Source organism: Grammomys surdaster, unplaced genomic scaffold, assembly GCF_004785775.1.
Source record: "Grammomys surdaster isolate TR1022 unplaced genomic scaffold, NIH_TR_1.0 751, whole genome shotgun sequence".
Lineage (NCBI taxonomy): Eukaryota > Metazoa > Chordata > Mammalia > Rodentia > Muridae > Grammomys > Grammomys surdaster.
The window spans coordinates 3,042,788-3,110,585 of record NW_021605170.1 but is presented as its reverse complement, the minus strand read 5'-3'; the positions used below and the strand labels follow the sequence as shown (position 1 = coordinate 3,110,585).

Genomic DNA, 67,798 nt, shown 5'->3' with positions numbered 1-67,798 from the left:
TGGGGTACACATCATCATCGTGCATGGACCCAGCTCACAGAGCCTGGTGGTATACATCATGATTCCAGCCCTTTGGAGGCAGACACAAAGTTCATTGCAAGTCCAAGGCAAGCCTGCTTTACATAGCAAGTTCTAGGTCAGCTAGGGCTGTACAGTGAAACCCTGTCTTCAAACAAACAAACAAACAAACAAGCAAACAAATCTTCCCATGTCTAATAGGAAAAGAAGACATTAAAGAAGCCTACCAATGAGAGACGATAAGAGAAGGTTACCTTCAGGACTGTTTGTGGGAGCTCTGAGCAAAGTGTCATATAGTATATCAAGTCAAAGCAGGGGTCTGGAGAAACCACCACGTATGCTAAACTGGACCCTGAAGAATCAGGTAGCAAGGAACCAGGCAGAGGTGTGGGAGGCCTTTTCCAGGCAGGAAGAGGATGTGAGGGCCCCTTTTTACTTGTCTTGGGGATAAGCCTAGAGTCCCCATCTTAGAGGGAGACTAGGCCATTTCTCAATCACTGTCTGTCAGTGGCACACGCTAGCTTTAGATTATCAAAACCCATTGTTCTTTGTTTCCTAATGTACTTTTATTTCTGTGTTTGCCTCAAGTTTTTATGTAAACATATCTTATATATCAAAGCCATTTGTTTTTACTTGTCTTCTGCCACAGAAGCCAGAATGTCAAAACATTTATTCTCATTCAAATGTTGGGAGAGGTTACTAAATCTCTCACTCTCAGGTATCCCAGGCCCTTGTTTATTTGTAGCAAGACACATTCCTCACTGATTCCTTCATGGCCTCACCTCCCTAGGGACAAACAGAAGCCAAAGCACTAAAATTCAGGGCTTGAGCCATCACACAGAGCATTGGAGGACTGTACCTGCTGTCAGTTGTGTGCCCTCTTCCCCTATCTGTTCCTTTAGTTTTGTCTCTGAGATGGGGTCATCTTGATCAGGTTAGCCTAGAACTCACTACATAGCCACGGTTGGACTACAACGTGTAATCTCATGCCTTTGTCTTCCTGGTGTTGGACTGACAGATGTACACTACCACACCACTCTCCCGTTCTGGTTCTTGCTAAGCTGTTTGGAAGCCTCCAGGCTGTACCGCAAGATCGGCTGAATCATATTTGTAGACTATATATTTGGGATCACAGAGCCAACAGCCTTTTGAAGAACCCTAATTTAAACTCCTGGGGCTGTCAATGGTTCTTGTTAAAACAGGTAGAAAGTATTCAAGATGGCTTTTCCCCAAAGTCTGAGCACAATAAAAATGACACAGATGAGCTAACACCCTATGGCTGAAGGGGAAATGGAAAAAGACAGAGAGGAGGAGGAGAGGGGAGCCTGTCTTTTTGTTAGGCCAAGCAGAGCGGAAGGTACAGCTTCCTGAAGAAAACCTTTCTGGGGAGAGAAAGTCTCTCCATCTGGCTTCCTCCTCCTGTAAACCTTTAGTCCCACAGAGGTGTTTCTGAAACAGATGTGCTCCCCGTGTAACGTCTGTGTTGTCTTACTGAGAAAGGCTGTTCTGTCATTTGCCCTTAGAGCACGCTCTGGGTCTTTGTAAACCAAAACTACACGTGTGCCGTATTATAGAACATGTTCTCTGAGTCAGACATTTTGATCCTCATAAAGCTGGGCCTTAAACAGTCAGAGAAGCAGTCCCCTAGGCTCGGTAGCCTGTCCTCGGTGTCACTTGCCTGACTAGTGGACCTGGAGAGATTTCAGGAAGCTACACTGGCTGGCTTGGCCAAAGTCTCTCTGCAACACTCACTCCAGGTGGAGCATGGTGAGCCTCTCTGGACTGGAGAATCAGAGACTGTCTGGGTGAGAAAGCTTCACTTAGCTGTACAGCTGCAGCTGGAAAATTCTTCAGGGACTGAGGGAGACAGCTGTAGGGAAGGCTTTGTCTCTTTCACGGTCACTATTAAGCCCTTTATGTCATCTCTCTGCCCTTTCTCTGTGATATGTCTGCTCATTCTCCTCTTTTTATTAGAAGACTAATATAATAATTCCTTGGCCTGAATCCAGGGAGAGCTAGTGCAAACGACTTTGCCCTTTGAGTAGATCCTTCTGTACAAAGAAAGCATCTTTATGAGCCATTAACAGGTCTGCCTCAGACCAGGTAGACACCTTTGACCCAGTCCCTAGTCATGTTGGTGACTTGTGCAGGTATGTGCCCACGTGACTCCTCTGAGCCTGGGGGCCATGGATTTGGCTCTTCCTATTAGAAGCAGCTGTGCAATAACATAGTCCCTGAGACTTCAGGCCACCGGGTGCCTAATTTGTCTGAGTAGTCAGCACTCGGACATCCTGATCCGTAATAAAGGACCACAGTACGGTATCTTTCACAGGGCCGCAATGAGGCTTAAGTGGAGTAAACGCACAGGCAAAGGTGCTTTGTAACCTGTTAAATATTATACTAATGATAACAGTATCAAAAGGGATAACCTCTGGAGTCATCTCTGTCTATTTGGTTTTATAAGAGGTTGCTTGGGCATCTAAGAGAGAACAATGACAGGTAACAATGGTGGGCACTTGGGAGGGGAGTCTCCTGTCTACTAAGGAAGGGCAGTCACATGACTGCCAGGAGCTCTGTCCTTGGGTTCTCACATGGTCCAAGTACTTGGGGTAGAGTGGGTGTCAAATCAGTGACCCAGAACTGAAGAACCTGTTCCCTGTTGTCTCTCTCTCTCTCCTTTTCATGCCTGCACTTTGCTAGTAACTCCTCTGCCCCCAAGAATGTTTATAAAGGCAGAGAGAAAAGGCACACAGGAAATACAATGAGGTCTGAGAAAGGAGCGGCCACAGTGAACCGGCTGAAGTAAGGAGATACTGGGCCGTGAATTCCAAGAAGGGCTGGGTCGTTCAGCCCACACAAATGAGCTGCTCCGGAATTTTGGCTTAAAGCTAAACATCCTGTAGCTGCCAGGAAATGTCAGGCCCTTTGAGTGAAAAGTGCCTCTGACCTTAGGCAAAGCTGCAATTGGACGCCCCTGGACCCCCTGACTCACTCCTTGAGGGTGCCACTGAGGTCAAAGCCTTGATAAGTACAGTGTCTTTGTTACTAACTTTACCAGGTCCCTCCACGCTGAGAAGGAAGGGTGACTACATAGATACTATTTTAATGGTACCTTACCCTAAACCCATACCGGAACCCGAACCCGAGCCCGAACCTGAACCCGAACCCACAAGGAAACTAGCCTCGCACGGGGGGGGGGGGGGGGGGGGGGCGGGGGGCGCCGGACGCATCCCCTTCCTCCCTTCTCTACCCGCCTCAATTGGCCTTCCTGCATCCCAGCATTTGGGAAGCAGAAACAAAGCAGGAAGATTAGGCATTCAAGGCTAGCCTCTGCTACATAGTTGAGTTTGAAGCCAGCCTGGGTTCCACCGAAGCTGGTCTTTAAAATCCTAAAGAAACAAACAACAGCAGACCCGAGTCCTGTCTGAATGGGCTCGAGTTGCTTACATTCAGGTTGGCCTGTGACCCATCCTAATTTATCCATAAAAACAAATGTTCGAAAGTACACCACAGGCTGGAATGTCTTGGTCCAGCACAGTCTCTATTAAATTCTGACGGTTAAAAATGGGCCTGTGTGGTGCCCTGTGGGACGGGAAGACTAAGTAAGGGGCAGGGCAAGAAACAAACTTTTGACATCTTCCTTCGTGAAGGATGCAGGAAGGCCAATCGAGGGGGGTAGAGAAGGGAGGAAGGGGATGCGTCTCCCTCCCTGTGCGAGGCTAGTTTCCTTGTGGGCTTTGGCAGATATTAGTACTGAGGGGTCCTGGCTTTCTTCTCCAAGGGTTTTTAGTTCTCTGCTAATTAGGGCATTGGAGAAATTGCCATGATAATTATAGTGTCTAGACTTGGGGAGCTCCAGAAGGCAGTTAGAGAATATTTAATTGCAGAGCTAAGAAGCATGAGAAGGTGACAGGATTTTGAGGCTTCCTTGAGAACAATGCTGTACTGAACCGTGCTTCTCAGAATGACCCCGACACTGTCTGTTACCTCAACGGGAGTCTGCGGTGTTTTGTCTGAGCATTCAGGACTGTCAGAGTTCTGATTCTGCTAGAATCTGACAGAATGACCGTGAAAGGCCCCCCCCCACCGCATCCTGTGGTTAGCACTACAAACAGGACACAGGCTGGAGTACAGCTAAGCTGCAGAGTCCTGGCATGCTGTGCAGAAGCTCTGGGCTGGATATCCAGCCCTGAGTAAAACAGAGATGCGTTCCTCTCATCCAAGTACTTGGGATGCAGAAGGATCAGAAATTCAAAATCATCTTCAGCTACATAGCAAATTCATACCTATGAATACATAATGTTTAAAAACCCAAAGCCTTTGCACGGAGTGGTGTTGCAAGCCCTTAGTCCCAGCACTTGGGAGGCAGAGGCAGGAGGACTTCTGTGAGTTTGAGGCCAGCTTGGTCTACAAAGCAAGTTCCAGAACAACCAGGAATGTTACACAGAGAAACCCTGTCAAACCAAAAAACCAAACCCCAAACAATAACATGAAACTAAAACCTAAACTAAAACCTTCATTTCTTCAATATTTCCAGGGGTCTGTGGAGAAAGCTCTTCTGTGCCACTGTGGTCTTGATTGTGTTACTTTTCTAGTGTGTCATCATAAAGGGTGTAGGGGCAGATGCTCTGGGACTTTTATTTTTAATTTGTTTGCTTTGGAGACAGGCTTTTAAGTAGGCTGGGCTGACATCAAACTCACTATGTAGCTGAGGATGAAACTGAGCTTCTGATCCTCCTGCCTCCCTGTCCCAAGTGCTGGGACTGCACGCCACCAACCTCAGTTCTATGTTTCTTGTATATTAAGCAGATACTCGACCAACTAAGCCACATACCAAGGTAACACGTTCTGTTTCTTGTCCAGATTTAAAAAGATGTTGACTGGGTCTTTGAGAGGTGAGACACGTGGACAGGCAAGGGGGTTTCCGTCTCACCAGACTTAGTCACCGTGTTCCCTCTATCTCAATTAAATCACATGATGTGCTTCTAAAGAGCTGGTTAGTGGGAGAGCTAAGCAGAAGGACTTCCTACTCAGTGTGTCCTTGGCTGTAGGCATCCCGTTGAGTAGAGCTCTCGCTCCACCAGCTCTTCCCTGCTTGGGGGGGGGACAAACTGACTGATGTTGACTGGTGTGTGTCAGGCCACACTCTTCCTATGCCTGTCCCCTTTTCCAAATGGAAGTATCACCGATGTTTCTGCTGACCTGGCATGCAGACCTCCTTGTGGCAAAGAGCAACACAGGAGAATGTGCAAGTGAGAAAATCCTTACCTTAGAGTTAACCTCCCAATTAAGCGTTCTACAGGTAAGTATAGATGATTCCTTGTAAAATTTCATCCATATATGCATATATATTACGTATTTATGTAAGGTGTAGTTATGAAAATAGATAATGTCATGCACACTGCTGAATGACTGTCTTGTTACTTAAAATGCTGTAAACATTCCTATCGAAAATACAGAGCGAGCCAGGCGGTGGTGGTGCACGCCTTTAATCCCTGCACTTGGGAGGCAGAGGCAGGTGGATTTCTGAGTTCGAGGCCAGCTTGGTCTACAGAGTGAGTTCCAGGACAGCCCAGGCTACACAGAGAAACCCTGTCTCTAAAAATCCAAACAAAAAACAAAAAAAAAAAAAATAAGAAAGAAAGAAAGAAAATACAGAGCGACCTCAACCTCTTTAAATACAGTGTTGGCTGGGGAAATGCATAATCATGGATTCTGCAAGCATCTGTTAGTACTGGCTCACGCATAATCATGGATTCTGCAAGCATCTGTTAGTACTGGCTCACGCCCTTCTCTTTGTAGTTATATTCACTTCTACAGTGACATCTTTTTTAAAAAATATATTTTTACTTTTTAATGTGCATTGGTGTTTCGCCAGCATGTGTGTCTGGGTGAGGGTGTCAGCTCTCCTGGAACTGGAGCTACAGTTGTGAGCTGCTGTCATGTGAGTGCTGAGACTTGAACTCAGATCCTCATGAAGAGTGGCCAGTGTCCTTCACTGCTGAGTCATCTCTCCAGCCCCTACAATGACATCTTAACCACGTCTATGATTTCACGTTTTAAAAGGTACATTAGTTTAAAAAAATCAGCTTTATTGAAAATATATCCTATGTGTGACAAAGAAAAACCAGTAAGTATGTGCAGCATGAGTTCTGACAAATGCACATAACCTTGACTTCAATCGGGCTGTAGAAAGCTTCTCCCACTTAACAAGTCTCTGAATTCTGGGGATGATGACACTGTAATCCTGGTGCTCAGCACTGAGGCAGGATTGAGAGTTTAGGTTAGCTTGATTTACTGAGTTTGAGCCCAGCTTCAGCTACACAGCTCCTCTTCTGGTCAGCCCCGGGAACTTACCTCATATCCCTTGCAGTTACATTCCAGTCCGACCTGGCCCCAGACAACTGGTGCTCTGCTTCTGTTTCTGTACGCAGTTGTACATTTTCTGGAATTTCACATATGAGGAATTATACAGTATATATTTTTCTGAGACTGGCATCTTTTATGTGTTTTAAAAATGCAGTTATGCAGATGCCTGTGGAAGTGGTTCATTCCTTTTTATTGCAGTTCATTGTATAGATGTCCCACAACATCTACTCATTTGATAAGCACATAGATCATTTCCAATTTGCTATTGTAAATATTATCACATTAATTGTTATATTAAATAAGATAACATAGGAAGGTGAGGGTTTGTTTCAGCTTACAGTTCTCAGATCACATTCATCACTGAGGGAAGTCAGGGCAGGAATTCAAGGCAGGAACAAAAGCAGAAGAAACAGGATCACCAATTGCTTGTGTTTCCTTTCTTGCTCAATTTGCTTTCTTCTATACCCTAGGACCAACTGCCCAGAGATGGCACCGCTCAGAGATAGCACTGCCCACAGTGAGCTGGGTCCTTCCACGTCAATCACTAATCAAGAAAAAGCTCACAGACTTCCCTATGGGCCAATCTAACGGAGGCATTTCCCAACTGAAGTTCCCTCTTACCAGATGACCTTGGTTTGTGTCAAGTTGACAAAAACAGCAAAACAAAAATCCCCCCAAACCTAAACAGCATGATGAGTAAATGCCAAATTGTTTTTCATAGTGGTGTATTCCCATCATCATCCTGAAAGTGCCACATTGTCTCTGTGTCTGATTTAATCATTACATCACAGTAACATGCTAGTATAGATCGAATTTTGTATCTCCAGGACTAAGGATTGTAAGCATCTTTCACAAGCTTTTTATTTTCCTTTCAGTTTTTTTGAAACAGGGTTCCTCTCTGTGTAGCCCTGGCTGTCCTAAAACTCACTCTGTAGACAGATCTGGCCTCCAGCTCAGAGCTCCGCCTGCCTCTGCTTCTCAGTGCTGGGATCAAAGGTGTGGCCACCACATCCGGCTGGATTATTTTTTTCTTAATGTGTAATCTACAGAAGTCAGTCTAAAATGCAAATACAGCTCTTTAAAAAAGAACATATTCATTCAGGTGTGTGCACATGCACACAGCCATGTGTGTAAGACCTTTCTAAATACTGATGTTCAGAAACCCAAGAAGGGAAAACAACAAGCTGTCAACAGTCAGAATTAAGATGACGAGAGTCCTACCCAGGTTTTACTGGCTCTGAGCAGAGTGCAGGGTGCTGAGTATGAAGTCTTTCCAGGATTCAACTCATTGCACACAGCATCCAGGGTTTCATGGGGCTCCGTAGCTGTGGTTCAAGTGGCCTCGGCTGTGAGTCAACCTTGAGGCATTGTCTGCATGTCAATAGTTTTGAAAACATATAAAATGGAAGAGTTATGGGGTCAGAGACATGTCTATCTAGATATCAAAGTGAATGCCAGGGAGGTCAGGCAATATGAAAACAGAATCCCCTCTGGGAGAACGAAGCAAAAGTTACAACAGAGACTCTGGAAAGGAACAGGTGTGAGAACGTGGGAAAGGAAACACGAGGATGAGGAAGGCCAGCCGAGTCGAGGCTCCAGGGGCGGGGCTGCCCAAACCCTTTGAAGCTTATGGTAGGCTTAGGGGAAGGGATCAGAGGTAGAGGGTTTAGTTAGAAACATGCTTTCCCTGTTGGGTAGTGGTCATGCTCTAACTCCATCCCAGATTTTATGCTTCTATTTCTCCCTTTGAGGAATGAAATTGCTTCTCTTGGGCCGTTGTATTTTGGAAGTACGTAATTTACTTTTTGGCTTTTACAGACACCAAGAGTTTGCCTTGAGTCTCAGACAAGGCTCTGGTCTTGGACTTGCACGCGCTGCGGGGGCTGTTAAGACGATGAGGGCTCGTGGAGGTGGACTAAACTGCTGGCCCTGGGAGGTCTGTGAGGCGTGGCACAGGCCTCTGGGAGCCAGGGCAGGAGGCCTTAGTGTGGATCCATGATGCTCCCTGGAGGTTTGTTCCCTAACTGTGGCCGTTCGGAGGTGCTGGAAATGTTAGGAGGAAGACCAAAGGAATGCCTTGGAAGAGGGCCTCTTGTCTCCTCTGCTTCCAGGAAGCCAGGAAGTAAGCAGTTGTGCTCTTGCCCATGCTTCCTGCTGTGATGTTCTGCTCACCACCCTTGATGACCCTGAAATCAGGAACCCAAGCCTGAAGAGCAAACACACCCAGTGCCTCAGGAAGAGGAGGATGAGGAGTACTGATGTTTCTTCTGCAAGCCCCCCGTGCCATGGCGAAGTCATTGAGGGTTATCCCATATGATATCCTTCCTGACTGGCTGAAAGACAATGACGACTTGCTACGTGGCCATAGACCACCTATGCCTTCCTTCTGGCCTGGCTTCAAAAGCGCCTTCTGCGTCCACATAGAAACTGAGGTCGCATATCAAACATCCTGCCTATCAGATATTTACATCATTATCCCTATAAGTAACAAAATTAGAGTCATGAAGTAGCAAAGAAATGACCTTCTGCCTGGGGTCACCACAACACGAGGAACTGTACTAAGAGGTCGCAGCACTGGGAAGTCTGAGAACCACTGGGCTAGGGCCATCTACTTGGTTTCATGCTATTTCTCTTTTTGGGACTCTTGACCATGCTCAGAGCAAATATGTACATCATGGCTCCCCTACAGGAGAAAGCGTATTGGGAGATGTTCTTTCTGGGTGCAGGGCTCTGCCTCAGCCTCTCCTGGGTCTTCCACAAAGTCTCTTCGACTTCTTCCAAATTAGACTATTCCCGGGATCGGTCTACTAGATATAAGAGTTTTGTCTCCTGGTTCTATTCTCCCTTCAGCTGCTCCCCACAGCTTCAGCTCCTCTGCTCCTCCATCATGTGTCCTGGGCATTTCTGCCTTCACTGTGGCAGTGTAGGTTGGTTTGCCCCTCCCAAGAATGTTCACACAAGGGCAGACATGCCCCTGGGACTCGGCTTGAGTGATTCGGTACCCACCGTGTACTTTACTACCGCCGAGGACTTTGTCAAGGCCACCACAGTGGGTCAGATGGGCTGGCGTCTCCTCATCTAGCTGTGGTACATACATGGAGCTGGCCATCATGCTGCTCAGATTCCTGAGCGCTTCTTTCCTGGAAACTTGGACATATGGTTCCAGTCTCATCAGATTTTCCATGTCTGGGTGGTGGCAGCAGCTTTTGCCCAGTTCCATGCAGTTTCCACCTGTCAGGAATCCCACTATGGCTTCGAAGGTGGTTCTACCGAACGCCCTTCTCATGGGAGGGGTGGGGAGGAATTTCCCAAGCACTTTTAAAACCAACTTCTTTGCTCAAGCAAAAGGAAGAGTCTGAGCTGTCTGTTCTAGAAGAACCCTCCTCTTAGAGAACTGAGTTCCTGTCAAGCGTCAGCACGTGGCTGCCCAGCAATAAACTTCCTGTTTCCATTCCCAGGCTGGGGCTGGGGGCGGGGAGGGTGTCCCTGCTGGATTTTAAGCTCATGTTGGGATTCTATTGTTTCTCCAGCCATTTTTTTTTTGGGGGGGGATTACAAACTGAGGTTTTTCAGAAATTATGGTTTGTTTTTTTCTTGAAATGTCTATCTCTTCTTGTAAGCTGGTAACAGGCATCCTCATTTTTATAGCACACTTCTCAAAACCAATGATAATCTGGTCTCATCTTTCTCTGGCCTAGATCTGCCTATAAGGCAGGACAAGCAAGGCCACTCCTTGACCTCCCCCATACTAATCATGGAAGTATGTCCCAGCTTCAAGTAACTTGAGTTTAACAACATTTTTGCCTTGACAAAGCTATGGAAAATCAAAATGGGGAAGGCATTTAATATTTAATACTAAGCTTTAAAAAGAAACCTGCTCCTGGCTTGGTGGCACACACCTTTGATCCTAGCACTCAGGAGGCTCAGGCAAGTGGATCTCTGAGTTTAAGGCCAGCCTGGTCTAAGAGTGAATTCCAGGACAGCCACGGCTATACAGAGAAACCCTGTCTCAGAAAAGAAAAAAGAAAGAAAGAAAAAGAAAACCTGCTACCATTGCTATGGGCCTTGATATGGAGACTATGATGATAAATATTTTAAAAGGTACAGATTAAAAAAAAATCTCAAAAACAAAAGCAAAACAACAAAAATAGTGTAGATTGGTATCCATTTTCTCTTGGGCCACCTCGTCTGCCCTTCATCTGGGCAATACCTGCTTCCAGGCAAGACAGAGGGCTGCCCGGACTTCATCCCCCCCAAAAAAAACAAAACAAAACAAAAAACCCCACCCACAGTAAAATCTGAGATTTCACTGAAGCAGGAACTCCACTTCTGAAGTCATGAAAGAGGTAATCTTCTTAGGTCTTTGATTTATAGGAAAACCATTAAAAACTCCTTCCCCCCCGCCCCCCAGAAGAAAGGTTGGAGAGATTTCAGTTGCAAAAGAGAAACTGGTTACAAGATACATCAAATTGTCTTTGGTTGAGAAATATGGGCAAGAAATGCAAATCCTTTGTGTGTTTCCTGGGCTTAGCATTTACACCACGTATTTCACGTTTAAAAGCCCTTTACTATCGTCACTAATTACCTCCCAAGGGCTTCAGGGCAGTTAGAAAAAAAATACTGGCACAGAGCCAGTACTCGGAGCTGCTGGAGGCACGAGTCTGTACCAGTCTTGATTCCTGGGCTTGCTGTAGTTTCCCAACACTAACCCACTGGGTCATGTGTGCTTAGTCAATCACTACAAAGTTTCCTTTTTCCAGACTTGACATTTTCTCAAGTACAAGCTACTGAAACACAAAATAACACTTCTTTCAACAGTTAAATACTGGTGACAGTTTTAGGTTTATCATCAAGCCAGGGTCCCTGGAGAGACAATGAATAATGACACTTCTAAAAACTCACTAAGAATTTCTAAGAATCCAGAGCAGCGCCGATGTAAACACCCAAGAGCCTCCTGCCATATTTCCAGAAACACAGAGAGTATTTGATTGAAGTAAGCTTTTTCTAAATATTGGTATAAGTAAACATTACGTCGCATGTCAAGTCATGTATATTCTGTCTTAGAGAGTGTACAGTAAGGGTGCAGTGTCTGCACGAGACTATGAAAAGCCAGCACAAAAGCGACTGTTAGTCATGCATTGGATCCTTCCCAGCTTAGTCTGTGTTTTGTTAACAAGTAATTATCAAATCCCATGTGCAGTTTCATATCCTGAACTTCAAATTTGTCACTTTAATATTTTGCATTTTTTTTTCTTAATAAGTTCTAAAAAAAATAGTATCTGATGAAATGATCATCAGGAACATTTATGTCTCTGACTATACTCAAAGAGAAAGGCTGGTATGGAAATACAGTCCCACTGAAGAGAAAGACTGCTGGTGAGAACACAGCCCTACTGGGCCATTCTCTACCTTGGTGGATGTTCTTTTAACTTTCCTCTGATTTGCAGGGACCTGCGCTCCAAAACACAGAGCCAATGTTTACTACATCTGGTGTGTGGTGCCCTCTGCTGGCCATTCTAGGGTAGTGCCTTTTCTGTCCCCTGTAGGAAAGTTCTTTATATTTAGATGTTATGTGTCTGTACTTATATTTCTTTTTTTAAGAATTATTTATTTTATTTATATGAGTATACCATGGCTGTCTTCAGACATACTAGAAGATGATATCAGAAAGATGACATAAGGTCCAACTACAGGTAGTTGTTAACCACATGTGGTTGCTGGGAATTGAACTCAGGACCTCTGGAAGAGCAGTCAGTGCTCTTAACTGCTGAGCCATCTCTCCAGCCACCCCACCCCACCCCACCCCACCCCCGTACTTATATTTCTAAGTGTGGCCTTAATGTATAATGAGGGCTGTATGGTTATAGAAACTGGTCCTGATTTCCTTTTCTATTCATTCAACAAACATGTTAAGCGATCTCTCAAGAACCCAAATATATCACTGTGGAGCTGGAGACAGCAGGAAGCAAGTTTTACTTGCAAGTTTCACTTCAAGGGTCTCAGTAACACAGTCACAGCAAGGGGTGTGTGTGTGACCTCCTCAACAAGACTTGAATATTACAGCAAATAAGTTGATTACTGGAGAACCTTGTCTATCCTTTAGTTTTTGAAGTGTATTTATTGGTGTGTGTTTGTGTGTATGTGAAGAGGCCAGAAGGGCACATTCACATTCCTCAGAGCTGGAGTTACTGATGCTTGTGATTTGCCCAGATTTTGACCTGGGTGCTGAGATCTGAACTCTGAGAGGTTAAGATTACTCAGCAGGTGCTCTCAACTGTAAAACCATACCTACCTCTGAGGCTTGTCTATTCTCACAGTCACCAGAGTTGACAGACGTCACAGCTAATTTCTTCCCAATTTACCTGGTAAAGGCTATGGTGGACCATCACATATTAGGAAGACAAAAATGAGGGCATTCCTTAAAAAGAGGGTATCTTGTGGCTGGAGAGATGGCTCAAGGGTTAAGAGGACTGACTGCTCTTCCCGAGGTCCTGAGTTCAATTCCCAGCAACCACATGGTGGCTCACAGCCATCTGTAATGGGATCTGATGTCGTCTTCTGGTGTGTCTGAAGACAGCGACAGTGTACTCATATATATAAAGTAAATAACTTTGAAGAAGAAGGAGGAGGAGGAGGAGGAAGAGGAGGAGGAAGAGGAGGAGGAGGAGGAGGAGGAGGAGGAGGAGGTACCTTGGAACCTCTCTCGCTCTCTGGGTTTCTGTTACTTAACTTTAATAAATCTATATTTGCTTTGATAAAAGAGACAAACATGATCAGATGACACAGTTTTAGCTGATTCCCTGGAGAAAAACAAACGTTATTTCCCAGAAAAGTACAACATATATAATCTGTACCCAAGGAAGGGATTCTAATTTGAGGCCATCTTTGCTATGCACATTTTCAAGAGAAGGAAGCCACTAATACTCCCACCTAGTTACAATGCCAATAGACTACAGCGATGGCCTGGCAACCTTGAGGCTGCCATAGTAACACTCATATCTCGGCAGTAACCACCACCAGTCTATTCGGACTCTAGTGTAATTAGTCACTCACTAGGGAAGTCATGGTTGGAGCGAGAGACCTCGCCAAACACTAGTGAGGTCATGAATCTTAGAGAACATTACCACCACCATTTCACTATTTTAAACCAGCATAATTTCTTTCTTTCTTTCTTTCTTTCTTTCTTTCTTTCTTTCTTTCTCTCTTTCTTTCTTTTTTATTTAAAGATTTATTTATTTTATATATGTGAGTAACATTGCCTCTTCAGAGACACCAGAAGAGGGCATCAGACCCAATTACAGACGGTTATGAGCCACCATGTGGTTGCTGGGAATTGAACTCAGGACTTCTGAAAGGGCTGTCAGTGCTCTTAAACGCTGAGCCATCTCTCCAACCCCTCGGCATAATTTTTTAACCGCATTCTACACATCTATTCTTATAACCACAGATAGGTGTTATTACCCTGAGAGGCCAAATCATTTTAAGTTCAGACTCCATTTTAGAGAACCTGACCTAAGTTTGAACTCAGGTAAACTAACAGGCTGGTACCTAGCATTAGTTTCCAAGTTGCCCACCCAACAAAATCCAAGCTTAGCTCCAGTCTCTAGGCTAATCCCCAACAAGACTAGCATCTCCAAATTAAACCCTCAATAAGACCAGTGTCTCCAGGTTACACCGACAACAAGACTAGGGTCTCCAGGTTACATCGACAACAAGACCAGGGTCTCCAGGTTACACCGACAACAAGACCAGGGTCTCCAGGTTACACCGACAACAAGACCAGGGTCTCCAGGTTACACCGACAACAAGACCAGGGTCTCCAGGTTATTCCCCCAACAAACCTGCACCCCCAGGTTACAAGGCCACCCCATGCCTAACGACCACCAGTGCAGAGAGAAGCAGAAATTAAGTTTATGATATGACTCCTGGAACCAGCCAATTATGTAAAAGGCTGCAGTAACTTTCCAATTAGATGCTTGCACACTTACCACCTCCCCCACCCCCCGCTTGCTGCTTACTAAAAAGTCTTGTCCCGATAGACATTTGCAGCATCCCCAACACCAAAACTGTCCTGCGTGATGGCGGTGTATTGGGGTGGGAGCCCAGCTAGCTCGAATAGAATAAAGACGCTACTATGAGTTGCATCAGATTAGCTCCTATCAGTTCTTTTGGAGGAGCAAACACTTCCTTGGCACTACACCCTGTGTCAAAGATGCTTACCTTTGCTGCCAGAGATCAGTTCAGAAACACACAGTGGGTCAAATGCAGAGGATACATGATTGTGGGTCTCCAGCTCCACTGACAAATCTCTAACGTAACCCTTGTACCTAAAGTTCAGGGAGCATTTTGGAAGGTGAGGGGATGGAAGGATGGTAAAAGCCAGAGTCATCACAGGAAAACCGCAGTGACATTGTCTCCTGGGGATGGCAGGGAAGATTCACCCATGCTGCCTTGACAAGATGGCTGCCCAAACGAGACCTGAAGAAGTAGAAGACCTACACACATGTCAAAGTGGGAGGAGGGTGTCACAGGCCCCATCCATCCACAGACAGGAGCTACCGGCAACTGAGGAACTGAGAGCCAGAGAAATCTGCTTCCCCAGGTCGTCCAGAGGTCATGAGTTCGAGGGGGAGCAAGGAGCATACACGGCGGGGAGGTGGGGGGAAGAAGGAGGTTGGAGAGAGGAAAAGGAATGAGGAAATGATGTCTTTTTTTTTTTTTTTCCCGAGACAGGGTTTCTCTGTGTAGCCCTGGCTGTCCTGGAACTCACTCTGTAGACCAGGCTGGCCTCGAACTCAGAAATCCGTCTGCCTCTACCTCCCAAGTGCTGGGATTAAAGGCGTGCGCCACCACCACCCAGCTGGTGTCATATTTTAATTGGAGAGATTTATTAAAAACTTCCTGGCATACGACAGCTGCTCAGTAAAGCACAGTAGGCACTTTACAGTGCTAGACACACAAGCTTGGGCTCTAGGGCGGGGCTGATTGAATCTGATTCTTCATGCTTTGTTAGTTGAGCATCCTGTGCAAGTAAGGCCACCTCATTCATGAGTCGGGGGTGATGGAAGTACACATATCACAAGTAGATGACACATGAAAAGAGCTTCGAATACTCATTGGTGTTTAGCTTATAACAAAAATTGTTATTTTATTATTATTCCTTTCAGCTTTTGGAGATGCCTTTGTTTCTTTTAAAGTCCTAAATTAAAATCAGGGAGAAAATTCAGGTAAGCTTTAGGTATAAAAGACATTCCAGTTTGGCTGGAGAGATGAATCAGCAGTTAAGAGTGCTTACTGCTCTTCCAAAGGACCCAGGTGTCACTCCCAATACAATACGAGGTGGCTCACAACCATCGGTAACACCAGTTTTGGGGATCCAATGTCCTCCAGTCTTTGTAGGCAGATACTGCTCTTGGTGAATGCTTCTTCCCTCTCAGCATTCACAGTGACAACTAGGCAATTGTCTTAGTTAGGGTTTTCCTACTGTGAACAGACACCATGACCAATGCAAGTCTTATAAAGGACATTTAACTGGGGCTGCCTTACAAGTTCGGAGGTTCAATTCATTATCATCAAAGTGAGAGCATGACAGCATCCAGCCAGGCATGATGCAGGAGGAGTTGAGAATTCTACATCTTCATCTGAAGGCTGCTAGCAGAATACTGACTTCCAGCTAGGATGAGGAAGACCCTCATCCTAGCCCACAGTGACACACCTATACCAATGAGGCCACATCCACTCCAACAGGGTCACACCTCCTAATAGTGCCACTCTCTGAGCCAAGTATATACAATCACAGCAATCTAAGAAAAAAAAAAGTACGAACAGAGTGTCAGGAAAAACTATAATAAACTCTCTATAGGGTTCAGATGAAGACCTTAGAGAGACATTTAGAAAGAGGCAATATTCATAGTCAACTTGAAGAACAGAGACAGAAGACAGGAAGCACAGAAAAGGTAATCAAAACTGTGGTCACATGAAAGTTTGTTTATGGGAATGGCAGACATCCCTTGCTGATGGTGTGGAGGGTTAGGGGGCCTTGGAACAAAGGACTCTGGGTCATTAGTGAGTTCAGACACCTAACTCTCCTTGGGTTCAAGGTCGTAGCTTCTCTGACATAACTCCCTTAAGAACAGGTCCTAGGTTTAACTTTTCTTCTTGTCCCTGTAACCTGTGCCTGACTTCAATTCCCACATCCTCTGACCTCCACACATAAAATGTCCAGCCCCCGTATCTCTTTAAACTTTTAATAGACTTGTTGGTCTGTGATTCAGTAATTTGCTGTCTGCTGTAAAATATACAGAAGACGAAATTACACATGGCTTTTTGTACAAAGGATTGGGCCCCTAGGGTATGAAGCTGAGCCTAACAAAGATGAGCCTAGCTGGGCTCTGGGAGGCAAGGGAACACGATGTAAGATGAGGATGCTTGGCACGTGCTTGGTACTTAGAGTTTGTTGAATAAACGAATGTGAGACAGGCTGACGACTTCTCATGCAGCACAGGACGCTGTGGCTCGAACGAGAACAGCCCCGTGGGCGTGCGTTTGCGTGTTTGGTTCCCAGCTGGGCTGTTTAGGACGGATTATGAGATGTGGGCTTGTTAGAGGAGGTGTGGGTCTGGGCTTTGAGGCTCCTCAAGCTCAGGACAGGTCAGTTTCTCTGCCTCCTGCTTACGGATTGGATGTAAGTCCCCAGCTTCCCCTCCAGTGACATTCCTCCCTGCCTGCTGGCAGGCTCCCACGGTGATGGCTGTGGACCCACCTTCTGAACCTGTAGTAAGCCCTCAATTAAATCATTTCAAAAATAAGTTGCCATGGTCATGGTGTTTCTTCACTGCAGTAAAAAAGTAACCGAGATACAGGGTGGCTCTGTATGCCGACTTCCTGAGTAAGGATGCTTCCTGTTTGGGAAAGAGGAAGGGAGGCGAAGATGTGTGTGTGTGTATGTGTGTGTGTGTGTGTGCGCGCGCGCGCATGAATACACACACTCACTGGCTCTCAGTACACCTTTGAGACTAGGTTTCTTTTGAGTTAGCAGAAACTTGACTGGCCATTTTTTCTTCCAGGGGATGGAAGGGAAAGTGAGGGAGGAGGATGTAGTCACACACACACACACACACACACAGAGAGAGAGAGAGAGAGAGAGAGAGAGAGAGAGAGAGAGAGAGAGAGAGAGAGAATATAGTGACACTATAGTTTATTCCTTTTCAGTCATGGTAGGTAAGGCTTAGGACCTTAGGTTACAAAATCATTCCTTTGCCAGAAGGTAAAACGGGAGAAAAAGGATAACAATCGTGGCATTACTAGGAATCACTAGGAAGAGTTTGACTTAGTAAACAAATGCTCTTGGCAGCAAGGGGACAAAGAAGGCCTTATTATGATGGTGAAGAGCTTTGCATGAAGAGGGCTCAAAGCCAAGGTTGTGGGGGACACAGCGCTCCAAGGCTTTGCTCCTTAGGGTGTGGCTTCCCAGCAGCAGCTGCTGCCCCTGGAGGTTTGTGGGAATGGACATTCTTGGGCTCCCACCAGTGTGACTGTCTGTGAACCTGTTTTAATAAGTCTTTGAATCATGTTCAAAGGTATACCTGAGAATGCGAGCTTAGAACATGGGGATGAGAACTGAGTATTTTTATAAAAGTAACTCTGAGTTATGTTTGGAGAGTGCATCAGGTGGCGGATGTTTGGGGACAAGAGCCGTGACAAAGCACAGGGCTCTCTGGAGAATTAGGAGTCTGAAACTGATAATCAAAATGGGGAGAGCGGGCTGGAGAAATGGCGCAGTGTATAACAGCAGTTGCTGCTCTTTCAGAGAGCCTGAGTCCAGTTTCTAACACCCGCGTTACTCAGCTCACAGCAATCTGTAATCTCAGCTGAGGGAGATCTGAGGCCCTCTTCTGGCCCATGGGCACCTGTGCTTGTGCACATACCTACACACAGACAAAGCATATTCATAATTGAAGTAGAAACTTAAGGGTTCTTTGGCAAGTTGGTTGGATGGTGAAGGTACATTTGCTGAAGTGGACATAGGAGAAAGACTAAGGCAGACATGTGAAGGAATGTTTGGCTGAAGCACACACCGGTGAAAGGATGTTCTGTTAAAGCAAGCACATGATAGGACACCTGGCTGGTGTGTATCTGTGAAGTGTTTGTGAGCGGATCGAGCTGCCATTGCTGGCCTGTGAACTGAACTGCTGATTTCCAGAAAACACCGATGGGAGTTGCTCCAAAGAACCATTTCTAAACAGGTCCACTTCCCTAGTATCCTTTCTTTCCCACTACCACTGGTGGGTGGTGGGCTAAAAGGTAGGTTAAAGCACTTAAGAACCATCAGTAAAAATAGGTTTTGAAAAATAAAAGTTACACATAATTTTTAAAAAGTCTTTAAAAGGGGAGAGAGAGGAGAGGGAGAAGAGAAAGAGGGGGAGGGGAAATACAGGGAGAGGGTAAGGGTCAGGCAGTATCTCCATCTTTTGTTTGTGTTCTACTTTAGACAACTCTGACAGATCTACTCAGAGGCTTTGATGTGGGAATGACATGACCAGTTGGCATCGGATCCCATACAGATGGTTATGAGCCACTATGCGGTTGCTGGGAATTGAACTCTAAGAACAGCAGTCAGTGCTCTTAACCACTGAGCCACCTCTCCAGCAAGACTTTTGCAAGGAGACAGTGAGTGTCCTCACTCATGTAGTGGCCGTGCAAATGGCAAGGGTGGAGAGAGCCTAAGATATTTTAGGCGGTAGTAAGCAGATAAAAGGCTTCAGTGTGTGGCTTGGAAGTGGGAGGCTGGAGTAATGAGCGAAGTCTCGAGTGGATGGCCGTCAATCTTCTGACTGGGATTAGTGGGTGGCTGCGCTGTCAACCGCCGGAAGAATACACAAGGATAAGCAGGTCTGAGAAGGGAAATTGTGAGTTCAGTTTCCAACACGTTCAGCCCAGGTGAACAGAACACAAGCGTGGGAGGGAGACGAGAAGGAATCAGGGAAAGGGTGGAGAACAGGATGAGTCAAGGAGGGTGGAGGAGGAAGAGATGAGCAGGACACAGTGCCATACTCAGATTTGGGGCTACTGTGGTACACCTGGCTGTGCTTCCCGTTTTATTTCCTGCTTCCTCGAACTGGGTTTAGCAGATTGGTTGAATCCCGAAGAAGTGTGAAGAATTTGATTTCTGGCTTCCTATCCGGTAACCAATTTGTTACCGCCATTTGCTTTGTGAAAACAGAAAGAGAATTAAGTCATTTAAAACTGTGGTTCAAGACCAAAATAGTCTTCCCATAGTGTTCTGGAGTGAATACCTTTGCGTCTGCTCTTCTCTCTCTCTCTCTCTCTCTCTCTCTCTCTCTCTCTCTCTCTCTCTCTCTCCCTCCCTCCCTCCCTCCCTCCCTCCCTCCCTCCCCCCTCTCCTTCGAGCTGTGGACTACTTTCTTCTGCCAAATCTTTCCCATCTGTGAATTTTCAGTTGTTTTACACCCTAAAGCCCAGCAGTGGCTAGCAGCCTGTCTTAGGAGAGTCTCATGATCGTTTTGTATTTGGCAACCTGGGCTCCTGTACTCGCCCCACACTTGTGTGTCTCAGAGTAAGGAACCCCATAAGTAGTTAAAAATCTCTACTCCTCACTCCTTCAGCCAACAGTAGCCAAAGGTCGCCATGTGATTTGATGAGTTTGTGCAAGAGAAAGGAACTCCCTCCTGGACCCCGTCGCTTTTGCCAGGCTTCAACATGGCCGGCCACCCGGAGTCCTTCCAGAACATCCGTCTCCAGCCTTCAGCGCTCCCGTTTCACCTTCCGTCCGCCGCGCTCCCCAGGGTCAGGACCCAGGAGCCCGATAACCGCCCCGCTTCCCGCCCCCACGCGAGACCCGCCCACCGGCCCCCGTCGGCCAATCGAAGGCGGTGATGCGACGACTGGCAGGCCTGTCCGGCCCCGCCCCCAGCCTCACTGTGGCCTGCGGCTTCCCGGCCAGTAGCGCCGCTGTCGGTCGCGCGGGCCGGTCGTGTGGACACCGTCGTGTCGCGGGCGCTTGCCGCGGGCCACAGCGCAGCGCCGAGACCGTCAGCCCCGCGGCGTCGAGCATGGACTTCGAGGACGGTGAGCGGCGCGCGGGGCGGGCCGCCGCGGCGGGCGGGCGAAAGGGAGGCGGGCGGCCTGCGCCGGGGGTCTGTTTACCGCCTCAAGATGGCCGTATGGCTTTGTTCTGTGGGCCGCACGGCGGCCACGGGCCCGGGCCGGAGTCCTGTGGTCCGGGAACCGCACGCGGAGGTGTGGCCGGCCCGGGGGGGCGGGGGGAGGGCTGCTGCCTGCCTAAGGGGTCGGCCTCGCCCGCGGCCCCCTGCAACTTCCCGGCGTCGCCGAACGAGCGGCGACCGGGCCCACGGGGCCCTCGGGGTAAGCGACCCAGTGGCGGGTGGAGCCGGTCCTCACCGCGTCGCCCCGGGCTCTGGAATCTCGCTCGACACAGGCTGCCTCGGGCTCTTGCGATTATTCTTTGTGTGAGACGAGTATAAAGGGTGTCCCTAAGTGTTCCATCGAGGTGGGCTTCGTTTTCCCCAGAATCAGAATCTGCAGGTTATTACCACGCAGCAGACCGGGCTGTTTAATATCTCACCCCGTTTACCTGCTTGTGAATACCGCTTCTGAAACAGTTCCTTGACCTAGGGCATTTTTTTTTTTTAAGAGGTGATGGTGGTGGGGCTTGTGTGTGAATGCTACCTAAGTTAGAATTCTGGCACAGAAAGCCCCAGATGTCCTTCACGTTCAGCTAGATGGTTGCACAGCAGCCCGTGTTGGACTTGCTGATTAAATAAACCGAACTGTAACTTTGCTTTTCAGTTCTCCTTGCATTAGTTCTTACTGCCGTTCTGCCCACGCCGTGAAGTACAGTTAATTTTGCTCAACTTTTATAGGAATCAATGTCAAGATAAAGCGATCTATAGTAGTGGCAGTGTTAGGAGACAAGGGACAGTTTGTAGGATTGAACTAGGTGTAATCACGAGGAACTAGGTATTTCCAAGTAAAACCGGTTCCTTTCTTGTTAAGGAAGCTTCTGCCTCCACCAGAAATGGGGTTTGACATTGAATAAGGTGTGCTTTTTTAGCTCATGGACTGCATGAGCTTTTGATTTTTGATTTGCTACAAGAAGTTAAGACTGTCAAGTGTAAGTATAGGAAAAAGATTACCCTTTTCAGAGCACTTCAGTTGCTTTGAAATAGTTCAGCTCTTCAGAATAGCATACTGTCCTGCTTGTGCTTTGGTGTTGAACTGTGACTCATTCTGATGTAGGTGACTCAAAATTACAACTATTTGCAATAGCCAGAGTTGATATTGAAAAGAACAAGTATTTTTTAGACCAAAGTTTGATGACACTACCAACATATGTGGTGTGCCAGAAGTTAACCTTGTAGTGTGTGTGCAGAATGGGAGGAGTCAGGCAGTAAGGACATCCATTTTCTGTAGAGAATTGAAAAATAGTGGTCAAATTTGGAGTGTTGGCTTTCATTGTAGTTATAATAAAAATAATAAACAATGTTAGCTGCCCGTCCTTAGCTGCAGTTGGGCTGTAGATTTGAGTGTATCTGAATCTGATCCTGTCATGTGCCAGGGTTTGGTTATGTCTAGAAGCTCTGTAATAAATTCTGTTCTTTCAGTCTTTATTTGTTGAGTTAAATAAAGGCTTTAACATTATGCCTGGATGGATACAGCCCACACACTCATACATAAATGCATATGTGTTTTTAGACAAGCTTCTAAAGTATTTAGAGAGAACAGATGAGGTTGTGAAACAAATACTGACCTTGAAACATTTGTCTTCCATAGGATAATTTTCACGTCCATCACCCTATTTGCAAATTAGTTTTACCTTTACTTTGTGCAAATTAAATTAATACTGGGTCTCCTCCTTTGGCAGTTAGAAATATGGAAATAAACTAGTTTTTATATTTCCATTAGGCAGTGGGGATGTGTTTCCCCAGGTGGATATTTGTAATGATTTGTACCCCAGTTTTTTTTTGGTAGTTGATTTAATGGCTGAGTAGAGGAGTATGTTAAGTCTGGATTTTGCTCACACAACACTTAACTCCTTGCTGTATATGTGTCTTCCTAGATTACGTGCACTCTACTTGCAGGAGTGCTTATCAGGACTTTAACGGTGAGTATCCTCTTGCATTTCCTTTTAACTTTGCTGAGGGGATATAGTTTGGCTTTTTTTTTCATATACATACAAACACAAGTAGTAACGCAGAAAGCCTGACCCACTTTGTTTCAGATTATTCTTTTGACTCTTGATTTATAAATCTCGGTGTTAGTGTCATACTATGTATAGTGTTTGTTTTTCTGGTGTGTGTATGTGTGAGAAGTTGTACATGTACACTTGCTAGGAATCTCATGAATGACATCCAGATATTCTGCCACAGTGATAACCTCCAGTTCTGTATAGTATTTGGACTTGGGATCAGAACAAGAAGCTAGATTACATGGACTTTATATCTGTTTTGTTTTACTTATTTTCTTTCTATTTTATATCTTACTACTTTCTCAGTGATTAATTTGCAGGAAACTGGCTGAATTTCTTTTGTTGACAAGACATTGGTGTTCAGTTACATAGATGAAGTAGATTTTTATTTTGGTTCTATGCAACTTTGGTTGTAATACATGCTGCCTTTGTTTTTGAGGTCAGTTTTCTCTGACCAAATGTGTGATAAAAAGCTGTCCAAAAGAAAACATAAAGAGCCCTGGTTACTTGTTAACAAAAGCCTGATGTTGGCTTGTGATTAGCTGTAATTGTAAGAGATATGCAGAATACCATGCATATTGTTTTGATAGTTATTATCGTTAAGGCCTAAGATGATAACAGAAAAAGGAAGCACAGAATAATTTGGAGGTTAGAAGAATAAAACATTACATGAACGACGTAAGGGAGTGGTAAATAAATTCCTTTGATTACCAGAGAAATGCAAAATCCAGCTGTGATATCAAATATATATTCATGAAACCAAGGCAAATGTACTACTAAAGTCTGTGCCACTAAAAATTTTTATGTTTATGTGTGTGCCTGCTTTTCTGTGTGTATACTATGTGTGAGCAATACTCCGGAAGAAGACATTGGGTCCCCTGGAGCTGGGGTTAACACGTGGTTGTGTGCACCTTGATGTGGTGCTGGGAACCAAACCTGGGTCCTCTGCCAGAGCAGCAGGTGCTCTTGCTCTGACCGCTGAGCCGTCTTTCCAGACCTATTTTTATGGATATAGTTATTTTTTAGAATCTCTAAAAATTAAGAGATACTTCAGATTTGAGAAAGACAATACATATAGAAAGTAATGCATATTTAATGAGTGCTGAAGAATATTTTTGAAGACAGTGATGTAGTAAAATTAACAAAGTTTAATTTTGTGTCAACATTAGGCCAGGTTAGAGGATGGAAAATCGGCTAAAGAAAACCTTAATATATTTGTATGTAGGGAAATGATACTCATTTTAAAACATGTTAAGATGTTTCCTATAAGATATTAATAGAATATAGAGGATATTAATAATAAGTAGAAAACAGTTAAATAAAAATGAGTCCAAGATTTTAAAGTAAATAAGGTTAGTGGGTTTCTGAAATGATAGAAAGCTTTGCTGGAGAATTAGAGTTGATTTCTAAAGGTAGTATTTGGAATTCAAAATTACATAGGCCAAGTTTATTTCATTACTAATATTAAAAAAATCCCAAATTTTGGATCTTTTGTATTTTTCCTAATGTAACTGCAGTAGTGATTCGCCTCTGAAGATATTGCCATAATTCCTTAGAAACAGTGCCACATGGGTATTGTTCAGGCTGTAGCCTAGACCTCTTGGTGCTTCACTTTAGACAAAGGGTCCCTAACTGTGGGACTCTTAACCTCTGGCTAGTGTCTCCTACTTGAAAATACTTGGAGGGCTTAGTTGTTCGCATATTATAAATGGGAAACTTAATTTCAGGGGTTTTGTTTGACTTCTTGTAACAATATCTTTTTAGTACTTGCTGTGTATCCAGGTAATTTTCTGAGACCTGGGACTTTACCTGTGAACAGAATGGACAAATCCACCTTTGTGGCACTAACTTCCGGTCTAAAGGGATTAAACACACAAAATATAGTTTTAAAAATAATATATTGTATGTTAGAAGATAAAAATTTTGAGGGAAAGGCTCAAGAAACAGATGGCACTTGAGCATGGAATTAGAGCAGGTGAGGATGCAAACTTGGCAGTCTGAACAAAGACTGTAACATGTAACAGACTTTAGAAGTACTAACAGAAGTTGTGTTGGTTCCAAACGAAGCCAATAATAGATTGTTAGCCTTGGGTTTCCTACCTTTCTACTGAAATAAACTAGAAGGCTCTGATACAGATTTTCTCCACAGCAGGTTTTAGAAGGATTTTTATTTCTAGTCCTCCATGTTTCCTTATTTCATCCCTGCTTATGTAAATAGCAGATAGAAAAGAGAGAACATTCTTGGTAGAGGGAAATGCATGAACAAAGGAGGACTGAACTTCAGAGAGGAAGAAGACTGGTTTCACCAGAACAGACTATTTTTGCTGAGCAGTTTGAAGACAAGGCTAGAGAGGACAAAAGACATTGAAAAATCAAAGGCAATCTGCTTATATATAAGAATCAACCGAAAACGAAGACGAGGTGTGTCAGTGAGCACCGCAGATACCACCATTCTTGGCAGAGGGAGCAGTAAGTGGAAACGGGTATATACCTGCTGTGTTCTGGAAACAGCAAGGAGCCTTTTGTAAATTGAGTAGAACAAATGAGGTTGTAAGGTAGTCCTTGGGGTTAAGAGGTGATAGGGCAGAGCATATGTGTTTTCTCAACCTGGGCATTGCTGACACTTTGAATTAGCTGATATTTCTATAGGGTAATGTGTGTGCATCCCCATTTTGTGCAATCACTACAGAATGTTGAGCGGCATCCTTGGTCTCTATGTGGTAGATGTCTGTAGCACTACATGTCTAGTTATGAGGACCAGACACGTTTATTGCCAGTGCTGCTTGCCAGGTGTGTGAGAAGGAGGGAGGTGTGGCGGAGTTGCTTCTGGTTAGAAATGCAAGCATGAGGACCTGAGTGTGAATCACCCAAGTCAACAGCAGAGATAGGATCCCTGTGACTTGGTGCTCTCCTTAGCTCAAGGTTCATTGAGCAAAACACTTGATGTTGTCCTCTGGCATCTACGGGTGTGCACGCGCGTACACACAGACACACGGGTGGGGGGAGAACCACTAGTATAGGATTATAGATTATTTTAATTAAGGCTTTGACTGTTTTAAGTTGGCATAAAGTGGGAAACCATTATTGGACATGACTTATCTTATATTGTAACAGTTGTTCTAGCCTTTATCTTTAGGATTAACAGATGGGGAGTAAAAATGGAAGTAGGAAAGCCAGTTGGAAGACTTGGTAGTGATGTAGGTGAAGGTTACGGTATTAGGCAGTGCTGTCAGTCAGGAGCATGAAGGGAGTTCTAGTCAGACCTAATGTTACACCTCCAGTTCTTTTGAGCACATTTTAGTTTTTGCTGGGTGTTCCACAACTCAGCATATTATTTATGTAATAGTGATTCAAGTAAATAGAATACATTTGATTCAAATTTTTAGGGGAGATTTGTTTTTCTGGATAAATTACTTTCTCACTTAATGGTAAAGAGATAAAAGTCCTTGTAGTTACATTTTAAAAATTGTTTTAAAATGTATTTTGGTAAGCTGGAAGAAAAGTCATTTGCAGATTTCTTTCTGTTAGTGCACTGATTGTGTGTGGTAGAAAGACTCCAAACTGATGACAAAGAGTGAAAGCTGCTGTGGGGGAGAAGCTCGTGTTTCTACACAGGGCCTGGCCTGTCAGAACACTGGTCATTCTGGGACCAGGCAGGGAAATAAACACAGATTTAAAAGTAAAAGCTAAGAAAGCCACCAGTAACTCAGAAACCAGCGGAAATAACTAACCTTTCTGCCTTCTCTATCGGGCTAAAGATCACATTTAGGTTATTTTTTTACATTGAGGACTTGCAAGAAATATGTTATTTCATCTTAAAATTGTCCTCTATATGAGAGGTACAGGGATATTACTTTCCAAATAGTGACAGGCTTTAGTGTACAATATAAAAATCATATTAATACCATCAACTACTTAGGAAACCTTTAAGTGTTGGGTAGCTGTCAGGTTGACAGTGGTAGATACAAATTTTGATTTTTTTCAGTTTAAAGTATAGCTTTTTTTCTCTATAGCAACAGTTTTATTGCGTTTGTGGAAAAAAATGTCTTGCTAAATGCCCATGTCTGAAAGAAATGGGTTTGTAAAATGTAATTTATTCTTTGACAATTTCATACATGATACAAATGTATTTTTGTTATATTCGTCCGCATTATCCTTTCTAATTAATTCCTCTTGTTCTCTCTGTGCCTCTTTTTCCCAAGTCCCCCTTTTATGTTCTTGTCTCTTTTCTGTGACCTTCTGAGTTTTATTAGGGTTGCTTGAATGAGCATGGGTGTGTGTTTAAATAAACATGAAACATGGGCAACTTACCAGTGGATACCTTAAACAAAATGACGCCCTCTCCCTGAGGCGCCCCCCCCCAAATGCCTGCCAATGGTTCCTCAGCCTACTGATGGTGCTTCACGGCCCATCTCCAGTCCACGATAGAAACTGACTCACGGGTAGTCAGGAGGTAGGAGCGCAGCTGCGTGTCTTGTCCAGCAGACAGCATCGCACAGCCATTCTCTGGCTCTTACTTTCTTTCTGTCCTGTCGTCACAGCATTTCCAAGCCTTGCAGGGGATGATACTGATGTGCTTTATAGTACCTTGACCAGTTACGAATCTCTCCATTAACTACTGCCTACTGTAAAAAGAAGCTTCTCTGACCAAGGCTGTAAGAGCAGCATTATCCTATGACTATAAACGTAAATATTAGAAGGAGTTTACACCAACTCCATTTAATAAGGCCACAGTAAGGAATAGGTTCCTATGGGCCTTTGGCCAAGTTTATAGTACCATGAAAACCATAATTTCTTCTTCCATTCTTCCTACTGAAAATTCTTCTTCATAAAAACTACTTAATGCTACAATGGCTTTTCTTGGAGAGAACTGATACTTTGGTATGTAGCACAATCAATCACTTTATGTGCATTTCCTGTTTCATTACTTTGAGTAACAAAAAGATGTAATTAAATCACAATTAACAGTGATTCCACCGGGCAGTGGTGGCAGTGGTGGTGCACGCCTTTAATCCCAGCACTTGGGAGACAGAGGCAGGCGGACTTCTGAGTTCGAGGCCAGCCTGGTCTACAGAGTGAGTTCCAGGACAGCCAGGGTTATACAGAGAAACCCTGTCTCAAAAAACCAAAAAAAGAAAGAAAAAAAACCCCAATTATTCCATCAAGGGTATTTTCAAGCAAAGGCGATATAAAACTTGGTTGTTTTTCATGTGTGTGACTGTATGTGATGTTATGATTATTGTAATGGCTGCTAGATTAGCCTGGTGCTTTATACTTCCTTAATTTGTACTGAAACTCCAGTTACCCACAATGTTTGTATATATTTTTTAATGCAAATGCTATTAAAAAGGCAAATAATTTTCTTGCTATTTAATGAAAATAGTTTTGGCCTTATGGATTCCTGGAAAGGGTCTTAGGAACTCTGGTCAGCAAACTGTTCTATGATAACTGGTCCTCTAATATGCATTACAAATTAGAAATTTTCGGGTGTGATGGTGTGTGCCTTTAGTCTCAGCACTCCAGAGGCAGAGGCAGGCAGATCTACATGAGTTTGAGGTCAGCCTGGTCTACAAAGTGAGCTCTAGGACAGCCAGGACTACAAAGAGAAACCCTGTCTTGGGGGAAAAAATTACAAGCTGGTGGCATGGCTCATAGCTCACTTGCTGCTAAGCCTGACCATCTGAATTTGTGTCTTCTACTCATGTCACACACACAGCACCTCACAAATAAAACTTAGAAGTGAAGGATGAGGCCACAGCAGCAGACTATTGTGATGCTTTGTGAAACCTCTAGGATTTTGGAAATAGAAGAAAGATGATATTTATCTGAGACTGCTATTGAAAGTTTCCTTGAATGGCTTACTAGTTAAAATAGATTTTTAAAAAGTTAAAAGACTCTAAGCAGATAGTTGGATTGGGAGAAAGAGATGTTTGATGTAGTGAAAACCAACATGAAATTCAGTAGAACACCCACAAGACAGAGAGGCCCATCTCCTCATCTTGGATGCTAGTTTGCTAACCTCTCAAGTGAAAAGATTAAATAATACTTTGATTTATTTGATTAAAGTTACTTTCAGGTTTAAAAGGCAAGATTGCGAGTAGCACTTATCTATCGTCATCTTTGTTCAGAGTAGAGACATTAACTAGCTGTAAGTACAACTCAGTGCTTATAAAAATGTAAATCAAGGCCTTTAACTCAATGCTGTTGTATCTATGATAAAGATAGGGGCAGTAGTAATGAGGCATGTTAGAGGACTCTACAGAAAACATTTACATAGTTAACAGTCTTTATAGCCACTATCAATTAATTTTATGACCTTTAGTTTTTTTAGTATAGGTTTGCTTCCTCCTACACTAGAATTCTTTAGTGTTTGTGATGCAAAAATTCACACTCATTTCATTTATTCAAAAAAATTGAGAATTGAAATATTCATTGAGGCCTTGTTATTCTCAGGCACAGGGCCAAAAGATTGGTTTCAGTTTGTGGCTTTACTTACTAAAATATCTGTATCAGTAACTGAACATTTCTAGTTGAAAATATAAATGTTCTTGAGATTTTAGATATTTTGGGAGCAATTAGTATAGAAAACCAAGTGTAGTATATTTACATCATAGTATACTCAGGACAAAGAACCCTGCTGGCATTTATTAAATGCTGGCATTAAGTTTATATATTACCTTTTACTTGTAATACTGCAATACTAAGTTCCAAATATAAGGCATTATAGTAGTAGCCCTGTAGTCCACTAAACATTGCTTACACTGAAAATAATTTTAAGGCAGAATTTTGTAGTTGATGATCTAGTTTTCTTTGAAATACGAAGCTTTGTAAACAAATAGTTTTTCAATAGATTATCATTTTGCTATTTTTTATCTTTATTGAGTTAAAATGTTAATGCATATTATTGCTTTAGATGATTTGTGTGAATACATGTGTGGGTTTTTTTGTTTTTTCTTTTTTTGTTTTGTTTTTTTTAGAAGGTTTTTCTATGTAGCCTTGGCTGTCCTCAGGTTTGCCTTGTAGAACAGGCTGACCTGAATCGTAGAGATCTGCCTGCCTCTGTCTCCCGAATTCTGGGATTAAAGGCTTACAACACCACTGCCTGGTGAATATTTTGTGTTTAATGAAACATTTTGTGGAGAAAATGTTGTATTTTATTAATAATCTCTTGTTGACTGTTTCAGGAATGGATCGTGATTATGGCCCTGGATCTTACGGAGGTCTGGCATTCAAGGATATTTATCTAAAAATTCTTTTGAGTGCCAGTAAAGGTGAGCAGCATTTAATTTTTTTCTTTTTAAACTCTTATAGGGCTGGATCGTGACTATGGCCATGGATCCTATGGGGGTCAGAGATCCATGGATTCCTACCTAAACCAGTCCTATGGCATGGACAGTCACAGTGGTGGTGGTGGGGGTAGCAGGTAATAAATTGCTTAATCACTCGGCCAAATAATAAGACAGCTATACGATTCTGGATGTATTAAGTATTCCTTAGGCTTTTCTGATACTTGAATTTTGCTGCTATTGAATACTCACCTTAAATAGTTAAAGGTGCTAATTAATGGGCACAACATTTCTCTAGTCTCATTGGCAGACATTATTTTAGGAGGGATAGCATTTATCTTTTATTTCAGCGTAATAGAATAATACATTCTTTAACAGTGGACACTTTAAAAAGAACTTCTTTTACTTTTAATTTCTTATTAGTCAAAATGTCCTGATGAAATAATATAAAATATTATTGGAATATTTATTTGTTAATTATTGTTTTTTAATTGTTGAAAAAAGTTTTTTGTTGTTTTTTGTTTTTTTGTTTCTTTCTGCTGTGGGCTCTGTAACAGTAAAATAGCCTGCCTAGAGGCTTTCCCCGAACCCGTTTAGCAGCTTTCAGGGTCTAAGAAACACTTCATTTTAATTTTAAAGCAAGTTTGAAGAGCAAATTGTAATAATAGAACTATTCTTTAAATCATATCCAAGTCTTTACAGGCAGCTACTGCTTACATTAGAAACACTCGTGCTTAAACATTAGGGGTGTTGTATTAAAGCGATGGACAGTGCACCTTTAACTACATCCTAGCCTATTTCTGTTTCAGTGTTGCTACTCTGTGAGGTTTAAACCAAACAACCACAGGTCTTAGGGTTGCTCATATTGTAGTAACTTTGAAGGGGTCTGATTTTTTGAGATACAAAACTTGCTTCTAAATACAAACTAGTTAGACATTTGAGATCATCGTCCTTCGTAAACTGAAGGATCCGGATTCCTTAATGATGGGCTTGAGTGATGCTTGTTTTTCTTTGTGCTTCAAGTGTGCCACTGTGGTTTATAGTAGAGTAAAATCAAGAAAACAAACAGTTAATTACTGTCCTCTGTAATGTTTGAAATGCGAAGTTGGAAAGAGAAATAGTATTTATATGGCTACCAGGCTTCAGAATTAAATAGTATCTTCAATTGAATGACCTGTAAATCGTTGACCAATATAACCTCATTTAAATGTTTTAATGTATCAGTTATTGCCCTCTTACATTGTAAGTGTACTGTGCATAAAGTATTTCTGTAGTTGTTATCGTTCATTACCTGTGTAATTGTGAGCTTTTAAAAAACTGTTTTAAGATAACAAGCAACTTCTGTAATCCTTGTTTTGGATTGTGATAAGTAAAATGATTTGCTTTTTTCTCAGAGTTGAGACAGCGTGCTTACCTTTTAGATTAGTTTTATGTGATAGTTTTCTGATAGGAAATACTTTTTCAAATAATTGCAGGCATTATAAAATGTATTCTTTCTCATCTGCTTTGAAAATTTATATGTAGAGGGTATATGTTAGTGGTCTTTTACTTTTACGTTCTATTTTACATGTTTAGTCTTCTAGATTTGTTAGACATATTAGTCTATATCAGAGTGTTTAAGGATTGGCCCTTGCTGAAGTTTGGCAGAATGTCAAACTTTATAACCTGAGATAATTCCTCAGCTTTGGCTATTACAGTCAAAATGAGGCAGTTTTGTGATATAGATTATTGAGGTGCAAAGGATCAGTGTCACAAAGACCCCCTCCTCCCCCATATATGCAGTCTTCAATTTGTGTACCTAGGAAAAGCCAAAATATTGTAAATGTTTTGTAATTTTCAGAATTAGGGAAGGAGTCAAAGAAAGTTTAATTAGTTTGTAAACTTTAGCAAATAATCTTTTCTAAGACTAGGGCTGGGCTTTAATTATTAGACAGACGAGTCTTATTACACTAGAAACACTGCTAAAAGGCAGAGTTTAAAACTAAGGTTAACTGAGCTCAATTTGTATTTAGAAACTGACTCGGATAGCTTTCTGTCTGGTCTCCTGTTGAACTGCCCAGCCCTAATCAAGTGTGAGCAAAAGTAGAACTATGCAAACCACTATGGTATAAATGAATTTTAGTTGATAAATGTCATCTGATAACTTGTCTTTTGAATTGTCTAACATTAGTAAGCTTACTTTTGTTTTTTCCCTCACTGTGCAACTTTTCCAGGTTTGGACCTTATGAGTCTTACGACTCCAGGTCTTCTCTGGGTGGGCGAGATCTGTACAGATCTGGCTATGGTTTTAATGAACCCGAACAAACCCGCTTCGGAGGTAGTTATGGTGGTCGATTTGAGAGCTCCTACCGGAATAGCCTTGACTCTTTCGGAGGTAGAAACCAGGGCGGGTCTAGCTGGGAAGCACCTTACTCCCGTTCAAAATTGAGGCCTGGGTTTATGGAGGACAGAGGAAGAGAGAATTACTCTTCCTACAGCAGTTTTTCTTCACCCCATATGAAGCCTGCACCTGTAGGCTCTCGGGGGAGAGGAACGCCTGCTTATCCTGAAAGTACGTTTGGAAGCAGAAACTATGATGCTTTTGGAGGACCATCAACAGGCAGAGGCCGAGGCCGAGGAGTAAGTACAACAGAATCTTTTCAGATTCTTTTCAATAGTCACTCTTTTAAACCCTTTCAAGACCATGGTTTTCAACAAGAACAAACACTGTTTGTCCCAGTGTATTTTAACCAGAAGCTGAGTTATAACATTTTAGGTTGGCTGTAAAAGTTTTCCAGCACCTCAGAAAATAAGTTGCAGTGTGAGATGATAATTCATGAAGTTATCTCAAATCTCCCTGTATGAAAAAGGAGAGGTTATTAGGTTTGGTCTAAAAGGGGTTAAAAGGAGTTGCATTTTCCTTGTAAACACTAGCAGTTTTGCTAGTGAGATAGTTGTTGGATTGTAAAAGGTTACTGAACCCTTTTTGAGCTTCTGAGTAGGTTAAAGGTGCAATGTATAATACGATATTTATCCTTTGTAACTAAACTCTAGCAAGTAGAATCCCTTCGAGGTTCCACATTTCTTGTTCAACACATGAGGTCAAAAGTCAGTGATAGATAAGGAAAGCTTAGCTGTGTTTCCGTGGTGAAGAAGTTGATGTGTTCTAGATGGCAGACTGATTCGAGGTCAGTATTATTTTGCTACCTTGCTTTTTTACTGAATGTCCTATTGGCGACTGTTTAATTTTCCCTAGCTCTATTGAGAAAGAATCTCTTACTTATATATATGTCTATGGTTCCTTCCTAGGAAGTAATATTTTGCAAGTTAGTGCCTAACTGGATAAATATACTAGCTTATAGGTGTTTAATTTCAGAATATAGTGTAACAATTGCTCTTTGTGGTCTTGGGTAACTTGGTGATAAATATTTACCTATTTAGGGTGTATAGATTATGGGATTATGTAGTTTGGTCATATAAATGCTATTGTATTTTTACATTTTTATAGTATAAGATATTTTATCAAAGTCAGTGTGCTTATTCTCCTTGCAGAAGAAAGTATTTTGAGAAGAACTGTAGTAGGGCAGGTGGCTTTGACTGTTCATTAGCCTTTGAGCATCACTGTAGTTTGTCTTACTGTAGACATTTTGCACTTTTAACAGTCACCTTTTACTTACACAAAATGCATTGCACCTTTAATGATTGTACTGAAGGTTTTTCTGGTGTGACCATATAATTACATGAAACATTTGTGTAAATCTCACAGGTTAGATAGACACTTCTAATGATATATTACTATGTAAGCAGCAGTGTTGGTGTTCCGTATATGATGCTTTTTAGGCCAGTTCAAAGTAGTTGGAGTAGTAGGCTTTGTGTTTTGACATTGAAAATACATTCTAGTTTGAAAATTTGGAAAAATATTTGATATCTTCCTTGCTGTATAATTTTAGGCAAAGGATTTTTTCTTAATGAAGACTCAGGCATCTATTTTGTCTTCTTGATAGTAAAACTGAGTATTCCTGTACTTTGTATTTACCATTCTGGTCTGAGTGGACGTCTCTTTCCTTCCTTCTGTTAGCCAAGTAGATGAACTGGTAGGATCTTCATTTTAACCTTCACTTGTACAATTCCCCTTGGGACCTTCTCTTTAGATTACTCCTCAATCTTTACTTTCTAAAAGTAAGACTAGCAGAATAAATTTCTATGCACATGACCTCTTGGTGGATTTTGTTAATGGTAAAAGAAGAGGAAGGGGTACAGTGTCATTTGCTGGTATGACTCTTCGTCTATAAACTTTTGTTTCTTGGGCTTCTGGGGTCATACTGTGTTCTTTGGGTAGGAATGTGCATGGCACATCAGATGCAGTCTTTATCTGAAGTGTGTCTTGGAAGTTGATGCATGCTTATGCTTTAACTCTCCTACTTCATGCTAATGTTCCATCTCGTCTTCTCAGTCCCGTTTTCAATAGGGAGAGATCCTAAATGATTCTTTTTACTTTTAACTACAAATATGATCATCTTTTAGCTAGGTTTTAGTAAAATAAAGATTCCTTCTAAGGTCTTTGATGGGAAAACATCAAGGAGGAACTCTGAAGAGTTGTCAAGAGAGTTGTACAAGTGGTGACCTTCTGACAGGCACACGGTGTTTATGATCTCAAATAGTTTTGAATTGTAAAAATTTAAAAAAAGGACATACCCACCTATGTAATATTGGAAATTCATTGGAATTAAGTTCATGTAATAATTTATAAAATTTGTATATGTGCTTTCTCAGAGTGGACATGTAAAATTCAGTTACGTTCCACAGAATTTTCAGGTGAAAACTAGTAAATAGACGACAAACAAATTGTATTAATTCATATTTTATTTATTGACATGATGCTAATGTTTCTTGATTTCACAAATTACAGCATATGGGTGATTTTGGAGGCTTCCATAGACCTGGAATTATTGTTGACTATCAAAACAAACCTGCCAATGTGACGATTGCTACTGCAAGAGGAATAAAAAGAAAAATGATGCAAATATTTATTAAGCCCGGGGGAGCCTTTATCAAGAAACCTAAGCTAGCAAAACCTATGGATAAGATGAACCTCAGCAAATCGCCTAGTAAGTAAGACTATTGCTCAGGATGCTTTATACTTTTAGAACACACTCGTCTATGGTGACTGTTAGTATTCATATAGAAAAGTGTATGAGTTATAACTGAATCCCCTAATGTAGTTATTAGCCAGTTGTTACTATTCAAATGTATGTTTGATTGGTTTATATGTATGTATGTATGTATGTATGTGCTTCCCACAGCATGCATGTGGAAGGGCAGACTACAACCTGCAGGAGTTACTTCTGTTATTCCACTATATAGGTCCCAGGAATTGACCTCAGGTTGTCCGGCATGATGGCAGGTGCCTTTCCTTGCTCATCCATTGTCAGCTCTCAAATGTACCTTTGAAATTAATGTGCACTGGTCAGTTTATTTTTTTCTGAGCCTTAGTTACCCTTTTCTCTCTTTCTGTTTTTCTTGAGACAAGTTCTCACTATATAGTTCTGGATGGCCTAGAACCTGATATATAGACCAGGCTGGAGTATATATAGACCAGGCTGGCCTTGAACTCACAGAGATTCACTTGTCTCTGCCTTCCGAGTGATAGGATTAAGGGCATGTGTCATTACACCCAGCATAGTGTATTTTTTAAAAGGCTTTGCAGATGACTTTAATTCAGACTCCTTTCTTGAATGTTATATTTATTGTTGGAGGAGTGTATGTCATAATGTACAGAACTCTTGTCAGGACAAAGGGAAGAAAAATTTCCTAATCCTTGGCATTAGGTCATATGTTCTTCTGGAAAATTAGTTTGCTTTTAATCTTCTGGAGATGATATCTCTTAGAGATGGTCATATTTCTGTTATTACAGAGTTGGAAAATTCAAGCCCATATGGAGATGAGAATAAGATCATGAGCCAAGGGGTGGGACACACTTAGTAATAAACTTAAGAAAAAATGAAAAATTTATACTTTTACAATTTGCACTCTTAATTCAAACAAAGAGGTCCTGGTCCAATGACTGACATATATGGATCTGTGGGAGGAAGTTGAGGAACAGGAAGGGAGCCATACATGCATGATTCACTGGTTTTAACAAGGCTGTGGAGACTGACTGTTCAGAGTAGAACAGTCTTTGTGTCAAGTGCCTTATACAGACGCTAGCATGAAAGAACTGCTTCTAAGAACAAAATTAAAAAACCTCTTAGTAGAAGCATAGGTAAGTAAGTATTCATGATTTTTATATTTAACAAGGAATTTTTATACAGGATACAAAAAGCATGAGCAACAAATAAAACCAAAAGCTAAATTTCATTAAAACTAAAAAGCATTGTGCTTCAAAGGCCATCATAAGAAATTGGGTATGGTGGTACATACCTGTAATCTCAGGACTTGGAAGCCTCAGGCAGAAGGATTGTGAATTTGAAGTCATGTCAGATACATAAGACTTTGTGTCTTTCTTTTTTTTCTTTCTTTAAATATTTATTTATTTATTTATTTATTTATTTATTTAATGTATATGAGCACACTGTCACTGTCTTTAGACACACCAGAAGGGGGCATTAGATCTCATTACAAATGGCTGTGAACCATCATGTTGCTGGGAATTGAACTCAGGACCTCTGGAAGAGCAATCAGTGCTTTAACAGCCTAAGACTTTGTTTCTTTTACTCTGCATAAAATGTAAAAAAATATTTTTGCAGACTGTGTATCTAAGAAAAGACTTGTATCCAGAGTATATAATGAACTTTAATTCACTAGCAAAAAGACATAAATAACTTAATAGACACAGAATATATCAATATTTCTTCAAAAAGACCTATAATGACCGATAAGTACACGTAAAGCTCATCAACAGTCACTTATCAGATAAATGCAGAAAGTACCATATTATATACTCCATGACCTCCAGAATGGGGAGAATAGAAAAGATCTTTAACCAGCCTAGCATGTCTGTGGAGAAACTTGCTTTATAAAAAATCAGTTAATTGACTTAGAGAGGGAGGGAGGGTGCACATGTGCTTCTGGAAGATGCAGTGGACAACTTGGTGGAGTTGGTTCTTTCCTTGTAGCTTTTTGTGGGTTCTAAGGATAATTTCAGGTTGCCAGACTTTCATGACAAACACTATCTGCTGAGTCACTTCACTACCTCCTTTCTCCCTCTCTTTTGAAGATGTGATCATGCTCTGTAGTCCTGGCTGGCTCAGTATTGGCCTAGAGAATCAGATGGTTTCCATTTCAAGGTGGTCAGGTTAGCTTTGGCCACAAATAGACCATCTTAGGGTAATCCTCCTGCATTGGGTCCTGATCGTTGCAATTATGGCCATTTACCAATGTGCTTGGTAGCCATGGAGAAATGTCTGCACATATGAACAACGGGGCATGCACTTTGAAAAAAGAGACTGGCATCCCTGGTGATGAAACTGAATTATATGACTCAGCATTCCATTCCTAGAGTTAGGCCCAGAAAAACCTAGCGGTCCACACAAAAGCATATATAGCTATGTGCTGTGCAGTGATTTGGCCAAGGATGGATTGTATATACAAAGAGAATACTGAATAAGAAGTTTTTTGCAATATAAATGATGTCATATTTTTCAAACTTGTTTTGAGAAAATTAGAAACTTTTTTTTAACCAAAACAACTTTAAAATCTGAGCTTCTTATTAAGTAGTTTCATTGAAGGAATTGCTTTAAACAACAGTGATGATAGTAAGAATTCCTCCTAAAAGGAGTAGGGGAGCAGTCAAGCCCAGAATAGTTTCTAATTAAATACATTTTAATTTAAAAGTGGGTAGTTATTATAATTTTGAAATACTGACAGTGTATTTGTTAATGTTTTATCTCCAATTAAATTAAGGATTAGTAAGTGTATACAATTTGATAAAAGCATGATTTTAAAGTTTCTCATGATTTCTTTTTGGGGGTACTTTTCCAGATTGATTTATTTATATTTTATAGAACTGGAGTTAGGGATAGTTGTGAGCTCTCAGGAATGCTAGGAATTGAAGCCAGGCCCTTTGGAAGAAGACTCAGTGCTCTTAACTGTTAAGCCATCTCTCCAGCCAGCCCCAGATTGAAAGTGTTAGTAGTAACAGAGTCTTTACTGAATGCTTCCTGTACATGGCACTAGTTAAAGAATATACACACATTACTTGGTATATTTTCAAGCCAAGCTGATGTGTGATGCTTGTGTGGCAAACGTTTTACCCACTGAGCTCTGTCTCCACAGCACCCCTTCCTCCCTCCCTCCCTCCCTCCCCCCCTACCCCTCCCTCTCTCCCTCTCTCCCTCTTCATTTATTTTTATATTTGTGTGTGTATGTATTGTATGCACTTGTGTGTTACCCATATCTGTGTGTGCATATGTAGAGGCCACAGAATAATTTGGGGTTTCTTGCTGTATTATTCTTTATCTTATGTCCTTGTGACTAACTCCTTCAGTGAATCAGAAGTTAGACTGGTAGACTGCAAAGCCCTGACTCTCCTTTCTCCGCACCCCAAAGTGTTGTTGGGGTTTTAGACACTGGTGTGACCACAGCCTGCTCTTTACCTGAGTGCTGGAGTGAGACGCTCCATGCGTGTGCACTAAGCACCCTTGCCCATCTCCTCAGCTTCTCTTTTCATTTTAAAGAACTTTTTCTTGGGGCTGGAGATGTGGGTCAGTTGTTAGAGTTCCTTCTGCAGAGGACCCAGGTTTGGTTCATAGCACCCACATAGCAGCCAACAACTGTATGTAACTCCAGTAGCAGGTTCTGGCCTCCATGAACACTGCACATATATTATACATGTGGTGCACCTACATATATGCAAACAAAAATACTCATACATAAAATAAAAATAATTGAAAAAAATTTTCTAATTATAGACATTTTAATCTATCATTTAAAAATAGGAAATACAGTATTAGATGCTTTCTCCAGATATACTGAATATAAAACACAAGAATAAGCAAAAATAAGCAGATTTAAACAAAAGTATGTAGCAAATAGTCACATAAAAATGAAGCAGATATAGAAAGTCACAATGTATTAAAATGAAGTTTTTTTTTCCTTCTTTTCCTGAAATCTTAGCAAAAACTGATCCTAAAAATGAAGAAGAAGAAAAGCGGCGAATTGAGGCTCGGAGAGAGAAGCAAAGACGTAGGCGAGAGAAAAACAGTGAGAAATACGGAGATGGATACAGGTTTGTGGTCACTAAATCAAAAATGAAGCTTATTGAAAGGTAGATTTTTTAAGCTGGGTCACTTTCCTAAGCGTAGTGTCACATCCCTATAACTTGTACTTATAAGGCTGTGTAGGAAGATGGTTAATTTAGTTCAGACTAGACGATACACTGAGACCCTATCTCAAAAATTTCCTAAAATTGGCAAATACATTTTATAGAATATGAAACAGTTCAAGTCAACAGAGATTTGACTAAATGAATAGAGGAATGGGGCTGGGGCTGTTGGTAGAGTGTCTGCCTTGGACACACAAAGCCTTGATAGACTACTCATCACGCAGTACTGCGTGAACCCAGTACACCAGTACGTAACTATAATCTCAGCAGTTGAGTGGCAGAGGCCAAAGTCTGTAGTCTTGAGATTTGACTGCAGAGACACTGTGATGTTCTTGAGAGGGAAGCTTGAGTTTTATTAGTGTATAAGTTATTTCCAATAGAGCTACCAGAGCAGTTTCTGAAAGAATGATGAATGACTAAGCACTGGCATTTTTGGATATTGACACATTGAAAGGTCATAATGTGGGCGTGGGAGGTGGGTTGGTGGGTAAGACTGTGTGCTGCACAACACGAGGACCCACCCGTGTGAGGGTCCCCATCACCTACAGAAAGGTGGTAGTGAGCGTGCTCTCTACCAGTGGAGACAGGAGGGTTGCTGAGGCTTGCTGGCTGCAGCTTAGTTCAAGACCCAGTGAGACATCTCAAGGAAATAGGAGATTTCCCTCTGAATTGTTCCTGAACCCACAACTACACAAGTGTACAAAGGATCCAGGGAAGCACACTGATAAGTGCTTGATATGATGCCTAGCACTGAAGACAGGCTGTGATAAGGCTGGTGACAGAATTGTTAGCCTGTGAGCAGACTCCATTTATATAAGCATGGAAATATATATTACAAATTTTATATATAATATGTGTGTGTGTGCGCATGCAAGATAAAAAGATTTGGTTAAACCACTAAATTTTAGAGTCAGTTTAGAGCCTCTTATGTAGAGAGATTAGAGATTTTAAAAAGCAAAAGGAGAGTAAAATGAAGGATTATCTTCTCTGTAACATTCTCTCCCCCACCCTCCAGGCTTAAAGTCAGTTATTATAGGTATGAAAGAAATGAATTATTATAGTTATTGAGTTAGTATAGGGCTGGAAAGATGGCTCAGCAGTAAAAAGAATGTGTTGCTTTTCTAAACCCATGTTTAGTTCCTAGCATGTTGTGAGGCAAAGATCTTCCTGTTACTTCAGCTTCTTACAATTATATCTTAAGGGGGTCCAGTAGCCTCTTCTGGTCTCCTTGGATAACCGTCCTCCCACTCCCACTTAAAAAAAAGTAAAATATATTTTAGAAAAAGATGAATAGATTTGACTGTGGACTCAAAACCTTTTTTTTTCTTTTTTTTTACAAAAGATTTATTGATATTTCATTAATCTGAATCTTTGCCTGCATGTATGCATATGCATCATATGTGTACAGTAGTTGCAGAAGTCAGGGCATAGGGTCTTCTGGAACTGGAGTTAGGATTGTGAGCCACCCTGTGGGTACTAAGAACTGAACTGTGATCCTCCGCAAGAACAGCAAGTGCTCTTAATCACTGAGTCATTTTTTCAGCTTTAAGCCTCAAAATTTGAAAGGAAAGCAAGTGGTCTTAGAAAATTTAATTATAAGACGTAACTGTTGTCTAATTTAAACATTAACCTTGATAAAAACTACCCACATATTTTGAAAGAAAGACAACTAAGATATCTGTGTAATTTAGTAAAGGAACATAGCTACTTAATGCCTTGAAGAAAAATGTTGATAGTAATTTAAATCAAATGAAAGGTAAGTAGCAGCTGTTTTGTTAGAGAAATACTGATTCACCAGCTGCGGTGTAAGCACATTAACTTAAAGTTTAGTAGGTAATTGTATAATGTTATGACTATTAGAAATCAGATGGCAGTTTAAAAAAGTTAAACAACTTTGTATCCACTGATTTTTATCAATCAAGTAAATAACCTAAAAACACAGTTTAATCTACAGAAAGCATTATTACAACATGATTACATAATAAGTTACTCCATAAAGAAGAGTTGAAATTTGTTTTTGTATGAAACTTTCTTATTTTTGAGATTATAATATAATTATGTCATTGTCTCCTTTCCTTTCTTCCCTGCAGACCCTCCCATATCTGCCTCCTTCCTTTCTTTGAAATTTGTGGGCATGGGCTCTTTTTTTTATTAACTTTTACTTGCATGCATATATATGTATCTATGTATATGTTCCTGAGTCTGAGGTAGTGTAATGCTACTTGCACATGTTTTCAGGGCAGACTTGCTCGGGATGATCAGTTGATGTGCTCTTCCCTGGGGAAGACCTGGAATTTCTCCTGTTTTCAGCGTTCTGTAGTTGACTATAGTTCATTGTGTAGAGACCTTGTGGGCTTTTCCTCACCCACTTTGGCATGTCCTTGTTGTTGAGTTTTTAAGGTGTAGCTTCTGAGATTACCAGGAGACACACTCTCACAACAAATGCCCTGATCCTTTGACTCTTACAGTCTTTCCTCTTCTGCAGTGTTTCTGAGACTTATGAATGGGAGTTGTTTTGGGACTAGGTTCCACATGCATTTTGATTGTTGTGGTTTTCTATAATGGTCTTTGTTTGTTGCAAAGACAAGTTTCCTTATGAGAGGTGAAGACTGCACTTATCCATGGCTACAAGGACAAATATTTACATTTAGTGTACTTGGGCATTATGTTGGTGTGGTAAGTGGTGGTTGTAGGTTCTTCTTCAGATCCATGACCTCACTAGCCTTAGCTAGTAGGATAGGTTTCTAGGATCAGCCATGATTTCCCTCTACTTGAGTAGGTTGTAAGTCCAGTCAGAGAGCTATTGGTTACTGCCGGGGTATGGGTGCCACTGTTGCACTTAGAACATGCAACATTTATTTTTCTGGGTCGGGGGTAACTCACTCAGTACTTTTTTTTTTTAAACTTTCATCTGTTTACTTGCAAAATTCATGATTCCATTTTTTTTGCAGCTGAATAGTATTTCACAGTGTATATGCACCATATTTTTGTTATCCATTTGTTAGTTGAAGGACATTGAGCTATTGTGACTAGAGCATTGAACACATCTGAGTAAGTATCTGTGGAGTAGGATGTTTAGTTCTTGGGGCATAGCCAAGGAGTGGTGTCATATGCTAGATCTTTTTGAGAGCACTTCGCACTGATTTCCATAGTAGCTACACTAGTTTGCAATCCACAATCCCATCCACAGTGAATGATGGTTCCTTTTTCCCTGCATCCCCTCTAGTATTTGTTGTTGGTCGATTTGTTAATCTTTGCCATTCTGATGGAGGTAAGATGAAATCTCAAAGTTGTTTTACTTTTTTCTTTTTTCTTTTTTTTTTTGTTATTGCTAGGGATGATGGAATGTCTTTTGAGATTTTTTTCTTAGCCTTCTCCCCACCCCCCTTCATTTAAGACCACTCTGTTCAGGTCCCAGGCCCATTTTTTTTTTTTTTAAAGTTCTCTATATAGCCTGGATATTAATCTTTTGTCACATGTGTAGCTGGCCAAGATTCTCTCCCATTGTGTGGGTTTCCCCTTTTGGGTTATTTCTTTAGCTGTGCAGACAATTTTTAATTTTATGAAATCCCATGTGACAGATGTTAGCTTTAATTCTTGGGCAAATGAAATCTTATTCAAGAATTCCTTTCCTATGCTGTATCATGTAGGATATTGGCTGTGTTTTCTTCTAGCATTTTCAGGTTTCACTTTTAGGTGTTTGATCCATTTGGAATTCGTTTTTGTACAAGGTGATAGACGTGGGTCTGTATTCATTCTTCTGTATGTGGAATCCAGTTTTCTCAGCACTATCTGTTGAAGATGCTTTCTTTTCTCCAGATTGTGTTTTTGGTGTCTTTGTCAAATATGAAGTGGTTGAAGGTACATGTACTCATGTTTAGGTCTTCGATTTTGCTCCGTTGTTGTCTGTGCCAGCACCATGTTGTTTTTATTACTATGGCTCTGTAGTGTATCTTAAGATCCGGAATGGTAATCCATTTAGCATTGTGGTGTGGTTTGGTTTTGGTTTGGTTTTGGCTCAGGATTGTTTTGGCTGTCATGGAACTTTGGTGGTTCCATGTGAATTTTAGGATAGTTTTTTTTTCTATTTTTGTGAAGAATGAGATGGGGATTTTGATTTGGGCTTGCTTTGAATCTGTAACTAGCTTTTGCTAAAACAGTCATTTTTCTAATGTTAATTTTTCCAATCCCTGTGTGTGGGATGTCTTTCCATTTTTTTACTGTCTTTTTTTCTCTTTTTGTCCAGAGGCTTAAAGTTTTCATTTTTGAGGTCTTTCACTTCCTTGGTTGAGTTTATTTGGAGATACTTAAATTTTCTTTGAGGCTATTGTGAGTGGACGTATGTCTATGACCTTGTCTCTGTATGTTTGTTGTTGGTGTATAGAAAAGCTTAGTAGTTTGATTCATGCAAGTTAATTCTATATCCTGCCACATTGTTTAATATGTTATTTATAAAAATTTCCTGGTGTAATATCTGGGGTCTGTATAGTTATGTCATCTGCAATAGAGGTAGTTTGATTTCTTTCCCTATTTGTACCCCTTTAATTTCCTTCTTTTGCCTTATTGCTGTGGCTAGCACTTCAAGCCCAGTGTTGAAAAGCAGTGGGGAGAGTAGACATCCCTGTCTCGATCCTGACTTCAGTGGCATTGCTTCAACCTTTTCTTCACTTAGTGGTTGTGGGTGTCTCCTACATAGTGCTTACTATATGTTGTTATGTCTCCTCTAAGCCCTTGGGGGCATGTTGGATCTTGTCAGCTTTCTGCAGCTAATTGTTGTCTTTTATTGACTTGAGTATGTTGAACCATCACTGCACTCAGGGATAAAGCCAACTTGGTTATGTGGGATAATCTTTCTAATGTATGTCTGCATTCTGTTTGTAGGTAGTGAGCATGTTTGAGTCTTGTGTTGAGGGATATTCCCTGTAGTTATTATTATTATTATTATTATTATTATTTTTGAAGGGGCTGTCTTTACCTGGTTTTTAGTATTAAGAGTGATAGCTGGCTTTGTAGGGATTTGGAGGTGCTCCTTCTGTTTCTATTTTTTGAAATAGAAATTTTTTGAATGTCTGGTAGAATTCTGCTGTGAATACATCTGGTCCCAGCCTTTTTGTTTTTAACCTGGAAGGCTTTAAGGTTGCTGACTTCATGCTTTAATTTTTGTAGTCTTGCAGAATCTACAAATCAATCCATTTCTTTTAGGTTTTCCAGCTTAATGGAGTACAAGTTTTAAAAATATTTCCTTTTAATATTCTGAATTTCTTTGCTGTCTGTTGTAATATTTCCTTGGTCATTTCTGATTGTGTTACTTTGGATCTTCTTTTGCCTGCCTGCCTTCCATCCTTCCTTTCTTTCTTCCTTCCTTTTCTTTTTTCTTTTTGGATGGGGAGTTGTTGAGAGGTGGGTCTGTCAATCTTGTTTATCTTCTTAAGCAGCTCTTAGATTCAGTACAGTTTTAGATTTGTACAGTTTTTGTTGTTTCTATTTCATTTATTTTATTATTATTATTTCTTGCCATTGGTTGGGTTTGGATTTGGTTTGTTCTTTTTCATGCCTTCAGCTTGCATCATTGTCATTTACTTGCGCTCTTTAACCGTTTAATGTAGACACCTGACCTGCCGCCTCTCCTTATGGGGTGGGGTTTGCTGTGTTTGCATTTTTATTTAACTCCAGAAAGTTTTCTTTCTTGCTCATTTTCAGCAACACATTCTTCAGTTTCCATGAATTGTGTATTTACTAGAACTGCATTTGCTGTCAGCTTTAAATTTTATTGCATAGTGGTCAAATAAGATACAAAGAGTGATTTTAGTCCTTTTGAATTTGTAAAGATTTGTTTTGGTTCCCAGGATATGGTTTATTTTAGCAAAGCTTCAATGTGCTGCTTTGTAGAATGTATATTCTTTGATGTTTGGGTGGAATATTCTGTAAATATTTGTTAAGTCCATTTGATGTATGGTGTTAATTAAGTCTGATGGTTCTCTATTTTTGTTTTAGATGACTGTTTATTGGGGAAAAGTGAGGTATTGAAATCTCCTACTATTTTTTGTTTTGTATTTAGTTTTCGAGACAAGGCTTCTTTGTGTAGCCCTGGCTATTCTGGAACTCATTCTGTAGACCAGTCTGGCCTCAAACTCAATGAGATCTACCTGGCTCTGCTTCTTGAGTACTGGGATTAAAGGCTTGTACCACCATGGCCCTTTTGAAATATCCTACTATTGATGGATTGATGTTAATCTGTGTCTTTAAATCTAGTAGTGTTTTTTTTGTTTTGTTTTTGTTTTGATTTGGTTTTTGTTTTTTGTTTTTTGTTGTTGTTGTTTTTGGGTAAAATAGCATGCTCCAGAATTTGGTGCATATATGTTTAGGATGGTAATGTCTTCTTAGTTAACTGTCCCTTTTATTAGAATGAAGTATCCCTCGTTAAAGTCTGTTTTGTTAGGTATTAGGATTGAGAAGCCTGCTTGCTTTCTGGTCCCATTTTACTAGAGTTCCTTTGTCTATCCTTCTATTCTAAGACAGTGCCTATATTTAAAGATATGTGTGTTACTTGTAGACAACAGATAGATTTTGTTTCTTGCCCATTCAGTAAGCATGCGTATTTCGATTAGAGAATTGAGGCCTCTGATATTTAAAGTTATTATTGAAATGTACTTGTTAATTATAGTCATCATGTTGTTGATTCTTGGTGTTGTGTTCTCAGTCGTAGTTTGTGTTTTAATAATTATGGCTTCATATTTTTTTCCCGTAGTGTCTGCTATGCTCAATTTCTCTCTTCAGCCCAAATTACTGCTTTCTATATTTTCATTAGGTTTGGTTTTCAGATATACTTTTTGTGCTGCTTATATCATGGAAAGGTTTTCTTATTTTCTTCAATCATGGTAGATAGTTTTGCTGTCAGTTTTGGCTGTATATATTAGTCTGGGCTGGTTGTCATAGTCTTTTAGGACTTGGGATGCATTGCTCCAGGCTCTTCTGGCTTTCAAACTTTCCTTTGAGAAATCAGCTGTTATGCTGATAGGTTTTGTTCGTGTGTGACTTGTGTGTTTTTCTCTTACAAATCACTTTATCTTTCTATGTATATATACTTAGTGTTTTAGTTATGCTATGCCAATGAAGACCTTCTTTTCTTGTCTAGTGTGTTTGATATTCTGTATACTTCTGTCTGTATGAGTATGACTTCCTTTAGTTTGGAGAACTTTTCTTCTGTAATCTTGTTGAACATCTGGTCTATGCCATTGACTTGGGATTCCTTTCCTTCATCTATGCCTATAATTTGAAGGTTTGATTAGTTCATGGTGTCCCACTTTTCCTGTATGTTTCTTTCCTATGGTTTTTGTTTTTTAATTTTTATATGTCTGATTTCTTTGGTCTAGGTCCTCTCCTCTTCTCTGTGTCTTGATCCATTCTATCTTCTGTTTGATTCTCTCTTATCAGGGTTCCTGTGGGTTCTAGCTGAGTTACTGGACTCAGCCTGAATCCACAGTGTTTCTGTCTCCTCATGGAGTCCTGTTCTCAAGCCCAGGCCTGTGTTCATCATTTCCTTCAGCCTGGTTTGTGTTCTCTCGGACATCAGTTAGGAATTTATTCTTCTTAAGTTCTGTTTCCTTAATTTCATTGAGATGTTTCTTTGTGCTTTTAAACTTCTTGAATTCTTTGGTGAAATTTATGATTTTTCTTTGAAATTCTGTGTCCTCGGTTTCACTTAGGTAATTTTTTATTGGCAAACATTTCTGCAGAACTGGTAGGATTGGAGAGAAGATACTGCCTTGTTCTTCCATATTGTTTGTATTTTTTCTGATGAGATCTAGCATGTGGAGTTGCTTTGTTCTCAGTCTGATATAAACGGGTTTGGGCAGAAGAGGAACTAAAGGGTGGACATGGCTTGTGGAATGAAGTGAGGTGGACTGGGCTGGTAGACAGGATGTGGTCCACGCCTGGAAGGTGGGCACTGGGTCAGGCTCGGTGCAAAGGTTGGATGTAGCATGGGAGGAGTGGGTGGGTTGACAGGTAGGTAGACAGTATTCTGGCAGAAACCTAGGCCAGGGCATTAGGTATGAGGCCTGGGATATATCTGAAGGATTGGGGGAAGGGGTGGATGGGTAAGGTCAGAGGGACTCACTGAGCTAGACCTGCAAGAAGGAAGTAGGAGATCTTTCTGGGTGGTGGAGTTAGAGTTTTAACAGGACCATTTGGTTTTTGTTTCTCCCCTGCTCCATAGTTCTTTAAATTCCATTTGGCATAAATAATAGTTATATTATACTTTAGTGTGGGAATTAATTGAACAGTGTTAAATATATAGGAATCTAAGTATTATTATTATAAAATTAAAATTTGTGTTTAATTATTCTGAGTAGTTTTCCCATTAAAATTTGAAAATAGGTTTGAATTTGATATATAACTGTTAGTAGAATAAACTTTGCAATTAGGAAAAAGATGAAAGAATCACGTTTTTCATTCTTTCCCTCCATAGCCTTAAGCCTGGCAATTCAATTGAATTGTCATTTTATAGAATATGAATCTTAAAAAACAAAATCCTACAGTGTTTTAGACCTTAAAAACAATACTTCTGATTAAACCAGAACCTAACACATATTACAGATACTCATTACTAGTGAGTTACATCTACAGCCACATGTACAGTTATTTAACTAACCAGAGAGGTTTTACTTTAGGAGGTTGGAGGTTGATGGTAAATGACTATGTTTGGATAGGTTTCTTGATATTTGAATGTTTTCACTATGATGAAAAGGGAACTGTGTGCACTCCTTAGGGGAACCTGGGGTGAGACACAGCAGTAGATGCTGAAAAGTGCAGGAAGAGAAATATAAAGTAGTCAGTCTTATTAAGAGTAATGTTTGAATCCCTGGCAGTAGATCCAAGAGGCAGCATGATGGAGGTGTTGTTTGAACTGCAAGAACTGTGAGAGGCAATCCAGGTAGATTGCGTGCCTTAAGGTAAAAGCCAACAAGTAGGCATCTTACTGATTATACAGAAGTAGAAAACTGGATTGGAAGGAAGTAATGATTTAAAAATGTAACATAATCAAAATGTTTAATAAAGACATAGGATGTGCTATGTATTGCTAAGAGATTCTTGGGTACAGATAAAAAGAGAGTAGTATCTGAAAGCATTTTGAGATTGAGATTTTTTTTTTTTTAGTTTTTTTTTTTTTAAAGATTTATTTTATATATGAATACACTGTAGCTGTCTTCAGACACACCAGAAGAGGGCATCAGATCCCATTACAGATGATTGTGAGCCACCATGTGGTTGCTGGGGATTGAACTTAGGACCTCTGAAGAGCAGTCAGTGCTCTTAACTTCTGAGCCATCTCTCCAACTCTCACCCTCACCCTCTTTGAGTATTAAGGAGTCAGTGATGGATTTAAGCAGTAACCTTTGGGCTTGAAGTTATCACTTTTTTCGTCCTTATATTTTTTATACCAGAAGCTTAAAATGGAAAGTACTTGGAAAGTACTTCTGTGGCTGTGCTGTCTGAATAGGAACTTGAATACTATTTTTCTCTTCTACCTCAATTTCAGAGTTAGAAAGAGAATAATTTCAACTAATAAAACTGTTTTTAGAGGCTCTAAATGAATAAAGTAATATTTAAAGAAAATTTCTTTTCTTTATAGAATGGCATTCACATGTTCATTTTGTAAATTTCGCACCTTTGAAGAAAAAGATATTGAACTGCATCTCGAAAGTTCTTCACACCAGGAAACATTAGATCATATTCAGAAACAAACCAAATTTGATAAAGTAGTTATGGAGTTTTTACATGTAAGTAGATTTTCTTTGAAATGGGAAGAATTTTATTTGATCTGCATTTATTTGATCGCTTTCTACAATTTCTTCCTCACCTGTTTATATTTCTAAAATAACTGATAATTACTCATATAAGAAAACTTGTTAAAATTAGATAGATGTGAATTTCATATTAGAATTTGGATTTTTAACTTGAGAACTCATTTCTCATAATTATTTCTGAAAAAGTTGTCAGGAAAAAGAATTCCTTTAGCTATTCATTGATTCCTATTCGTCTGCCATTCCTGCAGAATCCACTGTGGACCTGGAAATAGGCTTGGTACATTAATCCTTCATTTCAGATGAACTCATTTCCACAGAAGCTAAATGACCATGTCACTAGACAGCAGAGCCAGAATTTCAGTGCCAGGGAAGAATGGCGTCTGTTTGGTGTCTTTATATTTTCCAAGTGGTTGTCAATTTAATAGATTATTTTGAAGACCGTTAGCATTACTCTTAATGAGCCAGCCGTAATTGGAAATAAAACATATTCAAGGGTGCACAGATAGTTTTATTTAGGTGGAAATGCCAAGACTGCAGAAATACTGTGGGACTTGAAAAAGCAAACAGTACTTTCTGTCAGAAATGCTGAAAGAGGAGGTTTGAGCTGAACTGCCAATTGCACAAAACTAGTTTGGGCTGGTAGAAAGTTAAAAATACAGTGTTCACTCAAGACCTCTATATCAAGCAGAATTATGTCCTCTGATTAGATTAAATTTTTTCCTGTAATTTTCCCATACTAGGTTTCTATCTGTCCATTATGATTCACCCACTTACCTGAGAAGGTTACCATCCAGCCTCTGATTTCTCACTCCAGATGCCTAGAAGACATTGGGAAAAGTGAAGCAGGTTTCTAGTGTTTTCTGATGATCTCTTCAAGTCAGCCGTGGGTTTCTTGTCCTTACAGAGCAGCAATGCCTGTCAGTGATGGTGCTCCATCCCCATAGGATGAGCATACAGTAGGTGCTCCTTGAAAAGAGTCTGTATTCTTTCTTTTTATTTTCTAGGAATGTATGGTGAATAAATTTAAAAAAGCATCTATTCGTAAGCAACAGACACTTAATCACCCAGAAGCTTACAAAATAATTGAAAAAGATATTATGGAAGGTGAGTATTTAGGCAAGTTGTTTTTATAAATTTATGTTTATACTTTATGTATCATAACCTGAAAACCTCAAGACTGATACAATTTACAGTCATACTTGCTGTAGCATATCAGATGTAGACTTCCTAACTTCTTGTTTCCATGCTTGCGTGTTTATTATTGCTTATAGTTACCTCTCTCTTCAGTATAGATTAGAGGTTCTCAACCTGTGGGACTTGACTTTGTCAAACCTCTGTCTCCAAAACTGTATTAACAGTAGCAGAATTATAATTACAAAATAGCATGAAATAATGTTATGGTTGTGGGTTACCACAACTTGAGGAACTGTATTAAAGAGTCACAGTATTAGGAAGGTTGAGAACCAGTTGGTTGCTACTTAATAACTGTCACTTTGCGGTTATTATGAATTATAATGTAACTGTCTGACATGCAGGGTATCTGTGCAACTACTAAAGGGGTCACAACCCACAGGTTGAGAAGCACTGCTTTAGATGAAGGATTTGTCCCTAATTTTCCTGCTGTTTTTCTTTCTTTAATTTTTTTTTAAGAATTAAGTTTTTTAAAAAAGTTATATGGGTGGGAGTACTGTTCATGACTGCAGTGCCCAAGGAAGCTAGAAGTGGCTTCCTGTACCCTAGACCTGGAGTCACCCAGACCCCCAATGTGGGTTTTGAAAATCAGACATAGGTCCCCTGCAAAAGCAGTTCTGATTCTTAATCTCTGAGCCTCCTCTCCAGTTCTGTTATTTCTCTCTGAAATTCAGGTCATTAACTTTTTTCAGTCTTTCCTTCTTTTTTGATTCCATCACTGAAGCCTATATAAGTAAGCTTATTCTTTTTTAAAAAATAAAACCAAAAAAGAACAAAAGCATAATTCTATCACAACTTGCCTTTTTATCTGTAAACAACCATTCTATAGGCAACATTCTGTAGGCCAGAGCTCCACTGCTCAGCATTATGTATTTCTAACCCAATGTGTTTTTAACCCTCGTCCTTTAGCTCTCGCAGTTACACTTAATAAACAGCTTCAGCTCTGATTAGCTGCTGAGACTACTTAGACAGAAAGCTGGCCCTTATTTTGTGTTGAGATATGGTCTTACTACGTAGCCCCTCACCTTGACCTTCTGCCTCCTGAGTGCTAGGATTACAGGTGTGAGCTCAACCCAGAATGATGGTTATTGTTTAAAACATCTTCGATAGCGTTTTCCACCCACTCTGTTGTCTGTGAATCTGTTTTCCCCTCACCCTTTACTGTCCCAGTGTTCTCTTAATCCCCTCGATCTGCTTTTAGTCTTTGGACTTCAACAGTCATTGTTTTCATTATAATCTTCCTTTATGTTTCTTTCAGGTGAACTACTTTACATATAGAGTCTAAATTAACATGTTTACGGGAATTATATCTGTAGGTCTAGGACAGATCTGTTTTCTGAAATCTTGTTTCATTCATTTGCCTGCTGCCATCTTTTCAGTAGTCGTATAAAATCAACATTTGGGCCTGGAGAGGTGATGAATGTTAAGAGCTTGCTTTGGTTCCCCGTGCCTGTGTCTGGTGGCTCACTACTGCCTGTGACTCCAGCTCCAGGAGGCTCTGACATTCTGGCCTCTTTGGGCACCAGCACCACCCACACAGACACAGAGATGCAAAAAATTAAAAGATAATAAAAGTAAATCAAAATAAAACAGCATATCTCCAAAGTCTGTCATTTCCTTTGCTAGTCTTTCAATAAGGAAACAAAACTCAAAATACTTTATTTTTCTTGAATAATAGCTCTACCATCCACCAAAGTGGGAGTAAGGAGTTATCAAAAGTTCCTCTATTCATGTGCAGCATGGCTTAGTTATAGTTTTTACATTTGAACAAATCTGTTTACTTACCCCTCCTTTAAATGTTGCATTTGGGGGCTGGAGTGATGAGTCAGCGGTTGAGAAGACTTGTTAGTTTTGCCAAGGACCCAAGTTTGACTACCAGGACCAACATGGTCACTCCTCACATTCGTAGCTCCCAGTCTGGGGGATTCAGCACCCTCCCGTGACCCCAGTGGCACCAAGCACCTACGTGTTACATAGGCATGTGTGTGAAGTAAATCTAAAACCAGGCTGCATGTGTTCAAATCCTCACCTGGTCTCTGAATAGTTCATAGTCGTTTTTCTGTCATTTCCTTTCAGTTACTCCTTTCCTCCCTCCCTCCCTCCCTCCCTCCCTCCTTCCCTCCCTCCCTCCCTCCCTCCCTCCCTCCCTCCCTCCCTCCCTCCCTCCTTCCGTCCCTCTCTCTCTTTCTTTGAATTCTACAGTCTGAGCACATAACTTCAGGACATTAGTGGTCCTCTATCTTGTACAGTGTAAGGCATGGTACATAGAGAGCTGGGCACTGAGAGGATGGCTTGGTGTCAGGGAGAGGAGGCTGAGAGCTCACCTCTTGTACCACAAACCCAAGCAGGAAACAGACTAAAGCAGGGAGAGGGTGTAAGCACTCCAAACCCAGTGCGGGTTTGACATTTATCCTTTAACAAGGATAAGCCTCCCCAGAGAGCACCACCACATGGGTCCCAGTTGTTAAATCCCAGAACCTATGTGGGACACATTGTCACCCAAACCACTCCACTTTGTAATAAGAGCTACCAGTGAGCTACATAGTTAGCTCAAGATTGTTTTAGAGTGGTCATTCTGTAGGTTGAGAATGAATGGTTTTGTTCCTTATAGCATCTTTCTTTTGTTGTTGTTTTTTGGGGGTTTTTTTTGTTGTTGTTTTTTTTGAGACAGGGTTTCTCTGTGTAGCCCTGGCTGTCCTGGAACTCACTCTGTAGACCAGGCCGGCCTCGAACTCAGAAATCCGCCTGCCTCTGCCTCCCAAGTGCTGGGCTTAAAGGCGTGCGCCGCCGCCACCACCACCACCCGGCTCCTTATAGCATCTTTTTTTGCTTTTTCTGCCCACTCATGTACATAATAATGGAACTCTTACTTTACTAAAATAACATCCATTTAGCTGTGTTTTTTTGAGGAGGTGGACTAAAAGCTCTAAGCACGAGTGACTTACACGATGAGAGTGCGTGACGTGGTGTTGGACAGGTGGCTCAGCAGTTAAGAAAATGTACATCAGCTAACATACAACTATCGTCAACTCCACTTGTAGGAGGATCTGACAAAACCCAAACCCCCTTACATATGTAGACATGAGATGTGCAGAACTTGACACACACCCACATGCTCAGATCCTTTGTTGTAAGGAGTAAAAATGATGATGGAAACTAGTGAGAACTGGATCTGTCAGAAGTAAGGATGTGTGGGTGGTTCTTCCCTAATGAGGTTGTTTGTAGGTGTTACTGCGGACGATCACATGATGAAAGTGGAGACTGTCCACTGTAGTGCTTGTAGCGTGTACATCCCTGCTTTACACAGCTCAGTTCAGCTGCACCTGAAGTCTTCTGACCATGGCAAAGGGAAGCAGGTAAGTCTGGCATCTATACAGTTCTTAACCTTTCTACCAGTTTTTAAATTTTCCTTTGGCCATTGTTTCAGACATTCTTCTGTACTGTATCTTCAATATGAACAGCTAGCTATGTGTCAACTTAGAGGCAGAGTCATATCATAGTTAAGATCATGGACTGGGAGCAAGGCTTTCTGGGATAGAATTCTAGTGTTAAAGAAGTTCCTTATCCAACTTTCCTTATCTGTTGGATGAAGCTGGAGTCATTCCTTTGTGCTTGTTTAAGGGTCAGTTAACTAACATGTACACCTAATAAAATGATGCCTGTAACGTGAGCATCAGGAAATGACACCTGAGAAGCAGTTTTTGTTTTTACTTTTGTTATTTTTAAGTTGCTACAAAATGGTTTTGTGAATATGTGTGTGTGTTAACAAAAAGGAAAGGAAAATTTTATAATGACTGGTCTGTTTTCTGTTTGGGAAAACACATTTAAAACTAGTATTAGCATTTACTGTCTCTTGTGACTTCTGAACAGGATAGCCTTCAACAGCATACAGGCTGCTTGTTCATTAGGACATGCTGTTTTTTCTTTATACTGGGCTTTATCTAGTTGACTTTACTTCAGAAAACATGAGTACTTATATTTTGAAAAATGAGTTCATTTGTAAAATGGATTTGAAGATTTAAAAATTAATGACTAAATAGAGGAGACTTGAGTCTCTGTTTTGTGATGATGTGAATTTTGCTTGATGCTCTTTTGTACACTTTGAGCTATGATGTCCAGCTGGTAGACACTTCATGTTATTACCTTGTCTCCTCTGTCTAGTACTCTTTGTGATAACTTAGGAGCCTTGAAGAAGACTGATTATGTTGGATGTTTTCATAACGTGTGGAGTGAAAGACTGACACTTGGGTGTGCTGTGTTGTTGCTGGCTTAGGAAAGTTCATGCTCTCAGTCCATGAATGAGTGAGATTACAAGTACAGTGGCTATAGTTGTTCATAGCTTAATGTGTTGTAAGAATCATTTAAATGTAGGAATTTGAGTGTAAAATACCACTTTAAGTTTCTAAACTTTCCATGCCATGGCTTTCTAGAACCTCACTGTGTTCTGTTTTCCAAACAGGCATATAAGGAACAGATAAAGAGGGAGAGTGTGCTGACTGCTACAAGCATCTTAAACAACCCAATCGTGAAGGCACGCTATGAGCGGTTTGTTAAGGTGAGACTTTGGACAAAAGCTTTTTAGGACACATTGTATAAGTGTGTGTGTTAGAGTCCTAATGTGACACTAAAACAGGCAGAGGCACAGAAGGGAAAGGAATCCTCTCACTGTTGTTGGGTAGAGGACGGGGCAGTCATTTCCTGTTCCTTTCAAGCTCTAGATCACTGTGTATTAGAGGATCAGGATGTTAGTCTCAGTCACATGTGGTAAGTTTGTAAATGATTCCTGTGCGGGTGTATGTGTGTGCAGACTGGAGGAAAGTTCTGAGTATGTCACCTCAGGAGCTTGGCACCTTGCTTTTGACACAGGGTCTGTGATTGGCCTGGGGCTTGCATACTGAGTGAAGCTGCTGGCCATCCAGCTGTTTGTCTCCTCAACTCTGGGATAAACAAGCCTATGCCACCAGGCCTGACTTTTAGTTTGGGCTCTGAGGTTCACACCATGGTCTCTGTTTATGTGGCAAGTGCTTTGTGAGTGAGGTGTTTGGTTGGTTGGCTTCTGTCTTCCATAGTTACTGCTTCAGCTTGTCCCCTCTTCAGTTAGCCCAGAGTCCATCCTTGCTCTCCCCACGTGCATGTTGCTTGTTGTTTGCACTAGGAAGACAGAGTTTCTCCTTTTTTTTTTTTTTTTTTTTTTTTTTCGAGACAGGGTTTCTCTGTGTAGCCCTGGCTGTCCTGGAACTCACTCTGTAGACCAGGCTGGCCTCGAACTCAGAAATCCACCTGCCTCTGCCTCCCAAGTGCTGGGATTAAAGGCGTGTGCCACCACTGCCTGGTGAGTTTCTCCTTTAGATTTATGTATATTCAATTATTTTCTCCTCATCTGTGTTCTGTTTGATCATTCTCATGTCCTTATTTGGATCTGATACCCTGCCCCTTATCAGTGTCTTCTCTAGACAGAAGTGCTCACCAGTTCCCTGATGGTTCCTGGACTCTGGCTCTCTCCTTTTTTACTGCCTTTTCTTACTGTACTTCAGAAGACAGCTTGCCCTGTGTTAGGCTCTTCCATTCCTGTTATTTGCTGTAACTGAAGACTTCTCACCTGGAAGAATACAGTCAGGATCTTTTTTAAAGGTGTGGTTAAAATGGCAACTATCCAGGCCTTAGGAAGACAAGGCCCACTGGATTAATTTCTCAAACTTTTCAGATTAGTATTCTAAAATGTCTTCTTTTCTTCCCTCCTTCTCTCCCTCCTTTTCTCTCTCTTTCCCTCTCTTCTTCCCTCTCTCCCTTCCTCCCTTCCAAGTTAGGGTTTCTCTGTGTAGCCCTGGCTGTCCTGGAACTCACTCTGTAGACCAGGCTGTCATCAAACTCACAGAGGTTCACCTGCCTCTGCTTCCTGAGTGATGGGATCAAAGGTGTGCACTACCACTGCCCGCTCCTCAAGGGTTTCTTGTTAGGCTTCTTTGTGGTAATTTTGATTCAGAAGGTCTGAGGTTGATGAGAAGTTTGTATTTTGAGAAAGGGCTTGGGGACTTGACAGCCTTCACTTGTGTGGGACCAAGCGTGTGCTGTTTGTGTACTTAGAGGAGACATGCTCTTGGACAGCTGCTATTGCTCTAACTCTCACTTATGTCATACTTAAAATCTGTTGTAAAGATTATCAGTGATCCAATTGTCACATTTGCTGCTTTACAAATGGCGTCTTGGCGCTTGAGAGTTAGCTCATTTGGTAAAGGACTAGCTGTGCAAGTGTAAGGACCGGAGTGTGACCCTCAGAACCCACGAAGAGGAACTTGGACATGGACTGCATGTTTGTTATGTCAGTGCTGGGGCTAGAGATAGGGACATCCCTGAGGCTCTCTGCTGAGCTAACCTAGCCTAACTGGCCTCAAAAATCATGATGCACAGCTCTTGAGGAATGCCATCAGGATTGTCATCTTTATCTTTAATAGTGATGCACTCTAATGAATTCTCAATCCCTTCTTTTACTTCTATCTGTTCTGTTGTGTGATACTGGTCATTTATCACTTTTTCTTTAAAGTTCCACTTTTGGCAGATGCTGTTTTCTCTGAGCACTCCTTCTCTCTCTCTCCTGCCCATGGCTGCTTCTAGGCTGTATCCCAGCACTGACTTACTCCTGACGTCCACCTTAGGCTGTGCCTTGTGGGACTTTGTTGTCAGCTCAGTGCTGACATTCATGTAAATCCATTCATGTAAATATTTTACTTTGGCCACTCTTCTATATGGGCTGAAGATTTATTTATGGACGATATTAAACATTTGTATATCTCACATTCTAATTGTATGCAGTGAGCCCCCACCACTTCCCTTCTCCCCATGATAACGTACATATTCTGTTCTGATGGCCTACGTCTTTCAGAGTCTTCTTATCGGTGAATTCTTATTAGAATCGTCTTTACTGGGGTCTATTCCCCTTTTCTTCTGTATGGAGACTGAACACTGGGCCCATTCTGAATCATTAAACTGCACTACCTAGGCATTTATGATTCCACTTCATCCTACAAGTTTCTGTCTGAGCCGTCTTAAAGTAGCACCAGCCTTAATAGAATCTTAATAAGCTTCACTGCCTCTTCATTTCCCATCTTAATATAGTCTTCCAGCATGCCCATTTTATATGAGACTTAATCCAGATAAGTAACTACTAAGATAAAATACAGGCCTGCTGATGTGGTTCAGTCTGATAAAGGCACTTGCCACTAACCCCAGTGACCAGAATTCAATCCTTGGGTTTGGGAAGGAGAAACAGATAGCTGATGGTTGTCTGACCTCCACATGTAAGCATGTGCATGGTGCATATGTACACACATACAAGATAAAAGTAATAAGAGGAAAAAATTGTACCTTTGTTTGCCAAAAATAGGTTTTTCTAATTTTTGCAAGTGTAAGTACAATGCATAGTGTCTAGTGGCTAAAGCAAGGTACTTTCGGTTTTTATTGAGCTCTTAGGAGACCCAGACCAGAAGCACAATGAGTAGTTGCATTATTAAGTAGGTCATCTGCATCAGATGTTTTGCTTGTATCAAAAACATATTTGCTTGTATTTTATATAGGATTTTAGAAATTCAGTTAAAATCTTTGGCTTTTTAAAAAGTGCTCTAATTTAACGAATATAAAATAACTAATAAGTTATATACTCACTTGGAATGAAGTAGATACTTAAAATATTTAATAAATTTGTCATAAGTAAAATGAACTTTAAATACTTTTTTTCCCCCTAAGATACAGCAAGTATCGGTCATAGAAAAACAAATGTGTTGTGTGTAAAAGCCATCTGTCTTGTTTAGGGAGAGAATCCTTTTGAAATTCAAGACCATGCTCAGGATCAGCAGATAGAAGGAGATGAAGAGGACGAAGAGAAGATTGATGAACCCGTCGAAGAAGAGGATGATGATGAGGAGGAAGAGGAGGAGGAAGAGGAAGGAGAGGAAGGGGGAGAAGCTGGATCTGTGGAGGAAGAAGGGGATGTGGAGGGAGAGGAGAACACAGCAGCAGCAGGGGAAGCTGCTCCAGTGGGAGAAACAGAAGAAGCAAGGGAGGCAGAGGTGGAGGCAGAGGAGGTGGAGGAGGTGGAGGAGGAAGAGGAGGAGGAGGAGGAGGAGGGGACGGAGGATTTTGCTGCCCAGGCCTGTGCTACTGAGCAGCGTGAGCACAGTCAGATATAGTCGCACACTTCACCGTAGGAAATGGAAGATGCTGAGTAGCTTCTGATATGAGTTGACACCATGTTGCATGCATTCCACATATTAAAGTCTGTTTTATATAATTTTTAAATGTTTGGCACTTGTTTAATAAAATGAAGTTAAGATGATTTCAGTTTAGTTTTTCTAGATACCAAACCTAGATATGATAAATTGTTGGTATGATTTTTAAGCTTAGTTTCTACTACCTTACTGGTGTTGAGGATTCTAGCTGTGTGTCGCTCCTCTGCCCACTGTAATCATTTGAACTTAAATGCTGCTCTTGGGCGTGAGTCTTTAGTGTGCATTCAGTTTTTGAATACTGACTCTAGATTGATTGGAGAAGTATTTTGTTCTGATTTGAGTATTTTTTTTTACATTGAATAGCAGTTAGCATTAAGATGGCTTAAAGGATTTTGTGTACAGTTCCCTTTGTAGCAATAAAATGTGTTCTTTTGTTTTTAAACAAGAACTTTCTCCTTTGATTGCAATTTAAACATTTCATCAATTAAATGAGTATTTAAAAATCAGTATCTGCCTTAATGTATGAGTTTAGCTCACAAGAATTTCAAGTGATTGAGAAGACTTGAATTAAAACATTTTCCTCGGTCATATTTTTAAAAAGTGTGACTACTGTCTATTTTCTAACACATTCAGAGGTCGGTATGTAACTGACCTTACTTATACTAGCTTTAGTTTGTTCTTTTCTCTGTGCCTATGTCAAACCTTGGAATCTTCCTCAAAATACAATTTAATACAAATAATTTGTGTTCTTTTGTCATGTCTGTTTTGCCTGGAGAACCAAGAATCAAGCCTTCTGGTGTTTTGTTTTTTTTTTTAAATAATTGTTTTTCCTTCACTCTCTCACTTTCCTTTAAAAAACCAAAACTACCTACATACTAACCAAGGGGACACGAGACTGGACTATTTCAAGTCATCATTATAAGGTAGTCTGTGCAACTGAAAAGCAGTGCTCTACAAATCGCTAGCCTCTTAGTGAGCACCAGGAGTTACACTCCTTAAATCATCAGGATGCCAACCTTTTCTCTTTAATGAAACTGACCTCAAAAACTTAAGGCACTGGATGGACAAGTTAGGTAGTAAAAGCACTACGTCACCGAGTGCATGGGCATTTGCAGAGGTGTGAATGTGAGCATGATGTGTGTGTGCACACGTATGGGCACTGTATATATATGTGGGTGCATATGTCTGTCTGGGTGATACCGGGTGTCCTGCTGTATTGTGCTTTACCTTTTTCCCTTGAGAGGGAGGGTCTCTTACTGAAGATGGAACTAGGCTGGTAGCCTGCAAGCCCCAGAGCTTGTCTCCGTGCTCTCTGTAAAAGTAACTTTATTTGTCTGAAGTAAATGTCATCTTGAAGGCCTACTGCTGAATCAGTCACCCTTTCTAGTTTTTTCTGAACTTGGCTGGCTGGTTAAACTCAGCTGTTCCACCTCAGACTCCTCTCTAAGGTGACAGATTCAAACTTGCTTCTCTCAGCTTCTGACTGAATTGCTCTGCTTGGCCTCAGACAGACTCTGACAATCTGCTTTAATCTTCTGACTCCTTCTCATTCCCTGGCTCATTCTGTCTTCACCTTTGTTTAGCCTGTTCTCTCTGCAACCTGTCTCTGTAAAACTCCAGGTAAAAACTGCCTCTGAACTTCCTGAACTGAGCTGCCACCAACTCAGCAACCCTGCACTACCCCTCAGCTCTGACTCAGCCCCCCTTCACTGAATTCAGTGACTCTCTCCCTGTTCTGCTTTTAATAATTTCTCTTTCCTGTGCTGTTCTTGTGAGAGTTAGGCATACCCTATCTCTGACTCATTCTGTCAGATCTTTCTCTGATTCATAACTTTGCTCTTCAATTAGACATCTATTTCAGACACCCCTTCTTCCTTCTACCAACTAGTCTCACCTTGTTTGGGATTAAAGATGTGTACTGAGGGCATGTCCGTATTCCAACCAGAGGGATTAAAGATGTGGTAAGGCTGAGCTTCACCACAAGTAGAAACAGGTTTTTCCAGTAAACAACACAATCTTGGGGTTCACAGTGTGATCAGATACCTACATCAGGTTTTCTTCTACCATGGGAGTCTTGGGAATCTAACTCAGGTTGTTGAGTTTGGAAGCAGGTGCTTTTACCCACTGAGTCATCTTGCCCTTAATTGGAGGTTTTTAAATAGACTGTCTCTGGACGTCTGAGATTTGAAGGAAGAGTCATGTATACAAGCATACATCTTTCCATACATAAAACCTCTGCAAGAATTTTTAAGAGAGATTTTAGAATGAGATAGAAAAGAACATCGCAGTAGTAATATGTTTATATAGATGAGCTTGTTTGCAAGATGGGATTAAGGTCTATTTTTAGACATCCAAGTGAATTTTCCATTTGATAACTTGTAGGTTTGCAGTGCAAATTAATTTTTGCAATCCTTACTGTCTCTGACTTTCGTATTGTAATAAAGACAGTTGAACATTTGTCTTCCAAGTTGTCCTTATCACCAGCACTAGTTTAAGCAGCTGTGCAGGGGTTGCCCCTTTTCTCCTTCAGTGCATTAGAGAGTCTGTTTAGAAATTGCACTAAGCCAGTGCTGTTTCTAAATCTTTCAGGCTCGCTCTTCTACCTGCAAACATAACATCCTTGTTTTCTTGTGTAACTAAATATACTTGTGACTCTTTAGCGTGGTGTTTCTTCTGTAATTGTAGTAGAACTTCAGACAATTGCTTGACTCCGTATACCGTGTTGATCTGGAGCTCTCCTGAAAGCTCATCTATTACTAAGCTGTGTGGAGTTTCCTTCTGCACCCCATACTGTTTTTACATCTGTCGTCATCACAGAGGTCTCTCTCAGCAGCAGCAGCACTGCTCCCAACATACTTGACTATTCAGTAATTACACTGTACATGGTTGAGGTCCTAGAGGAATGCAAACAAAACCTGCAAAGTTAGGGGCAGTGGTGAATGCAGTTGGCCTTAGCAACCCTGAGGGCTCCTTGGAAGCATCCGTACTCATCCCTTCCCACTTTTTCTTTCTTTATTCTTCAGTTCTATAGTTTAAGTTACTCTCGGGCTAAGAACAAACAGGAAAAAAAGATTTTTTTTTTTTTTTTGGGTTTTTCGAGACAGGGTTTCTCTGTGTAGCCCTTGCTGTCCTGGAACTCACTCTGTAGACCAGGCTGGCCTTGAACTCAGAGATCCACCTGCCTCTGCCTTCCAAGTACTGGGATTTCTTATTGTATGAGTGTTTTGTCTTGTTTGTCTGTATACCATGTGCATGCAATACCACTGGAGGCCAGAAGAGGACATCAGATTCCCTGGAACTGGAGTTACAAATGGTTGTATCTTCATGGGGTTGCTGAGACTTGAACCCAAGTCATTTCTTTAGCCCATGGAAGCCTTTTCTACTATGGTCAACGAATTCTACTAGAACCTTCAACAAACATTCAGGCTCAAGTTACAGTCCCGACAATGCTACGGAGACTCACCTAACCCTGGGAAATGTCAAGAAAGGACACTAGACATTTCAGGGCAGGGTGATTATGGAGGCAACATCCCAAAGGATCAATTGAAAAGCTATTACTGATAGGTAGTTTTGAGTAGTTCCCTCATGGGGGACCTGTAACTTTCTACTAACGTTGGCCAGTGGAAAATTTAAAATTTAATCCACAATAGAAATATGAACTATATGCCACAGAAATGAGCTGCAGGTAAGGAATAGCCACATGAAAGAAACTATATTTTAATGAAGAATATGAAATATTTGAGTAAACAAAACAACCTATATTTCTGTCTATTAAAAATTGATGGTCTATATGTCAGTTTGTTTCAAGTGGATTATTTAATCTACATTTTAATTGTTTTTTTTTTTTTAAAGATTTATTTATTTATTTTAAGTATATGAGTACACTGTAGCTGTCTTCAGACACACCAGAAGAGGGCATCCAATCTCATTATGGGTGGTTGTGAGCCACCATGTGGTTGCTGGGATTTGAACTCAGGACCTCTGGAAGAGCAGTCAGTGCTCTTAACCGCTGAGCCATCTCTCCAGCCCCCATTTTAATTGTTTTAATATTGACTATGGGTTAAAAGTTAAAAATAACAGTTTATGAAAGGTTGAAGTGTCTCAGATTAAGAGCACTTGCTGTTCTTGAAGAGGACCTGCAGTCTGTTGCCAGCACTCACAGTGTGACTCACAGCTCACAGCTGCCTGGAACTCCAGTCTCAAGGGATCCATGCATCACCCGGTCTCTGTAGGCACCAAGCACACATACCACAGACACACATCCATGCAAGTTCACACATAGAACTCAGTCTTAAAGGAAGTCTTGAGTGGGTAATAAGTAGTAGATGGCCACATCAATGTGTCAAGAGACTGAGCCCTTTCTTAGCTTGTTCTGCATAGTAAAAACCTGACTCCTGTCAGTCAGCGGAGAGGGAGAAAAGGAGTAAAGCTACTCACCTCTCTGCCTTAGCAGCAGTCCTCAGGAACTGGTCTTTATTCTGTTTAAAGGAGCCGTGTGAACTTCCTGGTAGCTGCCAGGAAGAGTAAGGCTTCAGATGGAAGGAAGGCCAGGTTCTGTTGTATAACTTACTGCCTGGGGAGATGAATGAACACCACATAGGGCACCAAAGACAGCACACAGTCTCAACCAAGTCTAGTGAAACAGTGAGTTTCACTATTGGGGTCACTCACCAGAGTGTAACTCAAAAGTACCTGCTTCACCAGAAAGCCCACCCCTGCATGGGTGACCACTCAAGAAATCTGCATCCCTTAAGCTTCCTGAACAACCTGTTGGCAGTGTGGTTCAGCAAGTCTTCTTCCCATCAACTGATCATTGCTCAGATAACCCTGGGGGCTTGTGAACGTGGGATTCTGAGCCTCCTGAATTTCCTCTCTGGAGGAAGGGATGCTTCAATTTGGGGGCAATGGCTACACAAGAGGCTCTGTAGGAAGGTAGACATCAGTGCCACCTAGATTAATGCAGCTGCAACTGGCTCAGAAATTCATGTGCAAACACAGTTTACAAAGTGAGGACAAGGTAGCTTGCATTTTATACTAGAAAACAGTACAGTAAGAACTTAGACATACATCATTTGTGGATGATAACCCAGGAAGGAGTTAGAGACACTGGGGGAAAAGACAGATGTCAATATCACACAATGCACATACATTTCAAGTACATTGAGGGGCAGACAAGTATTAAAATAAGGTAAAAAAAAATCTAGTTTTGGAATAAAGATCTTAAGGTATGCATCCCAGAAGTCTTAAACAAATTGTAACATATTTGGTACATAAAAATAAGTAAAGAATAAGTAAAAAACCAACCAAACAAAAACCAACAACCACAAAACCCCAAAAAACCTGAGCAGTGTGGTCTACAGCTGTAAAGCTAGCATTTGGGGATGCTGAGGTCGGAGGAAGATGAGTGTAAGCCTAGTCTCAGAGTGTGGGTTTAGCCTGAGGGTGGTGGGGGTGGGGGCGGAAGAAGCCATCACAGAATGGAAGTGTAAATGATGGAATGTCTGTAAGCGCATGCCCGTGACAAAGGCACAGGAAGTCAATGACTCCAGCTAACCCAAAGATCTGCCATGGCCTGTGTTGGTGAAGAAATGGCCTTTCTAAGATGTAGTGGGCAGTTTGGATATTCACAGCAAAACCTAAGGTATATACTCACCAACCAGCGGTTGTGTCTTTAAAAAGCCACGCATTTGCTGAAATGGTAATGTCCGAAGTGCTAGTGAAGGAGAAGCAATTGCTTCTAAAATGTCCTGCGGCTGTAATGAAGCCAATGCTGTTTTTGTTCTTGTAGGAAGATGTCTTGAAGACTTTCATAAAGCAAATCTACCTCATAATCAGTGGCAGGATGCTCCCCAGCATCAGAAATGATCAAATGTGGGGGAACTGCTTAGGTCTGTGAGGCTGGCCTTCACGGTAGTGACCAAAAAAGAAAAAAAAAAAAATTGGGAAAAACTTGAGTGCTCGTCAGTAAGGGTAACAGTTAAGTTATGGGACAGGTACCACAAGCGCATGCTCTGGTGGCCATCATGAAGAGCCTACATATGCTGACTTGGGAAAGAAAAAGCAAGTTGCATTACACATTAGACTCCCATTTGGCAGTCTCTACATGTGTGTAAATACAGAGTCCAAGCTCTTTGTATAACAGCCTGTGAAGACAGTTTATTCCCAGGGAAGATGTCTGTAAGGACAAGCAAATGGTGTGTACTCCTAAGGAGGGGATGCACATTTGGATGGGGGAATTCCCCCCCCCCATCTGTTATTTTTGGTTTTATTATGAAAGGATATGTACTGGTCGGTTTTATATGTCAACTTGACACAAGCTAGAGTCATCAGAGAAGAAGGAGTCCCAGCAGAGGAAATGCCTCCATGAGATCCAGCTATAGGGCATTTGCTCATTTAGTGATTGATGGGGGAGGGCCCAGCACCTGGTGGGCAGTGCCACCTCTAGGCTGTGGTCCTGAGTTCTATAAGCAATCAGGCTGAGCAAGTCACGGGGGACAAATCAGTAAGCAGCACCCTCTATGGTCTCTGCGTCAGCTCCTGCCTCCAGGTTCCTATCCTATCTGAGTTCCTCTCCTGACTTCTTTCAGTGATGAATGGTGCTATGGAAGTCAAATAAACCCTTTCCCGCCCAACTTGCTTTTGCTCATAGTGTTTCTTCACAGCAATAGAAACCCTAAGGCAGGATATAATACTCTGTTACTGTGTAAATGTTTAAAAGTATTGAAAACAGAAATATAATTGTGAAATAGAAAGAGAATTCCATGACTTAGATATGACATTTCTAATAGTTTTTGCATATTTTCTCATATGACCCTTCATATATTTCTTGATTATTTGTAAACACAAGATAGATGTCTGATATACTTCCTTGAGGTAAGAGAAACAGAACTGAAGGGTTAGGAGGAAGATGCTGAACTAGTTTGGGAGCATGTAAAATTGGCTTAGTCCCTGGGATGTTGTGGTGTTATTGAGTGGGTGATCGAATATGTGGTCCTGGTCCCTGAGGAGTTCATGATGAGTAGTAGCCATCCTTCTCTGTGAAGTGGTAACAAGATTCCTTATGATGGCGCTGAGTGAGGGTTTCTTGGTTTTGGGATTCGCAGATCTTCCGTTCCTGCCGTGCCAGGCATTGTAGTGTATGGTTTTCTCTCAGCTCAGGAAAGGCCTTTAAGCAAATGCCTTAACTTCTCACATGTAAGGAGAAGGCAACATTGGCTTCCCTCACAGGCTCACAGGATTGCTCTACAGGACAAGTGCGCTCACTTGAGAGGCACCGGCTGCTTCGCTTTTCCTATCATTACCTGAAGTCAGAATTACTTGTTTTTTGATCAGTGATGGAAGTAAATCAAATATGTTGACCTGGTAAATCCATATGTAAAGTTAATATTGACATTTGGATTTAAATATTTCAAGCCGGGTGGTGGTGGCGCACACCTTCAATTCCAGCACTCGGGAGGCAAAGGCAGGCAGATTTCTGAGTTCGAGGCCAGCCTGGTCTACAGAGTGAGTTCCAGGACAGCCAGGACTACAGAGAAACCCTGTCTCGAAAGTCCAAATATATATATATATATATATATATATTTCTTACTTTGAATTAGTTTTTAAAATGTTTTTATGGCATATATTAATTATATATGAGGATTGGTTTCATGGTTTTATGATTTTTTTTGTTTTTTTGTTTTTGTTTTTGTTTTGTTTTTGGTTTTTTGAGACAGGGTTTCTCTGTATAACCCTGGCTGTCCTGGAACTCACTCTGTAGACCAGGCTGGCCTCGAACTCAGAAATCCGCCTGCCTCTGCCCCCTGAGTGCTGGGATTAAAGGCGTGCACCACCACTGCCCGGCGGTTTTATGATATTTTATACATGCATTTAATGTATTTTAATCCTATGCATCCAGTTACCCTCTCATTTCCCCTCCCCTCCACTAAGTTCCTTTCTCTTTCCAGACAGTCACCCTTCATCCCTCTCCCCTTTCATGTCTCTCTGTGTGGCCTTTACAGGGGCAGGCTTTTTACTTGTGGCAGTACTGCTGGAGAAAATCGGCTTAGTCTTGAGTTTTCATAGCCTACTTTGATGATATCTTGTATGTACTTTCTTCCCAAGGTCTGTGTAGGCTTTTGGTCCAAACTAACAGAATCAAGGCATCATTTAATCCTAGTTACTAACGCACTTTCTCTTTTGGCTTCAAAGATCTTCATCTAACAGGCATAACAATAACTGCAAATGGCAGCTTGGCTGCCCACAAAGGGTTAAATCATTCTTCTCAGCTGAGGTCATTGTCACTATTAAATGACAGATGTTTTCCTGAAAATCCCAGTATCCCTTCTGGTGGCATGTTCCGTGTTTGCAGCAACGGGGTGGTGTTCTTTAATAACTGTTAAATTTATTCTTCAGAGATTTGCAGAGGTGCCCTATTGCTTCTGGAGGACCCCCTCGACACCTCAGTCTGCATTTTCCTTTTGCATAATGCCTACAATTTAGAGTCACCAGGCTCCCTGCTGCGTCCTTGCATCGCAGTTTCTGCATCCTTGCTCCAGTATAACCCAAATGCTCATAAATCTCCTTTTTTTCCAGTCGCTTTCCGCAGCAGCTGGGGTACGACAGTCATGTCCCTGTTCCATAATTCCAGACAGCCCTGGGGTGAATAGACATACCAATCCAAAGCCACTACGTCAGATAAAGCAATGCTGTTTGCACAACTCAGCATCCTCAAGAGGGAATCGTGTAATACTCCCAATTTGTATGCTGCATAAAACTCCTCTTACAAGTTATAAACTTCCTATAGGGAACACATGTATCCCGCTGAAGGCCACAGAACATACGATTGGTGTAATTGTAAACTCAGAAGGATGGATAAATCTTTTCCTAGTTATAAGCAAAAAGCTATAATAAAAAAAACACCCAATAACCAAAAAACCCAAACCTCACAGTTTAGAGTTAAGTATGATGTTTTTCAGCTTGGAATGCTAATTGAGTAATGTTTTTCTGAGACCCTTGCCCCTGGTTAGCTCGTCAGAGCATGTACAAAGATGCAGCCGAGCAGGCACAGACATGTGGTAGACTTACTCGCCAACTTCTGCTCCCCGAAAGGTCCGTATCTCACCTCCCTTCTGTTTCTAGCTTCTAGCACAGGGAGTGCTGCATATGGATACTCCCCAAAATAAGCTTGATCTTTACAGATCCTTTTCTTAGATGTATATATCTGTTGTTCCATTGAATTTATTCTGAATTCTCACTAGGTGTGTGATGGGTGAGGAGCTCAGTAGCCAAGGACAAAGCAGCCAATCCTTGGCTTGGGAATCTTAAAGACAAGAGGCAGTCACAACTCAGGAGCTACCCAGGTGTGTCTGGCAGTCCACATTAAGGCACATAAT

At 41.3% G+C, this 67,798-nt stretch overlaps 1 protein-coding gene and 1 pseudogene across 1 annotated transcript; both read left to right on the top strand.

Moving 5' to 3' along the window:
* The first annotated feature begins 8,672 nt into the window (after positions 1-8,672).
* Positions 8,673-9,709, top strand: LOC114633775 (annotated as a pseudogene).
* A 10,645-nt stretch (positions 9,710-20,354) lies between these two features.
* On the top strand, positions 20,355-59,164 carry Znf326 (zinc finger protein 326). Its single transcript, XM_028782367.1, has 13 exons — positions 20,355-20,475; positions 22,487-22,531; positions 29,800-29,835; positions 29,927-30,038; positions 32,115-32,520; positions 34,790-34,988; positions 38,995-39,106; positions 48,837-48,984; positions 50,016-50,115; positions 53,428-53,558; positions 54,662-54,757; positions 58,008-58,265; positions 58,296-59,164. Exons 1-13 carry the CDS (start codon positions 20,460-20,462, stop codon positions 58,383-58,385), a joined length of 1,749 nt encoding a protein of 582 aa, XP_028638200.1. The 5' UTR covers positions 20,355-20,459; the 3' UTR covers positions 58,386-59,164.
* Positions 59,165-67,798: the final 8,634 nt, after the last annotated feature.

Coding starts and splice junctions, on each gene's coding strand:
- Znf326 (XM_028782367.1), top strand. Junction 29,836..29,926: donor TGGCCCTGGATCTTACGGAG/GTCTGGCATTCA, acceptor AAACTCTTATAG/GGCTGGATCGTGACTATGGC. Junction 54,758..58,007: donor GCTATGAGCGGTTTGTTAAG/GTGAGACTTTGG, acceptor TGTCTTGTTTAG/GGAGAGAATCCTTTTGAAAT.